Raw genomic sequence first — 72089 nt, forward strand, 5'->3', positions numbered from 1 at the left:
AAGAACACAATTTTTGCTGCCGAACATATGTAGATCTACCATAGAAGGGATGAATCTTAGTCGATGTATATAGAATTAGACCAGTGGCATCAACACGGTTTGACCATATGTTATTCTATGGTGAAATGTTTTTTTTCGAATAGTAACCAATATATATAAACGTAAATATATAGACTCTGAACAGCCTGATGATAGTCCGATTAGAAAATAATGTTTTAGACTTACACGCTGTTACACTACAGGAACACACTTTCATTTAAAAAGCGTAAATATAGATACAATCATGTCTATCTAAAAACAATTGTCACAACTGTTCATATAGTTTGTAAGCAAGGTATCATTTTATGAACAAACAATAGGAAATTTGAAATCTATAATTTTCATGGAAGCAATACCACTTAGAACATTGACTTTGTAAACATTATTCATGATTAATGATCAGATGTAAATATTAAGGCAAATATGAATATTCTCACTGCCTGTCTTAAGTCTACTCTATGGCTGCTGCAAAAGACAGGAACTTTAATATTATTTGAAAATGTGAATTGGTGGTTCTTAAATTTCATTGTCGAAACTATATAGTAACCGTATTTCATTTTCAAACTTGATTTATATTTATAAAAAAAAAAGCATAGCAAAAAAGATTGACATACAAGTACATTTTTGTTTTTACATGACATACAAAAAGCATAATCATGGTGCGACATATGCTTGAAGGGTAAGAATTGAACCAAACACCAGATGGTTAAATATGATTAGAAACCCTAGGGATTGCCATAGGAAAATGAGATTTTTCAAATTAAAAAAAAGCAATATGCCAAGAGAATTATATAATACCATGAATTAGATTGACACCTATGGGTGTTCGGACTAAGTTACATGCGAAGATCAGTTTCGACATACACATGCAACAAACAATTAAAAAAAAACATCACACTCAAACGGAAATTATGAATTCTATAAAAATATAAAAAAGTTGAGAAAGAACAAGGCCACGCAGAAACATTTCTAAACAACTGTTGCAGTTAAACATTTATCAAAATCTTTGTTTTTAGTTATAAAAATAGTTTTTATTACAATTGTAATAAGCGGATGAGATGGTAGTCCTATAAAATATGACTTCGCATTCTTATTCAATTTTTAACGTTTTTATACTGATATTTTCAATTTTTTTTTTTTTTTAATGCGAAATCGACTTTTGTGACTCAGCACGAGGTGTTTTGGAATTTACAGGTTGCTTAGAACTTTGTGTAAAAAATAAACACTAGCACATCATAGAAAATCAAGTGAGTAATTCATGTTTCAAGTTTTATAACAAAAATATCTGTATAAAAGGCTGTGGATTTTCTATAAAAATCTTGATTTATTTGTCATAAAGTCCTCTTTTTCTATCAAATGCAATGAAACAGTAAAAAATAATGCTTTGCATCAAGTTTCCCCTTGGAATATGTACTAAATGGCCTATCTTTATTATTCATTATATCTGTAGTTTTGATACAATTGAGGTTTGAAAAATTCGTACAAAATGGCTACAGAAGGGTACATAAACCTTAACCAATTATAGCTACATTGATTATATCCTTGAATCCTATTTTGTGACTCTGTCCCAAGTTGACACTTGCTTATTTCAAGAACGTCATATCTTTTTTTACATTAAAACATGATTTGTCCATGCATGTTTCCTTTGCATATGCATTTTTTTGTAAAGTTCCAAAATATTTTAAAACACTTATCCTCCCGCATTATATTAACTTCCGATAACTTCAATTTCAATCAGCATACTGGGCTGAAATACTGACATGCTAAATACATGAAATTATCAGATTGAATAACGGGATTTTTTTTTAAATAGTTGAAATATTAATTCAAATAACTAGTGAACTTTTTATATTAATTTGAATAATAACTTATGTTGAGGTTCAATTATATACATTTGTATCTAATAACTTAACCAACTTCTTAATATAATCCAGACCGTATGCGTATTTAAAAAAAAAAGTGCGCATACCTTCCAGTCCAAATACTCGTACGGTCTGGAACATCTCCATGCTTATTCACAATCAAATATTGATGGGTTTCTATCTCTTCATCATCAGAGAGAAATATAATATGTTTTAAACATTTGAACTTGAATCTCGTAACACATAAGTATCTGCTACTATCATATGTGAATAAGAAAATAAGAAAAGAGTTTAGAACCGCTCATGATGAACCTGATTTTCTTAGTAGAACGTAGTACATATTTTCATCTTTCGTCGGTTTCTTTTGGTTATGATGTTGTGAATTTATCGTCAACATATGTATTCCCTCCTACTTTATGTTGATAGTATTAACCCTATTCAAAAAAGAAATATAACTATTGATGTTTGACGTATAAAGTTATTTTCATACAGTTTATTTTATTGGTTGTGGAAGCCAGAGTACCTAAAGATGACAGCTGTTGACAACAACAAAACTAGAGGCTCCTAAGACCCTGTGTCGCTCACCTTGGTCTATGTGAATATTAAACAAAGGACGCAGATGGATTCATCACAAAATTGTGTTTTGATGATGGTGATGTGATTGTACATCTTACTTTACTGAACATTCTTGCTGCTTACAATTATCTCTATCTATAACCAACTTGATCCAGTAGTTTCTGTGGAAAATTGTTAAGAATTGACTGTAAAGGACAATAACTCCTTAGGGGGTCAATTGACCATTTCGGTTATGTTGACTTTTTTGTAAATCTTACTTAGCTGAACAAAATTGATGTTTACAGTTTATCTCTATCTATAATAATATTCAAGATAATAACCAAAAACAGCAAAAATTACCAATTGAGTTGCAACAACCTAACATCGGGTTGTCCGATTTATCTGAAAATTTCAGGGCAGATAGATTTTTACTTCATGTCAGATTTTCTTTAAATGCTTTGGTTTTTGAGTTATAAGCCAAAAACTGCATTTTACCCCTATGTTCTATTTTTAGCTGTGCAGCCATCTTGGTTGGATGGCCGGGTCACCGGACACATTTTTAAAACTGCATAACCAAAAGATAATTGTGGTCAAGTTTGGATTAATTTGGCCCAGTTATTTCAGAGGAGAAGATTTTTGTAAAAGATAACTTAGATTTACGAAAAATGGTTAAAAATTGACTATAAAGAGCAATTACTTATAAAGAGGTCAACTGACCATTTCGGTCATGTTGACTTATTTGTAAATCTTACTTTGCTAAACATTATTGCTGTTCACAGTTTATCTCTATCTATAATAATATTCTAGATAATAACCAAAAACAGCAAAATTTCCTTAAAATTACCATGTCAAAGACAGCAACCCACCAACGGGTTGTCTGAATCATCTGAAAATTTCAGGGCAGATAGAAATTGACCTGATTACCAATTTTACCACTGTCAGATCTGCTCTAAATGCCTGGGTTTTTGAGTTATAAGCCAAAAACTGCATTTTTAACCCTATGTTCTATTTTTAGCCATGGCGGTCATCTTGGTTGAATGCCAGCTTACCGGACACATTTTTAAACGTAATACCCCAAAGATGGTTGTGGCCAAGTTTGGATTAATTTGGCCCACTAGTTTCAAAGGAGAAGATTTTTGTAAAAGATTACTATGAATTACGAAAAATAGTTAAAAATTGAGTATAAAGGGCAATAACTCCTAAAGGGGTCAACTTACCATTTTGTTCATGTTGACGTATTTGTAAATCCTACTTTGCTGAACATTATTGCTGTTTACAGTTTATCTCTATCTATAATAACATTCAAGATAATAACCCAAAACAGTAAAATATCCTTAAAATTACCAATTCAAGGGCAGCAACCCAACAACGGGCTGTCCGATTCATCTGAAAATTTCAGAACAGATAGATCTTGACCAGATTACCAATTTTACCCCTGTAAGATTTTGATCTCAATGCTTTAGTTTTTTTTAGCTATAAGCCAAACACCTGCATTTTACCCCTATGTTTTATTTTTAATCATGGCGGCCATCTTGGTTTGTTGGCCGGGTCACCGGACACATTTTTTAAACGTGATACCCTAATGATGGTTGTGGCCAAGTTTGGTTTAACTTGGCCCAGTAGTTTCAGAGGAGAAGATTTTTGTAAAAGTTAACGACGACGGACGACGACGACGACGGACGCCCGACGCCAAGTTATGGGAAAAGCTAACTTGGCCATTCGGGCCAGTTGAACTAAAAACAGTAAAACATATTGTCATCTGTTACTATTATAAAGAGCCTTATTAAGATTTTAGGTCTTTTCTTGCTGATACTTTTCATTATTTTTTTTATATTTGAAACGTTTGTCAATCCACTATAGTTTTGAAGATTACAGCCCAAATCGTAAAATATTGAAAAAAATCTACATTTAAAAGAAAGAACTCGTATAAAGATTTGACTGATGATTTCTTAACTTATTAGCAGATCTACTCTTTTTTTTTAATTTTTTTTTTTAATTTAAAATTGCTATCTATCATCAGGAAGAACACTTAATCTGGGCGATAATTGTTACTAGAGAGCAATAGCCCCATTGAAGAGTGAACGGATGATTTCAGCCAGAAAACATGTTTGAAGATCTAGTCTCGAGTATGAATTTCACATGATTGAATTTCTATCTTTTTACAATAATAGTTTAAACATATTAATAAGCAAAATTGCAAAACATTGATAACAATTGTCTTCAAAGGGCAATAACTAAGGCATCGTCAGACATTTTTCAACGATGAACAATTGTTTGGAGATCTTGCCTTGATTATTCTTTTGCTCACTTAAGTTTCTATCTTCTTGCATTTAACCATACATTCTGATTTTAGCTCCTTTGTATGCTGCTTGACGGACGGTGTCATCTGACACGTTTTCAAACTAGATATGACAGACGGAAAAGACAGACGAGAGACGCCACGTTATGAGAAAAGCTCACTTGGCCACATGTCTCCCACCAGAGGTATTATAACACCTTCTTTGCCAATGACTTGTATGTGTCTATTTTTTAAGAGTCGTTATAAAAAAACTCAGATTATCTTCATACATTGTTTAAAATCTGTTTCGTGCTTAGAAAGCTTACTATAGCAAACGTATTACTGATGTTATCTCTGTTAATACAAATTGTGTCCGTTACCGAGGGGGGTCGTTACTAAGTAGTACTAGTTACCCACTGGTATTAAAGACATAATAGTAACTGCAATTACGATTATCCCAATATGGCGACGGCAGATATAGGTAAAATCTTTACAGTCATTTTACTCAAATGTAGCATGTTTTTGTCACTAGTTACTCAGCTGCAAGGTTTTTCTATACCATTATATCATATTTGAATCGTAACGGTGCACTTGAATTGTCTAAGCGCTTTGAAAAACTGCAGTTACTATTATCTTTTTAATACCAGTGTTACCACAGGTCACATTTCTCAAACAACCTTTAAAAGGTTTCTTTTGTATGTACGGCTTAAAACATAGTATATATTTGGAAACGAAAATGATTCCTCAATTGCTGTCTTGAAAAATTACTGTTACCTTGACCTTTGCCTGGTAACCTGAAAATCTACAAGGGTATTTTTAAGCACACTGGGCATGAGCAAACCCAAACTACATTTAAAATTATCTACGGTTTAACTTAGCCTGAGGGGTTGAAACTGAAGTTATTAATTGATTTACTGTATTTGATATTGAAAAAATATGATGTGACTATTAATAATAAAATCCTAAGGTACAGACGTAAAACCATGTCAAAAATAATTCCAACCCAGAAATAAATAACTGGTAAAAACAACGAATCATTAATTATAACTTGTATATATCTAATTATTTACAAAACGATCCTGTTGTTATAAATTTGTGAATATATCTATCAAAAACACTTAAAAAAGAGAAACATATCTTGGAAGATATAGTGACAGAAATTATAAAATGCTTTGTCATTTTTTCATGTTAACGAGATTTTTAGAAAAATGTTATTTGAGATTTTGTCATCATCATGTATTATTTAAAACTAACTGACTCTGTTAATTTAACTGACTGTTTTAGCTTTCAAAATTACGTACTGTACAATTTGTTATTTAGTAACAATATAATAATAAGATATTAAATAAATTAATTGCGTCTTGCCAACAAAAAGCATGACTAAAATTACACGATGTATTAAAACAATACATTAATGACTAAAACCGTCAAATGTCCGTTCTTACCTGACAATGTTTGACACATTACATAGTAAAACTTTAATACTATAGTAATTATATTTAAATTTTAATGTTATCAAATCATGACTTAACTGTAAGAGTTACATTTTTTTTCTTCAGAAAAATCATAAATGCAAAAAAAAAAAAAAATCTTTTAACAGGTTTTAGTTCAATAATTATGAAGTTTATTCATTGCTGAAAATCTCTTCTAATACGTTATATTATTTTTGATTATTTATTAAAACAGGGTAATTAAGGATAAAACTATGATAGGGCTAAAGTTTAGCAGCCTAAAAGTTGAATGGCGTTCTTTATGTACTGCACCAATTAAGATATCGATCGGGGTGATTTGCCGGAAGTATGGTTTGCTACTGGAACACGTTGGTTTGTTTGAAATGGAAAAGAATTCAGGGTTGCAACAGGTTACAAGCACATTCATCAAAGAGCTGTTGAAAAGGACCCAAACGTGCTGAGAGAGTGGCTCTGCATGGTATTTCAAAATCTGCGTTCTGGCAGGACATGGCCCGAATTAATATATTTCGCAGAGACAATCGGAAACGCAACTTTGACAACCGTTATACTGCCGGTCAGATGATTATGTAACTACATCTCATTTTACCCTTTGAGTTTTAGTTGGATCAATTAATTGATTTGCAATACATGCAGACGAAAGTACACAAAGAAATGCAAGCGTTCAGACTGGTAAAATATTTTCTTGAACATTATTATCACGCGTTTCATACTAGGTTTTATATGACTTTAAGCTTTTTGCATGTTTTGAGAAATTTTCTTTTCTTGTTAATTATAATAATAAATGTCTGTTAAACTGGCCTCTGTCACTATCGTGTTAAAAGAATAAAACAATCTATACACTGAGCTCATTTCTTTCCAGTAATTCTAGTCAAAATCCAAATTGAATGTATAGTTTCAAGTTTGTGTCAACTCATCTAAAACATTAAAGTTAGAACGTGTATGGAATACACATACTAAATCTTAAAATTAATAAATGTACTGAATATGCGTGAAATACTTGCCACTCAACAGTCAATCAATCAGAAAAAATAATACGTTGCTATTGTTAATTTATTTATTAATGAAATGCACATTTATACCCCTGAGGGTTGAAGGCATATACAAACAATACAATACAATATACACAATAGAAAAACTGATCTTTATTATCTGGGAAGTGTTTATTTATCGACTGCATACCTCTTGTGTAACTACTTATAAATTAAAATAACTGCTATTTTGACCTAGAAACTAATGCACAGACGCCTCATATCCTGAACACGCAAGTTAAATCGAAGGTTAAAATGCACTTAAAAACATGATAGGTAAAAAAGATTCAAATTAGTGTAAGTAAAGAAAAACTTACTTGTAAAGGTTTTAAAATCCATGATGATTAGATTGTCTGTCCAATACTTCTGGTTATCAGTATATATACAATAAGTCTAAGATCAGTTTATCATAACAATGAATGATGACGGGACTCTGGATTTGTCACAACACATTAGATGATTGAATGGAAATATTACGGCCAGCTGTACGCGTCAGCTCTTCAAATATGTACAAGTATATATCCTTTATACATGCAATAATTTCAAGTTGACACAAACTTCAAAATATTACAAACAAAATAAAAATGTTTAGAGATTTTCCGTTTTAACATCACGTGATTATTTAGAAACTTGTTCAAAGCTAAAGCATTGATTACTGAATTACTCACATTTATAAATGTGTTAGCGTATGTTCTGCATAATTACGTTATACGATCCATCTTAACTTGTTGATCCTTTGAATAATTCCATTCTAATAGGTTATCAGAATATATTGAACGCTATTAGAAGCTCTGTGTATATTCTCGACATTGGTACTTACATATACAGGCGCGGATCCAAAAGGGGGGGGGGGGGGAATTTAAACATGTATTTGAGTTTATCATAAGCCGACATGAACAGAAGCAATTGTATATCACATAACTAACCTTTTAAAAAAAGTGTGTGTACGCGAGACAAATGTGACGTATAGTCTGATAAATCATAACTAGTACCTTAAATTTTATGATTACAAAACATCAATGACGTACTTTTTTCTAGTACTTTTTATAGCGTCTTATAATTAATAATGATTCCATTGGACATGGGCTGTACTGATCGATATTATAGTCTGAGAAAACAGTTTATTTAAGTACTCGAAGAAAGGAACATTTTGAATTTTGATCGACATAAAAAAGTACATCTTCGATCGGGGTAGGTATGTATGTTTCTCCTAGTTAACAATACAAACTTCCAAACCTCGCCTTCGGAAACAACTATGGTTGTGTTCTAGATTTATTCTCAATAGTATCTATGGTTGAGAAGAAAATCACAGTGTTTACAATAGGGAACGGATGTCATGTGTCTCATGGATGGTAGTACAGGCAAATATCACTTGACCAAGTGATACAAAAAGTACACCAATATATATTCTATAAGTCAAGCGTCGTGTGAACTAGCTATATATATATATATACAACATGTAGGTGATATTAAAGGACACCAATATATACATTCTATTAGTTAAGTGACCTATGAACTAGGTTCGTTGTACGGCCTTGAAAGATTGTCATTACGTGTACCATTCTCCTGGATGTGTCTCATATTAAACAATTACAATAAACTGTAGGACATTAAAAAAAAATAATATTTGTATGCAATTCAAGTTCAGATCAAAAACCGTTGTGACGTTTTCAAGGTTCAGAAACTGACATGACAAGTGTAAATTCATTATGTGTATAAGGAGAATAATTCATTAATTCTACATTCATTTGATTAACGACAAGTACATATTATGTCATGATTTAAGGTTTACAATGCATTCATAATAATTTATGTTTTACTTGTTGTTTGTTACTGTATCATCACCTAAGAGTCGTTACTATATCATGATATATTATCCTATATAGCTTCAGTAATGATTCAAATTGTTTCTAGGTGAGTGCTTTAAAGGTGAATTAGGGTTCAAGGTTTTATAAGCGTTTGGTGCATTTAAGGATAAAAACAACAAATGGGATAGGGGAGGGGGATATCAAAATTTAATAAGTCTTTTGGTCGGAACTGAAAATTAATGATTTTGCGCAAGAAAGGATTAAAATATTAATCTTTAACATACATTGCAGGAGAAAGAGGTGTACAAAATAAAAATACAATTTTCATGGAAAAATCAAGCGTGTTTAGGAACAGATAAAAATAAATATTTAGTCCGAAAATAAAATTCTCCTGCATCCCCACCCCTTTTTAAAAAAATGTAAATAAATCAAATGGTCGTCCTCTAAAGCAATTGAACATGGACAGGCCCATCGTAAATGTAATAAATAAATCTAAGTATTGAAAACAGCACATATATATATATATATATTTATATGTATTTATTAAGAAACTAACCCTTTACAACGGGGGCACTTGCAGGCAGGATACCCACACATGTGTCTAAGAGCATATATAATGAATACTGTACAATGAAATAAAATACACATTGGACAATATCAAATTTAAAACTTAATTCTTCTTTTAAAACAAGTCAACATTCATGTAAAACATAACAGCATTGTATATTAATATAAAATCTCAACATTAATAGTTCACATCAATTAATTTGCACACGAAAATCACAGTTACATTAATTTGATTTTAAAATTTAATAAATTTTCTAAAACCGAGATCGGTTAGTGTGCATTTCACTCAACATATTTTTAATTAACATGTCAACATGTTTACAAACATTTGGATCAAGCTTAAAAAAATATTCACCTAGCAGTATGTTTATTTTTTCGTAGGACGGTATCTCTGGGAAGCAAAAGTCGGGGAAGTTAGTAGGCAGGTTCTCATTTATATCGGCAAAATACTTATTTCGTAAAGGAGATTATTCAGAACATTCAAGAACGAAGTGTTCCACGGACTCCTCAGATTTTCATGAACACACTTGGCAAATGGGAGTCTCGCTCATATGCATTCTATACAAAACTTGATTCACGGATAAACAATTTGTTCGTGCTAACAATTCTAACCTTGTAGACCTAGAATCGAGCACTTTTGAAAAATAAGGCTGTCTACCAGACGCAAGGTAGAATTTGGAGAACGCATTTAGACTGCTTTTATTTCTTATAACTTGAAATTCTCTTTCACGAAAAAAACTTTCCAAAAAACTGTTAGAAAATATTTAGGTTAACATGTATGCATGTTATTTGGATGGAGAGTTGTCTCATTGGCACTCACACCACATCTTCCTATATCTATGTACCAATCAACACTTTACTCATAATCGGCATATAATTACATGTATGTGAAAATAACCACATGCATTTTTTGACACTTTACTACGTTTTATAATTTGTATTTTTTAAAGGTTTATATATTTGTATATGAAGTGTCTCATAAGCATATCTACACAAAATATAGGCTTGGTATTTGTCTTGTCTTAATACTGTGCAATGTATTATCAGGCTGAACATATTACAATTAATCCTGTTTTAATATATTATAGTTCTGAATTTGGGTTACTTACATTTTTAAATATTCAAAAATATATTGCCTTTTAATATTTCAAGTGCAAAAGTAAAGTATACTTTAATATTGTGTTATTAAAAAGTTGTACAAGATGAATCAATGTTATGTGACAATTGTGTGTACACTTCATATTGGCGGTTGAACTAAAAATATGTTTTGCAAGTTAAACAAGTTTCATACTTGTAACTTTTTTTCGTACGACATAAAAAAAGGCAAAAAGAAAGATATACTGTAGTATTCGAAATCAAATGATTCTATATCATTCAGAAATCGAAATTTGGTTCATAAAAACAAAAACTACGCCGTAATAAATTATCATTCATAAGAGTGTGGTTTTTAATTATGTACAATTTCAGTTTTTTATGAATTATTTGAAACAAAACAACAATTACATAACATCTATAACGACAGACAACTCCAGACTGAAGGACACTTAATATTGATTACACAGAGTTGTAAGATTTGTCTATCTTTGTATAGGATTAGTATTTTTCGTCGAATGACAAATATTTAAATACACCAGGGACTGTATGAATCCTTGAATGCTCAAACTTCTTACGATTGACTGATTATTGATTGCGTTAGACCGTATCAGAGCAGTACAGCTTTATCACAACGATAATTGTTTTATGAAGCTATGCAATACCCTCTGCTATTTAGGTATACTGTGTGCCTAAAGTTAACACTGGACACTTTTACTTTGCAAAACACTCATTTGCAAATCCGCTGCCGTCTCAAATTAGAGCTATAGTGTCATGTATGCAACCAAAATGTAGGGAATTACATGGGATTCAATAATTTCATTGCTTTTCTGCTTTAATTATTATATTACATTTTGTAATTTGATTTATAAAAAAAACCATGATAACATGAGAACAATTATATAAAAGTCTCCAGTGTTATAATGTAGTTGTTATGACTTTGATGACTTCGGTAAAGACATTTTTTATAATTCGTTACAAATTTTTCAATTAGGCTGAAAAAATAGAATTATTGTTATTAACCTTGGTATTAAACGGATGACAAACAACGTTAAATAAAGGCAACAATAATATACCGCTGTTCCAAATTTATAAATCGATAGAGAAAAAACAAATCCGGGTTACAAACAAAACTGAGGGAAACGTATCAAATATAAGATGGCTACGACACAACAGCGAAATGTAACACACACAGAAACGAACTATAATGAAACAATGGCAATTTTTCTGACTTGGTACAGGGCATTTTATGAAAAAAATGGTGGGTTGAACCTGTTTTCGTGGCATGCCAAATCTCCCGCTTTAATGGCAGTGTTAATTATAACATTAGAATGACAATATTACACATCAGGGGTACAATAAATAAACAGATAAATGGGAAAAATATAGGACAGAGACGAATAATCGACATCACAAAGTAACAGGTTAAAAAATATTTTTATACGCCAGACGCGCACTAGTACACACAAAAATATATTCCACGTAGCTTCTCTCATACCGCAAATTGTATTCAAATTCAATTTGAATTCATTCTATACGTTCCAGTAAATCAGTCATGTTGATTCGTCTGTTTATTTTAGAGCGAGCTGGATATATATATATATATATATATATACGAGTCTAAATTGAAAACTACGTTCAAACCTATGACTGCGTTGGATAAAAACCGCAATTTTTATACGTGTGCATGTCAAACAAATTTCGTTGTAGAAGGGTCTAAAAACAGCACAAACAACATTTTCCAAAAGACCAAAAGAGTGAAAAAGTATATTTAAACAAAACGCATTTGACTAACAGGTCGAACAACTGATGTTCTTTAACCCTGCTGACTGCCATTGGCGATTGCCAAATAAAATTGATCACAGGTTGTAACAAAATGGATCTTATTATAAATTTAATACGTCACAGAAAGAAAAAAAAATTGTTGACTTGTGGACAGGATGTTGTGCCACAAACATTCGGTGTCAATATTTCTTTAGTACACCATATCCGGATTTCGACAATAAATGTCTCTTCAGTGATGTTAGGGATCGAAACGGTATTTGGAAGGCCATATAAAAAGCACCCTCATTTTTAGAGAAAGTATCCTCATTTTTAGATTAACTCTTGAATTTTAAGAGTCAATATATAGGATGAACGGATCATATAAACCGGAGGGAAAATATGATACATGCCCAAACAAAAAATATAAACGAGTCTAAATTGAAAACTACGTTCAAACCTATGACTGCGTTGGATAAAAACCGCAATTTTTATACGTGTGCATGTCAAACAAATATATATATATATATTGATAAATTATTGGTTGCTTAACGTCCAGTAACAAATATTTCATGTATGTTTAGGACGACCGCCTGGATATATAAGATGATTGTCAAACAATGTTATCAAGCTGCATATTTAATTTCTTTCTCCAGCTTTACGAGAGCTATGGAAACGTTAAGCTAATAAGTTACTAGTTCTACTATGTGTTCATGTGCAAACAAGGAGCTTGTTTTCAGTTGCATCTTGCTTAAAGACCATTTATAGGTATAGTGCAGTGAACTAAGTTGAGCTTCACAAGTTAAAATCTTTTAATCAAAACTGAACGCTTCAAATACAATTTCCTGCAAACTACATTAAGGAAAAGAGAAAACTGATTTCGATGCAAAAGAATCATTGCAACGTTCTTAAAAAATTGTAATTATTAAATGATTGATTCAAAAAGTTAATTCGCTGAATATGGAAACGAGGGAAGTATTGTAATTATGCCTCACCCTAGAGGCACAATGTTTATCGGTCTGTGCATTCTTCTATTCTTTCGTTTGTTCGTCCGTCCGTCTGTCTGTCTGTCCCGCTTCAGGTTGAAGTTTTTGTTAAAGTCATTTTTGAATAATCCAATCACTTTGATCATTAGTCCATATGTTCTTTATGATATGATCACAAGTAAAATCACAAAAATACTGAACTCTGAGGAAAATTCTAAGACGGAAAGTCCCTCATTAAATGGCAAAATCAAACGACAAAACACATCAAACAAATGGACAACAACTGTCTAATTCCTGACTTGGTACAGGCATTTTCAAATGTAGAGAATGGTGGATTGAACCTGGTTTTATAGTGCTAAACCTCACACTAGAACGACAGTCGCATCAAGTTCCGTTATATTCAACAGATATTTAAAAGAAGAACGTAGAAATCCCTGGTTACAAGAAAAAAGGGATATGAATGGAAGGTTGACCCCTTTTGGAGTTATTGCCCTTTATATTTAGTTTTTAACCAATTTTCGTAAATCTTAGTCATCTTTTACAAAAATGTTCTTCTCTGAAACTACTAGGCCAGATTAATCCAAACTTGACCACAATCATCTTTGGGTATCTAGTTTAAAAAATGTATCCAGAGACCCGGCTATCCAACGAAGATGGCCGCCACAGCTAACAAAAGAACATAGAAATGAAAAAAAAGTTTATGGCTTATAACTAAATAATCAAAGCATTTAGAGAAAATCTGACACGGTTGAATTGTTTATCAGGTAAAGATCTATCTGCCTTGAAATTTTCAGATGGATCGGACAACTGGTTATTGGGATGCTGCCCCTAAATTGGTAATTTTAATGACATTTTGCAGTTTTTGGTTATTATCTTGAATATAATTATGGATAGAGATAAATTGTATACAGCAGTACTGTACAGCAAAGTTACATTTAAAAGTAAGTCAACATGACCAAAATGGTCAATTGATCCCCTAAGGAGTTATTGTCCTTTATAGTCAATTTTTAACAATTTTCATAAAAAAATTGTAAATTTTAACTAACATTTCCATTGAAACTACTGGGCCAAGTTCAATATAGATAAGGATTATTGTAAGCAGCAAGAATGTTCAGGAAAGTAAGAATAACAAACACATCACCATCACCAAAACACAAGTTTGTCATGAATCCATCTGCTTCTTTTGTTTAATATTCACATAGACCAGGGTGAGCGACACATGGTCTTTAGAGCCTCTAGTTTATTTTTTAGGTAATCATTTTTAAAGCAATATTAAATTACAAATTCAACAAATGACACTGATATTCGAGGTTAAGCATTGGTATGGTATTGTTGTCTTATTTCTCATGAAGTAAACAACACGATGTTTCTCCGGTTCTTTAATAATGACAAACACAACACATACTGTTTGTTTTGTAATGGATATCTGATAGGATATGAATAATACCGTCTTTTTTCTATACCAATATAGTTAGCAAAAGAGAGCAAATGTCAGAAGTCAATATAGAAATAGATTATTTCATGAAATTTGATATTTAAACTATGTAGGTGATATATAGTTATACGGAAGTACCGTTATATTAAGACACCCTATTCTTAAATATTTCAAAATATATCCCGTTCTTTGTTGTTGAAAGCTAATGCAGCGTGCAGCAAGTTAAAGCAGATCTTTATTACACTACTTCTTTTCTTATCTTTAGTGAATTATGTATTGTTATTCAAACGACATCCTGTTATCAAAACCTTTCAATTCAACTTATACAAAGATATTCGTATGATGAAGCTATAGCAACACATTAATAAAAGATTTCTCATGCAGGTTTCGTTTATCAAATATCAAACTTTGAAGTCGGTTTGCCCTCAGTTTTAGTTTGTATTCCGTTTTTTTTCTCAATCGATTTTCGAATTTCGAACAGCGGTATACTACTGTTGCCTTTATTAATCAATTAAAAAAACCTTTCTTTACTTCCAATATGTGCCTATACCCAATATACGGATGTCGTCGTTATAGTTTTAAACTGTGTATTGTTTATGAAAATTGATACTAATATCTGACCATTGAAAGGTTAGATATGTTCATTTACAAGACAGAACTAATTAAAAAAAATCTTACTGTAAAGACACCTGTTGTTTTTAGAGTTTGCTGATCTGTTTTTGTCTCCGCTATATCTTTAACTTAGTCTATGTTTTTTGATGTTTTTTTTGTCCTTGCCAATGATTTCAAACTTTAAAAATCCAACAGAGAAGCTTAATTTAAAGATAATGGCGTGGTTTCTTTTATTATTGCTGACACCTATTGCACTGTTTCCCAAACCATAGAGGTGTTAAAGTAACATAGTTAATATTCTAATAGCTCCACAACTCCAATGCAGTTATAAAATTAACTTTCAAATTGTTTTAACAAGCATTACCCCATCTTTGATTCAAACTTTAAAAAGTAGGGATCGCCTTGTACTATAAATATATAAAAAAAAAGAAAGAAAATTCATATCACTCACCTACGTATGTTTACATGTCATCAAAGATAATGCAAATCTTTTAAGAAATAAATAAAACAATATTGATTTCAGTTGGTATGTTTTGTGTTTGTGTGTGGATTCTTAAAAACTCCAAAGAACTTCTGGATAATTTTAAATCTCGATCTTTTTCTGAAATTAGTTCTATTAAAACTTTTGATTTTTCAACCTTGTATACAACCATTCCCCATGTGAAATTGAAAAACCGTCTTAAAGAAATAATCCACAATGCTTTTCATCATAAAAATGGTAGCATATGCTATAAATTTATCACGTTGGGATACCATAAGGCATATTTTGTTAATAAGGAGCAAAAGGGTAAAACATACTACACAGAGGAACATGTGATCAGTATGCTAGAGTTTCTTATTGACAATATATTTGTTGAATTTGGAGGTAGACTTTTTCAACAAATTGTCGGCATTCCTATGGGAACGAACTGTGCGCCTCTCCTTGCCGATTTCTTCTTATTTTCATATGAATCGGAGTTTCTTCAGACACTTGTTAAAAACAAGAAGATCAAAGAAGCCAGGTTATTTAATTTCACTTTCAGATATATTGATGATGTTCTTTCCATTAATAATCCGAACTTTTCTGATTGGGTTCCATTAATATACCCACCAGAACTAGAAATTAAAGAGACCACAGACACGGCTTCCTCCGCTTTATTTTTAGACTTATACCTCGAATTTGACATACATAGTCATCTCAGTACCAGAATCTATGACAAACGAGACGACTTTAATTTTGAAATTATCAATTTCCCCCTCCTTAGTAGTAATATACCAACTTCACCTGCATATGGAATATACATTTCCCTACTGATTAGGTATTCAAAAGCTTGCAGCTCCTATTCAGACTTTGTAAAACGTCACCAGTGTCTGAGCAGAAAGTTGATGAACCAGGGGTATGTCAAAGAACGTCTCGTCCTTTTTCTAAAAAAGTTCATCGGAAGATACCCAGAACTCGTTTATAAATATTCCGTATCAATTCACAAATAATACAAGATGGTCTAGTATAGATTTTGCGTACTGACGTTGGTTATCATCTTAATAACGTGTTATAGTATTATTTTATTAGTCTTTATTAATATTTCTTGTACTGTAAAGTCAATTTTGGAGATATTCTTTTGAATTGACTCTGTGGTTATATAAAAACATCATACTTTGTACGACAAAATTATTTCATTTACTCTTTCTTATGGATCTTGACATACTATGAATGACAAAATTATTTTATTCAATATTAATACTTTTCTGTTAAGTCTGTTTTTTATGTTATACATTTTACGTGATACTGTACGTATGTATCCCGTCATACTTTGAACCACACATTATTTATTTAATATTATTACATTTACTGTTGAGTCTGTTGTTTGTTATATCAACTTTACGTGACTATGAATGTATGTATGTCTTCATACTTTGAACGACAAAATTATTTTTATGTCTACCTGTGCGAATTTCAAACGCGCAATTTTACACCAGCAATGAAAACCTTCTATCCTTTACAGTTAGACTTTATATAGATAAATTAAGTGGTAGAAGAAAAGAAAAATGAGTATATTAAATTTGATGTATGCCTTTTTGTGCTTCTTCGTTACATTTGTTGTTTTTATAGTGATGCTTCTTCTTCTTCTGTATGTATTATCCTTCCATTTAATAACACCAAGAATTTCTTGTAGCACTTAAAACATATATACATTATATACACAAGCTCTCCATAGGTCCTCTCAGGGAAATATGTACATGTATACACGACCTATACTACTAAAGCTGGTCTCAACACTATAGTAAGTATGTATGCCTTCATACTTTGAGCGACAAAATTATTTTTATGTCTACCTGTACGAATTTCAAACGCGCATTTTTACACCAGCAATGAAAACCTTCTTTTCTTTACGGGTAGACTTTATAAACATAAATTAAGTGGTACAAGAAAAGCAAAATGAGTATGTTAAATTTGATGTATCCCTTTTTGGGATTCCTCGTTAAATTTGTTGTTTTTATAGTGAAATTAAGATAATAACACAATATTGACTGCTGTACCCCTATTTATGACATTTTTACTCTTTGAGTATGTTTGTTTTGTTCATACATCGTTGAATGACAATGTAATGGAATTTGATGCGACTGTCATACAAGTGAGAGGTATAGCTAGCTATAAAACCAGGTTCAATCCACCATTTTCTACATTTGAAAATGCCTGTACCAAGTCAGGAATATGACAGTTGTTATCCATTCGTTTGATGTGTTTGGACTTTCGATTTTGCCTTATGATTTTTGATTTTCCTTTTTGAATTTTCCTCGGAGTTCAGTATTTTTGTGTTTTTACTTTTTTTGGAGTAAGTTAAAACACCTGCTTTAAAGACATAACTTCCTATCTTATTGGAATTTAAAATCTATATAAAACTTCTGGTGTATGCTAGATCAGGGACTTTCTATAGTATAGAAAGTCCCTGATATGATGTTTCTAAAATGAACATGAAGAACAAAACAAAACCCTCATAATTACGAGTTTAGTTTTTATACTATTATTAACTTTTAAAGAATCGAATTTCTTGTTATATTTTCCTCATTCGTTTGTTTATTTCGAATTCTGTTTTATTAACTCTATTTCCCCTTTTTGATATTTCAGTAACTTAAACATCACCAAAATTTTATGGCGTTCAGGTCCACAACATCTTTAAAATCCAATCCCTGTACTAACTATAAAAAGTTGATTAAAGTCCTCAAATATAACGTCTAACGATTTGTGAAGTTTTTTAAAAGTTTTTTGTTTGAATGCATGTGGAAAATTGCATGCATCATTTCAGTTCCTATATTGTTGGCTCTGTGCCTTTGTTTGTATGCCTAGTTGATGGTTACATGTACAGGATTTAACACGTGAGCCAATCAAATTTCCGAATTATATTCAGATATATATATATAAACGTGAAATGGTATCAATCCTAGTAGTGTATGTAAATATACAGCAACAGTCGCGAATATAATATACATCGACTTTTTTTAAACGAAAAGAAAGAATTATTCTATACTTTAAGGTAAGCTTTACATTAACTCTTTACTCTTAATTAGAACATGTATAAATAACAATAATTTGTTGTTTCTTTCTCCTTGGTGTCGTGTTGTATCTCCTGTAACTTAAGTCTTGTTGAAAATGGTCAGGACAAAGTAAATTAAATAAACCCAACTGTATACTATTTAATGATTCATCAATTGAAAGCAATAGTCGCCAATTTGAGATTAATACAACGACAATACCAATCCGTGGATTTCTGGTATTGACAAACAGGGACTCTTCATTGGAATGCTGTACCAGTGAAGAACATTGTTAACAGTAGAAGTGAAACAATTTGTTGTTGAATAAAATAAAAACAATCGGTTGCAAACCCAAAACACATTCAAATATAGCTACATGTATAAGTGAATCTGTGTTTAATTTGTTCTAAAGTAGTGCAGCACATAACTCTTTTTAGAGTGGCTCTTGTATGTTTTATGATGTTATTTTATTAACTATTTGTATGTTTTATATAACGAAGAGGTGAGACTTAAATAAAGTCATGTCTTGTCTTGTATTTTATTAAAAAAAAATTTCCGGTATACTATTATTGTCTTTTATAATGGTTCACAAGCTAAATATTGTATTGTTTATTGTCAAAGAAAACTATGCACGACATGTAACAACCAGTATTATTATATTGGAAATAACATATCACCCAGATTATTTATTAGTTAAGATAAATACCGTGTCATTTTGATAAATATTTTTAACTTGTGTAATATAATAGAAATAGAACAGATCAGTTGATAATGCAAAAACTTAATACATACATAATAATAAGAGATAAGAATTTCCTCTTTTTTATTTATGTCAAATTTGATATATTATACATCACCTTGTTTTATTGTACAAATAAAAAAGGATAACAGGTTTAACAAAAATCCATTATGTTTCTGTAATAAATAAATATTTGACACGTATGCGCTTTTCTAAACAAGGATATTACACTTATTGCATGTTTAACACATATTTATTGCATTCTATTAATTAATTCGCTTTAAAAGGACAATCAGGTTTAAAAGAAATCCGGTTTCTTGTTATTTTACTTATCAAATTTCCTTGCTTGGGCAATCTTGTAGCACGAAAAAAACTGCAAGATATATACATTTAAAAAGTATTCAGAAAAAATTTAAATAAATTCACCTTCCCTCCTTGCACTTTCGTTACGATTTTTGAAGAAATCTTCTCTTACATACAGCCATCGAAATGTTGATGTACTTCTATTACTGTTTAATTGCAAGCAGTACTAAAATAATGATTTCCGTTACTGCAAAAAAATTTTGAAACCGCTTTCTGGTGTCTATAATGAATTAAATTGAATTTATTTCAAAGATAAAAATTGTTAGATTTTTGTACAAATATGTCTTTGATGACTTGTTTGTTAAGAACTGTTTAAAATAAATTTCTTTGCGAAATGATATGGATTTCTTTGAGAAATGATATGGCTGTGATCTTATTTATAATTTTGGATAAAACATACCAGCTTAGAACATCGCTGGTGCTAATCTATAATAGTAAAATAAAAAGACAAATCAAGGAATTCAACTTTATATATAGCTAATATAGGACTATTGTGTTGATTAAAATTCACACTATTCCAGACCCTTTTGTTTTAAACATAATTAATATTGCCAATAGCTAACAAGTTCCGGGTCGAATCCGATACCGATACCAAAAGTATATTCACCTGTTACATATTACCTTATCTGTACGTTCCGCATCTGACAGGCACACCACCAAACGGTGTATTTAGGATTTGCGATATACACAGGTCATAATGACAGGGTTGACACTATTAAATTCAATCATTGTCACATTGTTTCCTATTGTATTAATTTTATAATCATGACTTAAGACAATACTAATACTTAAATTCTAGACTAAAAATACTGCGTATAGGAACAGCTTCCAATTTCTAAGCCGGCATGACCGTAAAAATGCGAATAAAGAATTTCACTTTAAATAAAGATATAGAATAATGCTGTTGATTAAAAAATACTCCATTCCATGCCCTTTTGTTTTCCCAATAATTCTAATATTCCAGGTCGACGGGTTTAAACAGAAAGATTTTTGAAAACAGAGAAAATTTGGCATATTATTCTTATTATCAAGATGACTTTATCAGGTGACTATACTAAAACTAAAAATCCAGGCCAAAAAATGGCTTTCACATAGTTACAATGTACATACTTTAATTCAGTCACGTACCCGCAATATCGCGAGTGTGTTCTTTTTCGATATTATGTGCAGATAAAGTGTTAATATCATATAGTCGTAAATAATAAACAAATATCTACACAATATATACACATCTCAATCTAACTCAGATTCAAAAAGAGAATTTCGTAATCTATTTATTTATTAACGCTCAAGCACATGTCAAATAAAAGAGATACCACAGGGACAAACTCATAAATTAAAAAACACCATGGCTGAAAAAAGAAAGATAGACAGTTAATAGTACACAAAACACAACATAGAAAAATTAAGACTATGAAACAAGAACACCAAATAACAATTTCGTCTTCATCAGTTCACAAACAATTATTAACATTGTCTAATTATCTGAAATAAGTGCATTTCTGTACTCTCGTTTGGTTTAAGATGAGCGTCTGTTTCGTATTCTGCCATGCACACATTTAATAAAAAAAAAAGAAGAAGTGGTATGATTGCCAATAAGACAACTCTACACAATAGATCAAAATGACACAGCTTTTAACTATAGGTCGCCGTATGGCCTTCAACAATGAGCAAATACCATACCGCATAGTCAGCTTTTTAATTAAAGGTTTGAAGTACTTTGTTGTATCAAACTGTTAGGTAAGACATGAGGAGATATGTGCATGGTCAAAAGTTGGATAACTTTGTTATTCATCTCCTTAGTACATCAAATTCTTTCTTTATCACTCATATTTGTTAAAAAAAATCTTAAAGATATTACCGGTGCATTAGTGGATCGATAGAAAAAAGTTAAATTTACATTTTTGAATTATTAAATGCCGCCATTATATTTGTACTGTTTGAGTTGACAATTTAAGATTTGACATTCTAAGTTTATGATTATGTATCTGTCAGGTAAACAAAATTGCAATAGATCCGGTTACTGGGATCAACTTACATTGTTATTGACGTTGATGAATCTTGACTCGCTTTGGAATTGAAAGCTTTAAGATTTGTCATTTTAGAGTTATAGGACTTTTAACAGTAAAGGCATTAGTAGTATGCCGTTGTTTGAAACCAACAAAATCGACTGAGAAAAAAACCCAAACAAATCCGGGTTTCAAACTAAAGCTGAGGAATTGTTTAAACACAAATATATATAACTACGACACACTAGAAACACAGCATTGAAATTTAACACACACATAAACGAACTGTTATATAACAATGGCCATTTCCCTGACTTGCTACAGAACATTTTAATAAAAACAATATTGGTGTCAAGAACCTGGTGTTGTGGAATGTCAAACCTCTCATTGTTATGGCAATATTAAATATAACATTAAAATGAAAACATTACATGCTAGGACTACAATACAAATAAAAGGGAGAACATATGGGGCCGTATTTTTTTTTTACCTAAACTTATTTCCATATATGGATATCTTTATTTATTTTATCTAACTTATAATAATATGCCTCCATAATATTAATCCTTCTGTAACGAAACATTAGTGTTATATGTTTTCTATGTACGACTAGTTTCTTATATATTATTTGGTTTTATAATACATGCAGTTTGAAAAGGTTTGTGAAAATCAATGACTACAATATGTATCATAAGTGTTGGTATGTATGGATATATAGGCAGACGAGCAATCAATGAATTGCTCCCTTTTTTCCCTTTCTCGATTTATCAATCTAAATTTGACAAACATGTTATAACAATTAAATCAATAAAGTCTAACTTATCAATTGATTGTACATCAAAGCGGATCTTAAAACCAATACTGTAACCTCTTCTTCGAGTTTTATTTCTGCTCTTGTAAAGGCCATGTTTCGATTGATATCTCATTCGAGCCAAAATAGACCTTCCAACATCTTGAGACATCCAATGAGAATCGATATGTGTAGTTTCAAGATGGTGCGTATATCTTACGAAACGTGATGCGACAGGGTGAATCTTACGATGGATTTTTAGTAGTTCGAGATATTTTGTTTAATTCGTTTAACCTAAAACGTTTGACAAAATTATTAACAAGGTCTTAGTGAGAAAGTTAATGCGTATCATTCACTGGGTTCCCTGTCCACTCACTAATGTCCAAAAGTCTAGAGAGCTTAGCATAGCAAGACTTCCAGGTAATATACTTGTAATATTAAAAGGTATTTTGTAAGACACTAAGTTTACACATGTGTTGGGTTCATTGGACTAAATGAGGTTCCTTGGTCCTCTTTATACACGTTCCTCTTGTTGGATCTGATGTTGTTGTTAATTTTTCTTCTCCTGATCCCAGCTGGTAAACACGATTATACCTAGACGCTTGGTTCTTAATCTACTTAGTTGGATATACGTGGTCAGTGAACCAAAATCTTAGGCGTATCCAGCTCTTTATATCTGTGAACCATGTTCACTAGATCTCTGTCATTGTCCTTGAAATTATTGTAACGAACCAGACAGTAGCGTCACCTCCTCGCTGTACCCGGTTTCGACCGGTAAGTTTATGTTATGTCCATAGGTTAACTAAAGACCTTGAAGGAGATTTGATCCTCTCTCAATTCTGCCAGAACCAGTACCTATTTCATCAGGAAAACGGGCTTGCCGAAAACCACAGTTTAATTCTCCTCACAAATGAAGGTATAAGCCCCTTTTGTAAGACGGGGAGGGTGACCGATATGACATCCCCTCCTTTGGTTTCTAATCAGTGTATTTGATATTCGTTGAGAGATAGACTCCCCAGCATAACCACTTGCGTCATTAGGTGAAGTATATCATGGTCCAAGGGTTTACCTGGATTAAGCTCTTAATTCACTGAATCTTTGTTTTTGTATCCACTCTCCTCTTTTATATCATCGAGAGATCAAACGTAGTTAAAAGTGATAAGACGAACCCTGCTAATCCTTGCATTCATTCATATAAATAGTTGAGCAACACGGTAATAATAATTTCGTGGAGAAACTATTAGATGAACCGACTGTTGCAACCTGGCCGCAACTATTGCTGCTAAAGATTAAGAATGAAAACCCAACACTATTGTCCGCTAAAATATCGATGATTTCTACTACAGAACAAATGAAAGTATCAAAACGCTGTAAATTGGTGACCGTTTATGGTTTACCAATGTCAACTTGTCGATTCCTTTAATGGAACCTTTTTTGTCTGATTTGTTAAAAAAATTAACTTCCTTTTCACAGATGTTAATGTGAAAATTTAGTGTTTGGTTACAGAAAATTTGTGTACCGATTCTATCGGATCATCATACAAATTGAGCGTCTGCTTCCAATTGTGCGTTCAAGAGAAAATGTGCACAGAATAATTACAGGTTCTACAACATTATTATAGGTTTGTCAACTTTTTGTTTCTTTTGTTTTTCAGTTTGATCAACGGGACATCTTATAGTCATGGGGAGTGGCATCAGCAAAGGTAAAGAACATTTAATTTTGGAATTTTGTCCTTAATGCTCTTCAACTTTGTATTTGTTTGGCTTTTTTGAACTGAGCGTCACTGATGAGTCTTATGTAGACGAAACGCGCGTCTGGCGTATTAAATTATAATCCGGGTACTTTTGATAACTGTTTACAATCTTTCTTTAAATAATGCATCTCAATCCGCATCACTGGAATGTACATCAAAGTTTTAGCAGTTGTCGAATGAACAATACATTAGGTCGGTGTCATATACTTTACTTTATTATCTTTCATAATATGCGGTCGCATGGCGGGAGATAAAGCCATTGTAGTAGATACTCTGACTATGCTCTTCTTTTGGATTATCCGTCATAACCATACAGGAATATAAATCTGGGGGCTTACTTAAGTGAGATAATCTGTGACACAGATTAACGTAATCAAATTTACTATATACTTATTGAAACTTTTATTTAAAGTTTAAAATATGTTACCCATGAATAATCATATGTACATGTATAATAATGTCTATAAACATTTTACTGCACTTGCATGCATGGCTGCGTCATTGCATTAATGTGGAAATTAAAACCATTTAAAAAGTCCTTCATTTAAAAAATCCTAACGGGAGATATTTGGAAATTTAAAAAAAAATTAGGAAGAGGACTATACATTAATTTGTCATTACAACGTATGCTTAGTTTGAAACTAGTTTTTATAAACATGTACTACAAAAAAATATATATATTAAGGGCAACACATAAATGCTGAGAATATATTCTTATATACATCGTGTTTTCATGGCAATCACTTTAATGTTGGAATGCTTTATCTTTGATATGATCATCATTACAAATAAATTGTTTGCCAAACTTTGAATTTATAAAATTCAAAAGATGTTTTACACTAGGAATAGATCGTTTTTTTTTAATGTATCTTGAAAAAAATACTTTTGAATATTGTGTCCTCATTTATGAGTCATTTGTAGACGAGACGCGCGTCTGTCTTGCACAATTTCAAATCTGGAATAAATGATGAATGTATATACATCTATGGTTTACTGTATAAAGATAATATACGAAACGAAAGTAGGAAAACATCTGTTGCTTTCTTAATTTATATCAGTGGGATAGATAACATATCTGAAATGATAAAATATGTTGCTTTTGTTGACGAAAATTGAGAAGTTAGTAGAACAAATAACGATAAAATGCATTAAAAGTACACATATTGAACTATTTTGGATAACTTAAAGGGTCTCGTGCTAATGAAATGTGATTACTTTTTTAATTTATGCACAGCGTCATATACCATTACGGTTAAGACTGGAGACCAAAAGGGATCGGGGACAGATGTTAATGTCTATATCATTCTGCATGGAAAAGGTGTCCAGACAAACGAGTGCAAACTTGATAACTTTTTTAAAAACGATTTTGAAAGAGGTGAGGTTGATAGATTTTCTATTGATTCCGAGGTCAACATGTCTGAAGTCCAGAGGATTGAATTACGCCGAGACAATTGTGGTTTGTACAGTAACTGGTATTTAGATTGGATTGAAGTTACCAATAAGAAAAAAAGCATTACATACATATTCCCTGCAATGAAATGGATCAAAGCCAATGGTCGTTACTTTTTCAATCACCACACATGTTTACCACAGGATGATCTATTCTTAGAAACAAGAAAATTAGAGCTACAGGCCATGCAGGCTGAATATCAGCTGCAAGTGAAGACAACACCTAATATGGCTTGATTACCTGCTCAGGTAAGAATGATATATTCTTAGAAACAAGAAAATTAGAGCTACAGGCCATGCAGGCTGAATATCAGCTGCAAGTGAAGACAACACCTAATATGGCTGGATTACCTGCTCAGGTAAGGTTTTAGCTAAACAGTAAAAAGAAATTTTGAATAACATTAATATACAGGTAAATCGCATTATGAATTTGACTTTTTGTATTTAGGTATGATTGAAGTATATTATATGAACGAAAACCACATTCATCCCCTAACAATGAAACAAATCTGAGGAAAAACTTCACATACAGTAACAGTCTTAATGATGTTTGATATGCCTATTTTCTTACCTATGCGCAAAGATCAAAATCCTTTATTGCAGTTTCAAAAGAGGAAGGTTGACTATCCCCGGGATAAATTATAACCTGGGACATTTAAAGGATTTCTTTTTTGATATCAATAGAATGACACTTCGGGAATTTAATTCGTGGATTGCTTTGCAATTACACAAAACTGATTTTTAAAGCATCTGACGTTTTTGGGATGCTTGCACTATGCCAAGGTTGAACACATACTGTGATCTTACAGATCTAGAAGACATTTTATTGTTGTCCTTGTAATACCTTATTGATTGCCCCAAGCTAGGTATAGTTTTGGAAATTCAGTAATTTTTTTGTATGAAAAGTGTATATGCGGGCACGTGTGTTTGTAGAATTATGTTTGCATACAATCTGTTTCGCAAAATAAATCATTGCCTTTCGGCATTCTACACAACAAATAATCATTATATGTAATGCTAACTTTTTTTTCAGGTAAAAACATTACCAGAAGATGAGAAATTTTCATTCCATTACGAAGTAAGTTCTGATTTATTATCAGTTAACACACATTGCCATTTATAATAATGACAAATCCTTATTTTTATTTATAGTTCGAGTTATAAAAAAAGTATTACACTATCTTTACAATACATCCGTTGGAAACTGTCATATTCCTGACTTGCTACATTACTTATTTAGAAAATGATTGTTGAAACCTGGTTTTATACCTTTCAGTTACCTGACAGTTGAAGTAAATTCCAATATAACTGACGCTATATCATATAGTTGCAAATCTATTTTATTAAAATTTTGGTATACAATTGTCTAGGAAAGGACATTATCACAAAACTAATGATACGCATACTTCTAAAATGTTGATGATCGTGATATGCACAGACGTAACTGTCCAGATCAAACGAAGCTTTAAAATGAAAGTGTGGCCGAAAAAATGACATTGCTCATTTGTCCAAAACAGAATTTAGTTAACTAGAAAGTAATTAAGTAGATTGTTTTCGGAAGAATAACGAATGACACATATTTAATTGATACAGAATATTGATTTGCTAAACATAATAGTATATTAGTCAACAAAAGTAACGATACACAAGTTTAAACTCCAATTTATCATCATATATAAAACAAATAGGAATAATTGTTAAAATATCTAATGAGAACATTCATTTGCAAAGCAAATGCATACGAATAAATGAGTCTGACCGAATATAAAAGTGTGAAAATACTGTGTTATTTAATACAAGGGTCAAAATGGATTTTGACACTTAATTTCGAAATTAGAATTAAGTATTCAAATGTCTGCAAAAGCATACAACATTTTCAGCAGACTTTTATTGTTTTAGTTCTAATATCGATTTTATGAATTTTGTGTGAAAACATTATGTTTCAATTATGAAAAAAATGCTCCAAACATGTTGGGTTTTAACCTCTAATCAAGAAGGCAATTATTTACCCCTGGTAATACAATGTATTCAATTCCGTTATATATGGAAAATATATTGCCTTGTATCGGATTTGTTTTGGTTGACTTGTATATATTGATTTTCTCCTTTAACACAGGCCAACTTTGCTTTAGAAGGCATATCATTAAAAGCAGAAAGCTTCAAGCTAATGCTGATGAACAAATGTGAATGGGAAGATTTTGAAGACGTGAAGACTGTGTATACTAAAGCTTTTGGAGTTCCAGAGGTAATTGATTACAGTGTCAATCGTTATTCATTTAGTTGTCATCCATAGGGATTTAAATATTTAAACATTGCAAACAGATTTCAAAGGTTAATAATAAGTCTGATATAGCAGATAATGAATTGTTAAACACTCTAAAGTGTGAGTTATGAAAGATTTTCTAGGGACTGAGATGAAACAACATATAACATTAAGGGTGAATCATAAAATATAGGACTCTTCAGATTCTCAGATGAGGATTTCATCCGTGATGTTCTACTGCTATAATTTTTTGACTTATGACTTTCTGTGTAACATTCATGTATAATAGGACAGCATTGAGCAATTATCTAAAGGAGATATATGGCTTAACATTCATGAATATTGGAGTATTTGCATGATGAAACGGATCTTATTGTATAGATATATGTCATTCGCAAATTATCAATTTATGGAAAAACAATAACCTGCTTTATTTATTTAAATTTAAAACATTTTTTTTTAATCTTATTTGTTGTCAGTTATCTTCAAAGATATTCCATATTATTTTTGCAGTGTGCAAAATAAAATGTTATCATTTATCATTACAAGGCATTTTTTAAAGCACAATTATAATTACATCACAATTACATTAAGCGGTTCGCATGTTGAAAAAAAAAAATCGACGAACATTCGTACATTCACGAAATAACAAAGAAACACATACGTTTTAAAGCATACCATTTCAATTCAACTATAAAAAAAGTCAAGATTCTAAAACTTCACCGAATTTTATGTAAAAAGGATGAAAAGAAATATCAATGAATCAATAAATATCGCAATAATTAGTATCTAAACTAAATTTTATAAATGTAATAACAGTTTGAATAGTCATAAACTAATCAATTTTTTTTTTAAATTGCTGAATGCTACTATTACTTTCTATTCATAAAATATGTAACTGAAAGACAACAAAGCTATAAACGTATATATCAAAACATACATAAACACAATTCAAAATGTAAAACAATAGTATAACGGCACATCAACATCCGTCAAACGCAACCAATTACAGTTCCAGGTCTATACAATAAGCAATCAAACAAATGCAGCTTTAAACAAATGCATCTTAAGTCCTTTTGTAAATAGCTCTTTGACAAATGATTGTTCATTACAAACATTTACTGGAACGTTATTCCTCAGAGACTCTGCCGCCACACAGAACTTCAATTCACCCTACATTTTGATATGTGCATTTTTTGGCATCTTGATTTAAACAGCCTAACTAAATGTATGAGTTCACAAAAATACGGAAGAGCAAGGTTACTAATGCGTAAAGCAACAGTTTATACTGTCATTTTGTTTTAGTGCATACCATCAATTAACATCAATGTTATCTAAACACCATAACGATTATGGATTGTATTCAGATATTATACATATACATGAACATACAAATAAGGCGTATTGGATATATATTAAGGTTTATGTACCCTTCTGTAAAATTTTCTATAAACATCTTGATTTATTTGCCACAAAGTCCTCTTTTTCTATTAAATGCAATGGAACAGTAACAAATAATGCTTTGCATTAAGTTTCCCCTTGGAATATGTACCAAATGACCTATCTCTATTATTCATTATATCTGTAGTTTTGATAAATTGAACTTTGAAAAGTTCGTACAAAAATGGCTACAGAAGGGTACATATAAGCCTTAAAAATAATAGTGACATAAAAGAAACAGGAAAAATTAGAAGTTTATTATTTATGTGTTTTTTTATATATATATCTGTAACCTTTACAAACAGAGTTCAAAATACTTCAACGACGATGCTCACTTTGGACGACAGAGAATCAGCAGTTTAAACTCGTTATTAATAGAACTTTGCACAACGATTCCACAAAAGTAAGTGTTATCTGTCAATGTTAAGAGTTAAGTGTTACAAGTAAATAACAACGGATTTATATATTGATATTTAAATTGTTTACTTTTTAATCCTGGTTTATTAATTGAGTAAATAACAGTATAAAAATGGATTTCAATATGATACATTTAGACAGCAATACCATCATTGACTGACGTATTCGTGAAGAAAGCTGAATTAAAGGTAGATCAAAAGTATATGTTTCCTGAGATATAATTTTCTTATACTTTGTCAAAATGAAGATAATGCTCTTTTCAGAAATATAATATAGTGGATGAGTCACTGTGCTATTTTAAAGCTATGATCAGTCGTTGAAAACTGCCTAAATTTGCTTTGGTATTTGTTCTAATACTTTAAATAATGCAACAAATCAGCAAGTTTTCTCCAAATGCATAAACTTGTCTTATCACAGGAATTTCCACATTTGTCTATAGATTTGCAGATATCGCAAAAGAACTAGACTGATTGTGTAATGCAATAGTACAATCCAAGATGGGGGTATACCATGAAAATACATTAGCTACGTTAAAGGCAACAGTGTTAACTCGATTACAATATTTTTTATGGCTGCAACATATTGTGTAAAAACATAACCTAAAATTCAGAAACATTTATTGTTGGTCATATCATATGTGCCTTTATTTGATTCCACTAGATGGTTACACGCGCCTGATGAAGCTAGTTTATGTATTACATATTGCATGAATCTAAAACATATAATCCGTTTGTATAACACCCATTAGTGTTTTTAATTTACATTTGTAGGCATGTATGCACATATTGTTCTTATTCTTTTAAAATTTGAACACTATTTGACAATTGTTATCCGTCAATATCAAATCATTTTATAATCATCTAAGTTTGGTTAAAAAAAAAACCAGAATTTCATCGTTTTGCTTTCTAACAAAGACCTGCTTTGTACAGTGTTGAAAAGGTGCAAAAGTGTGACGTACATGTTGTTTCAAAAACGTAAACTAGTTTTAATTCATATCTTCTATATCGTAGATTTGGAGTTACTGAAGATATGATCAAGCCATTCCTAGAAGGCAAGACAATATCACAAGCAATGGACGGAAATAAATTGTTCATTGTAGACCTAGCAATATTAGAAGACTGTCCAACTCAGCGAAAAGACCTTGTAGTAAGTACGGAATAATTTAAGGTAGCATGCTTTTTATATTTAATGTTTCGTAAACGAAATATATTGAGGCGCTTGAATAAAATTGAGAATGGAAATGTGAAATGAGTAAAAGAAACAACAACACGACAGAAATCAGCCAAAGGCAACCGATGGGTATTCAACAGAGCGAGAAAATCCCACAGCCGTGCTTCAGCTGGCCTCTTGATAAAAAAATATACTATTTCAGTGATAATGGACGTAATACTAAACTAAGAAATATATAAATGAACTAAAATTAAAAATAATACAAGAAAAAGACCAGATGCTTCTCCAATCGCACAACTGAAGCATTTCGTTTACATTAAAACGTGTATTTAAAAAAACCAACAACGTATAAAATGTTTTCTGTGGACGAAACGCGCGCTGATCGGGCGAAAATACATAATTTCAATCCTTGTATCTATGATGAGTGTATTTGTCTATGAGCAACGCTTCTTTATTTTCTATTTGAAACACAGTTTATCACATTACAAAAACAAAATGGAAATTATGTTTTGTGCATTTTATTATTGCAGATGACTTGTCCCTTGGCTCTGTTTTATTTTAACGATGACAAAAAACTAATGCCAATAGCCATACAGCTGTTCCAACAGAAAGGACCGACTAATCCGGTGAGTTATTATTCTCTGATTAAATAAAGCAGATAACAAAACAATTAAAAGCAATACAATGGTAATGTTCTGAAAGAATTAATTCTGTAATAAACTGATCATCTGCTGACATTGTTAGACATTAACAAGCCAAATGTTCATTTTAGATAACAAAGGCAGATAGAGGACCAACAGGTTGAAAAGTAGACATTATTACATTGACTTTCACATCAGTCGAAATAAATTTTTACATAATTGTTACGATACATATAAGAAATTGAAATTAGATATTAAAAATGTTTGTCAAAATTATTTTACTTATCTAAATTATAACGGAACAACAAAACACTCAAATTGGTCAATATCTATAATTAATTTCGGTAATGGTAACGTATTGTCCGGTATTGTCCTGTAGCTCATTTCATATCGTGCACTTGAATAAGTATGATAGTTTTTTCTTAAAGCTCAGACATTTTCACATATGTGGTATAATTTTCGGCGTACGAAGTGATATACTTTTCCCCGTAAATTAGCAAACCCCAAGAATCCTTTCGTGATGTGGCTCCTTGTTGTAAAAAAATCCATCTTTCAAGACCATAAGTTCTTTGACAATTTAGAACTTTGAACACATTTAATAGCTCACATTATTTATATGTTCCTCTACTTTGAGTTACTCATTTTGAGGCGCATTTGGGATATTGACCCAGTGTCGAAGACGATGATTTAAAAATTCCAGGAAACGGGAAAAGCTGAATGTTCCAAAAAATAGACAATTGCATCTTAATTTAACTTTACCTGATAGAGTTCTAACCTTAAATTTTAAATTATGCAATAATATACACTTGTTTTGATTCAAATATAATAAAATTTCAAAAGGTTAGATAAATTATGTTTCAGAAGAATCTGTTATTTTGATTGGTTAACAAAAATTGTGCGTCATATCCCAATAAAGTTTAACATTCATGATGACAAAAAACTATAACAAAAAAGTCCACAGGTTATGTAAATAAATAAATATTTTTTGCATAAATTTCTCATTATTATTATGACAGGTATTCCTACCGTCAGACCCAGAGTACACCTGGATGTCGGCAAAGATGTGGTACAGCCTAGCTGACTCTACATACCACCAAGCTCTTACTCATCTAAGTATAAATAATAAACAATAGAAATATATGTTACAACTACATCTTCTTCTTGTAAATTTCATTTCAAGGATTTTTTGGCTCAGGTATCCACATAAAAACAATAATTTGCCTTTTTTGCTTGCTTAAGTTTCAAACTTGAAAATAAAATATGTTATTTGTTGCAATGGAATGTGATGTTGTAAAATGTAATTTTTACAGTTATACTGTGATGTTTTGTTTACAACTAAGTACTTAAAAGGTTGGATAAAGTTCGTTTAGTGGAATATATTTGTGAAATTCAAAAGTCGAATGAATTTAATTCAATAGATATGAATCCTGCGTACGTGAAGTATTTCTCTTTATTCAAATCTTTTTATATTTTCAAATAAGTTTTATTCTTTAAATAATGGTTTTGATTATATTGTTGTAGATTACACTCACTTGATGATGGAAGGAATAAGTGTTGCAACGAAAAGACATCTTGCTCTACCGCATCCAATTTTGAAATTACTAGATCCACATTTTTTGTATCTTATGGCTATAGATAGGTATGTTTTCCAATGTTGACATTTTGTATCGACCAGTTTTTTCACATTCAGTCTATGGAAGAAGCGTATCGATAAAAACTTGTCTTATATCACATAGCGATATTGTCTAATATCAATTGTAAATATGCATTCATTCCATGCAGAAAATGTTGTTTACGGCAACGAAAAATAAGAAAATACTAATTTTAAAACTTATTGTTCAAAAATAAACAACAATTGAGTCTAGATATACATTCAGAATTCGATCGAAGTTAGTTAAAAGCTAACGTTTATGTCTGTGTAAAATTTGAAGTGCTGTGTTTTTCTTGTATACATAATTAAACAAATGCTATTATTTCTTATATCAATGCAATACTTTTAAAATATCATAGCGGTGTTTTTGTTATATCAATATTAGTCTGCTGTACCACAATTTCACCTATTATGTCTGTTTTGTTCACGCATCGTTGTAAATATGACAGAATTTGATGAGACTGTCATACACGTGAGAGGTAAAGCGCTATAAAACCAGGTTCAATCCACCATTTTCAAAATTTGAAAATGCCAGTTCCGAGTCAGAAATATGACAGTTGTTATCTATTCGCTTGGTATGTTTTATCATTAGATTTTACCATTTGAAAAGGGACTTTTTGTTTGAATTCACTTCGGAGTTCAGTATTTTTGTGATTTTACTTCTAAGTAGTATTGTATGTCAATAAGCAGTTTTAAGACCATTGCTTAAATCCAAATTGTTTTTGTTAACATCTTAGAAATTTTTCAATTGGTTTTGGAAGCAAAGCTTATCAAATAAGGGTTTAATAAACACTATCGTAATCAAATAGCTAAATATCAGAATTATTGTTACAGAGATGAATCATACTGTCCTCGTTCAGATTGCTTCGACAAAATCTGACCTGTACTTTTGAATCTCCTTTTTTATTCAAATTAGACCGTTGGTTTTCCAGTTTGAATGGTTTAACACTAGTAATGTTTTTTTTCCTATATAGCGTGGTGTTCGTTATGAGCCACGGCTCCGTGCTAAAGGCCCTACTTTGATCTATAATGGTTTAATATAAACAAATTATTCCTTTGATGGAAAGTTGTCTCATTCGAACTGATTCACCATCTCCTTATATCTATAAATCTTTAAAATTTCCCCTTAAAAATACCTGCTTTCCAGTCATCCAACTGAACAATCTAAATTTATAAATATAGAAAAGATATATACATATTTCTAACGTCAATCAGACATTAACATCTTATTTATTTGTGTTCTTAACAAATTGTTTTAGTTCTCATTGAAGAAATGAATTTATAACAAGCGATACGGAAATGTTTGCGTATTTATACGATCGATTACTAGTCAAAAACGAAAGTTAAATCTCTGTGGTAACAATACATCGGAATGCCCTCACGGTCATCGCGATGTAAAAGAGCGTCCACGCGGCGAGCCGATTACGTTCGTAGAGATATCGATTTACCAGCAGGAAAAGTCTTTGGTTTCCACAAAGAACTGTTTTCCTTCTCAATATTTGATTTCTATGTTAATAATAAATGCATTTTCTGTTTGACAAGATTTGTTATTTTCGTTGTATCTGAAGTTGTTCAAATTATAGTCTGATGCTACCTCAGTTTGTATCTTCAAAGTTCGGGACATCAGCATTTGTACATTTTAATTTGTTTGGATTATTTATTTTAGCATTTGAATATTCATTATAATTTGGAGCTGTATTGGATTGGATTGTTTGAATGAATGTTTCGTTTAAGTAATTATATTTTTAAGTCTAAAAGAGATGCAAAAGGTACCAAACGTAGGACGTTCATTAGTCGAAATAAGAATACACAACACGAACCAGGTGTAATTTCAGGTGCTTTTGAATGGATCATGTGTGGCACCGGTCATGTGCAATTGTGTACAGAATTGTTACAACGTTGCCAATGAATAAATATTTTGTTTTATGTGTTTGAAGTACGTATATATCTAGATTTTTATACCTTATCAATTACAAATAAATGGTTACTGAATGTCATCAACAATGATTTAAAGTTATAAACATTGCTATAAACACGAGGATGTTTAGCCACCATGGGTTTTAAAATGTCCTGTACAAATCAGGAATACGGCAGTTATTATAAAATAGTTGTGTCTATGTGTGTTGGCGTTTGTTTTTAATGCACCGACTGTTACGGTTGTTCCGTTGATTGTCACTTTTAGTTGATGTGTTGCCCGCGGGAAAAAATAATAATAAACTTGAAAAATTAAAAAACCGCTCAAGTACAAATTTATCTGAAACAAAGAGGATACACTGTTATCTATAAAATGAAAGTGACATACGTTATTTCACAGTATTTCATTAACGTTTTAATAAGAAGTATTTACCAGTCAGGGGTTTTCGATATCGCGATTTACATTATTTCTGTTCATTCTAAGATACATGGTAATTTTGAAAGTATTATATATCCCAGTTTTTGGAATAAGCTGTTTTATTCTTTTGTGCGTCATTTTCCAATCTTACATGAATAGTTGTCATTAATACCACTCAACTACACACCATAAATAAGATACAGCTTTTACGAAACTCATAAATTGAGTTTTTAATATATTACAAATAAGTCAAACAGAGTTGCCCAGTAAGAATTGATGTTACCCAGGTATAGATAGCCATAGTACAAAAAGGTATAATATTTTTTAAACTGTTTTATTTAAATACTTTTGAATTGTTTTGATCGATCTAGCAATCGAATTGTTTGCGTATAATAAAAATAGTACCCTTCATGATTTTTAGACAGAAATGGATTTTCATCTATTCGTTCGATGGGCTTGAACTTTGTATTTTGCCATTTGATAAGGGACATTCTAGATCGAATTTTCCTTACAGTTCGCTATTTTTGTTATTCTACTCATATATTTTTATTCTTCAGTCTTGCACTTGTCGCGTTGATAAACCGTGATGGAATCATAGACACAAATTCAAATGCAGGAATAGACGGCCATTTTGATATAATGAGAAAGAGGTGAGAGTAAATATTAAATATGTATGATACGATATGTGAGTGTCAATGAGAAAACTCTGCATCAAAGTCACGATTAGTAAAAGTCGACCATTATAAGTAAAAGACTTATTTTAATGTTAAAAATAGTTCTATGACTATTGTGGATGAGTATATCAAAAGTTCTAAAATGAATTCTTCAATTGATTTGAATACACACTCGTGATAAAGCACGAATAAAAAGTATGTCAATAATGACTCCTACGTTGTATGATTTTGTGAAAGATATACCGGGGGTCAATTTGTGTTAAATTCGTCAATTAACTGTGACGTAAGAAAATAAACATTGACGGTACAATGCCCGAATGTGAAAGTCGTCAAAACACATAAAATTAAACAAATGATGAAACGAATTTGCGTAAATAAAGTAAGAATTATTAAATGTGTTCGATAATCTAGTATGTATAGTAATGCAATCGGGTTATGTTTGAAATATTTATTCGAAATCTGAATACTTGGTTGAAGCGATACACAACCATCTTGCGCCAATGGATAATGCCATTTTATGTCACAAAGATCTAGATCATTTTTTTTCCATCAGAAACACACACAATACTTATATTTTCTTAAGTATCTAACTTTATCCTGCTTTAGACTGTCATATAGTAAACTGTACATCAATGAAGCATGTCACTAATTCAGTTTGCATGGTCTTTTACATCAATTTCAATATTGGGTTGAAGTACTGGGACACCATGTGTTTGCCTTCACAAATCGCGCTTCGATTTATAAAAATGTCGGTCTTTCTTCCGTTAGAATAGAAGTGAACTATTCCGAGTTGTTGAGTTTACCAAGCGAAGGAATCGATCGTGGTCAAATTTGACAAAAAAAGTCTAAACCGTGTAGAAACCAATTTAAAGGAGTAGGTCCGTTAAGGACCGATTTTGGCCTCAAATTTCAGTTTCATCTGACGAAAGATTTTGACCACTTTTTAAACACTTAAGTGTCTATTTCAATTGATTCAATTATTTTTTGTGAAAGATTTTAACTCATTTAGTCATTAAAAACGATCCGATTCAAGCTCAAAAATAAAAAATCTAACAAATATGCGAAAAAATACCACTTTTCAGATGGTTTTTGTCAAAAATGAAAGTGGCCGCATCCGTGTTTATCCTCAATCTTTACATATGTTATGTTTTATCATCAAATACAACATCCATTTCAATATTTTGAATGAACACGAATGCGGCCACTTTCGTTTTACACGGAAACCGTCTAAAATTTTACTAAAATGCTGGAATTGTGAAAATTTCAGTAATTTAGCATGACTTAATGGAGCTAGTACTCAATATATGTGCATTGTATTGTCAAAAACAGCCAATATTTATGTAGCTGATCCATTCTACTATCCAATAAATAACTAAAAGTTTACATTTTAACAATTTTGTAAAACTGCTATATTTTGGGGCCAACCTTATAACAAAAGCCAAGGCAAATGCATATACAGATTCTATCTTTCGACGTATCTTTCCAGAACACTCTGTTGATGATCACAACTCCTTTATTTAAAGTAATGTGTTGTTGGAGCAAGAATGTATGATTGATCTTTCAACAAAACATTAAAATAATTGTAAAAAATACATAAGTATTCCAATGTATTATAAACAAAATAGTAAGGATTTGGATTAAAAACAATATGAGTAAAACAATTTGCAACTTAGTTTCAGGGTTTGTTGTGATGCCCGTCACTGTCCGAAGTTAGCAGAAACGTCATTGTAATCCGCTACATTCGATATGGGCTTGTCCAAAGTCAGGACTCAGTAGAATTTTTCATAGGTTGCTGTATTTCAAATTTGGTTTTCGTTTATTGTTTTGCCGTTAAGCAGGTTGTTTAAGGAATGACTGTAATATTTTTTCTGTCTATGAAGAAATAACGTAAAAAATTTGGTGCAAACTGATTTACGCGCGTAGCGGGTTATTTAACAGTGTGCACCACATTTTTTTATGTTATTCCTTTTTAAACCTTAGAAAAACATAACAAAAACCATAAAAAACGTTGATGACTTAATTATGTCTATGGGCTCATATCAAAATAACGTCAGCCAATCAGAAGACTCGTTACATCCAAAATTAAATTATTGACTTTTATATTGTTATATTGTTTCATGCTAGATCCTTTTATAACTGAATTATATACTGAATAACATTAATTGTACCAAGTATTCTACAGAATTTATTTTGCTTATCGTTGAAGATATATTATATTCGTTTCATCTTGATCCAGTAGGCTAGTCTTGTCGTTGAAAATCATACCACAACTCTATGTATTATATAAAAAAAATTCACAGTACAGAAAAGCAAAAAACTGTCAATTTGTGTATATAAATTCACTACTTCATGTTGTTGATTTTGATTTTAACGATTTTTGAATATTTTAGTATGTTTTTTTGGAAATTGGACTTACATGGAACACTTCCAGAGGATTTAAAAAGTCGAGGGGTATGCTTACTTTTTCTTACAAATAAATGTAAAATTATGTCTATAACATTGTTGAATTGGAAACCTGGCGTTTTCTACATTTAGTCTTAGTCTGCCTGTGTCGTTTCTGTCACTGTTCTCTATTTTTTTCTAATCTTAACGCTATGCAACTTCTGACGTTTTTTAATCAAACGAACTTAGGCGTCCCTCATCTTCTTTATACATGTAATCACATAAACCTCAACCAGTACTCGCCACATCTTCCTACCAATATCTGTCTCAGTGCAACACTGATGGGTTTTGTGATACAGATCATTGTTGGTTATAGTATTGGGGCTAAATATCTTACAGATTTTATTTCTGATAGTATTCTGTCTCATATAAAGTACTGACTTCAAATGGATGGTGTATTTTCCGATCTTCGTTTTCATACGGATTGTTCTTCTCTTCCATATGGTCTTTTTTTTTAAATGGCAGAATGAGTATCTAGCATTGCTAGTTCTGGCTCTTATATTTTTTATGCCCCACCTACGATAGTAGAGGGGCATTATGTTTTCTAGTATGTGGCTCCGTTTGTTCGTCCTGCTGTTGGTTCGTCCGTCCGTCTGTTCGTCCTTCCGTTCGTCCTGCTTCAGGTTAAAGTTTTTGGTTAAGGTAGTTTTTGATGAAGCTTAATTCCAATCCACTTCAAAATAAGTTCACATGTTTTCTATGATATGCTCTTTTTAATTTTAATGCCAAATTAGAGTTTTTACCCCAATTTCATTACGGTCAACTGAACATAGAACATGCTAGTGAGAGCAGGGCATCCGTGTACTTGGACACATTCTTGTTTGCTGTTCTATTTGTGTTACTTAGCATGCTTCCATGATAGGCAAATTCTTCGAGTGCATTGGTTGTATTGTGTTACTGTTGATGTTGATGTACTTGTTATTCTTCTCATTTATAGTCAGGCCTACACTTTGAGATGTTTCATTCAGTTTAGTGGTTTTGTTCTGCAAGTTGCTCCTGTTGCTTGAAAGTAGACAGATGTCATCAGCAAAATCTTAATTCTCTATTAAAGAGTTGATGGTCCATCTGATGCCTGTGGTTTCAATTTCCTATGTTGTTCTCTTACACTTATCTATTGCTGTAATGAATAAATAAGATATGAGATAGTATTCACCCTTGTCGTACTCCAGAACCCCTCCGACTGTGGACCGTAATATAGTATTTTTGCAAATTAACTGTAACAAATTAAACTGTTAAATGATTCAAAACATATAATCCTTCTACTCAAGCCTGATTTCCGTAGGCATCTATTGCTTAACAGTTAAACATTTAAGTGTCCAAATTGCTCGTCGACTTATTGTTTCTTGGTCTTCAATCTGTTTTGATTTGAGCTTCACTATTGAGTTTTATGAACACGAAACCCGCGTCTAGTGTACAAAAGTACAAGCCTGTAATCTTGTTTGATTATTTTATCTAGAGTTAATAACATTTATTAAACATATTGATTTGTGTTTACACCCCATGAAATAATTGTACTGCTTGTAAAGATTGATATGAATAACTGCTTTTCATATTAGACGAAGATGATGATGTATAACCCGTCTATGTTTCCATTGATATATTTTTTCTGACCCAATAATGATGTACCATATGAAATAAATTGAGCAAATGCATAATATACTAGTAGTAGGTTCTTGAATAATCAATTGCTTTATACGTAGCAAAACAAGACCACGTCTTTGAAAATCCCAAGAAATTTACGAAATTCTAATGTTCGTGTTAGGGCCTTAATAAAATTTGGTAAAAGTAGAAAAATGTAAAGATCCTGTCTGATGCCTGGTATGCTCTCTTATCACATATTTCTGGGCGGTTTTTCTTATCAAAAGTACTGATAATTTATATGAGCTTTTCTTTAAAAGGCAGGTTAGTTAACAATATACTTGTAGATTATGTGGTTTTAGTAAACATACTATTAATGATGCACGTTCCATATAATAATTTATAGTTGGATGTTTCGTATAACATGCGTAAGATCTAATAGTAGTGGATAGCATTATATGAGAAATTAGCACTGATCATACTAACGACTAATTATTTTACAGGTACTTGATCCATCCATACTTACTGGGGCCTATCATATGAGAGATGATGCTCTGTTGTTATATGACGCCATCAAAACATACGTGGAGAAATATGTATTGCTTTACTATTGTGAGTTGAATTATATAACTTGATTTTGTAAACCACGAGATCAATCATTTATATTCTGATAAGTAAGGAGCCTTAACAATAGTTGGGTCTCTCAATACATTCATCTATTTTGTATGATACATGTAGCTATATAATCTTCATGATGAACACAGTTTTAAGCTTGACACACTAAACTAATACGTATATTGATAAACAAGAATAAGTATATGAACTCTAAGCTTGTTTCGAGTGTGATGCGATATCTAAGCAAACTTTACTTTTCAATGATCTGCAAAAAGGTCAACTGTTTTCAAACTTCACCAACAGGTATCATATTCCTTAAATAAAGAAAAAAAGGGGAAAAAAAAGGAACGCATGACTTCATAACTGCGTATTGACCGAATACGAAACCTGTAATCAATCATTTTCGAAAGTTCAAATCGATTGTAGAAAAACAAATGTTTAGTTTGGTTATTCACACATCATTGTTACCTATCTTAAAAATCATGGGAGTTTATATACCACTTGTATTCTCACAAACTTATATTTTGATATATTGATGAGTTTCAGACAAACTCAACTAACATACTTAATAAACATGTCATTTTCATTTGCTTAGAATTTCTTCATTATTATAAATATATTTCCAGTGCTTCAGGTTTTTCATTCAACGCTCTACAAATTTAAGAGACCTTCATGTTTACTTTTATCTGAATTTAATGTTGTTTCTTAGTTTCCGGTTGTTCTCTGGAGTAACACCATCAGCGTTTCATGCTCTACATTTATCACCCTATATGAATTATTCCTCAGTCTAAATTTTACAACTAAATGTAGGACACAATCGGACATATTATATGTCAGACGGTCAGTCTTGTATATACATTTCTGAGTACACAAAACAAGTCGCTTATGAGTTTTGCCACAAACACAGTTGACTGGTAAACCAGCCCGTGATGATTACAGATGCGTCGATCTTTTTTGTCTTTCCTTAATATTCCTTTCGATTTGTTTTTGTGTCTGAAGCACATTGATATCAAAGGTACCAGAATTATAATTTAATACGCCAGACGCGCGTTTCGTCAACATAAAACTCATAAGTGACGCTCAGGACAGAAAAGTTATAAGGCCGAACAAGTAAACAGTTGAGGAGCAATTAGGACTCAAAATACCAAAAAGTTGTGCCAAATAAGATACGGCTAAGGTAATCCTTTCCTGAGATAAGAAAATCCTTCGCTTTTCTAAAAATAATTGTAACAGGAAATTTATAAAAATGACCATACAATTGACACCCCTGTTAATGAATAACTAATAGTTTGAACATGCACGACCGGTGTAACGTTTTAAAAGAGAAATGTAAAAAATATACGATGGGACAGATAATATGTCACTACTGAGAAAGATAATTGATAATTGACGAGATTATCATAGATTCTATTTTGAAGTTGACCACCTGTCTCAGTATCAAGGAAAAATAAAGATATTAAGCAGAGCTTTTTGTTCTGGAGTATATTTCATATAAAGTAGACTGGGATATATGAGTTCCAACAACTTAAATAAGAGTTATTAATGAAAACAACATTATAAATTTATATGACAATAAAATGATAGAACACGGTAATAGTTGGACTTATTGACTTTTCAAAAGGTTCTGTGCTTTGTTTGATTGATTGGACTAGAAGTACATGACAAAACAAAGGGATTGCTTATGGTGGTTAATAAAGCTTTATATATTTTAAAGCATAAATTATTCTTTTAATTTGAATATTTATATGATTTCTAACGATTTAACTTACTGATTACTAGTATCCTTCCGTTAATCTTAACATTTTTATTATTTTTATTATAGCTTCACAAAATTCATTGACTGCAGATTATGAGTTACAGAATTGGGGAGCAGAACTTGTAAAATCAAGGGATGATGGCGGAGTCGGAATTCTGGTTTGTAGAAAAAAGATAATACAATTTTGAACACAATTTTCCAATAATTTGTTAATCGTGTTTCAAGTTCTTAGAGTGTCTTTATTTTCAATGCAAGAATATTTATTTATTTTCATTATTTGAAATTAAATTGTTATTTTTTTTTACTAAGATAGAGGTGTTATGAATAGAAGCGTAATTATTTATTATTATTTTTGAAAATATGAACTGAAAAAAAGTCGGTTTGCAACAATGAAACACAATCAGGTTTTTGCATGTGCAAACAAAATAAATCAGTTCGTGGAAACGTTTTGTCTTCACGTGGTTTTTGTCAGCTCTCAATCAATTAACAAGAATTTGTACACAGAGGCCCCGTCCTTACTATCATTTTCGATGTTCAATGGACCGTGAAAATGGGATAAAAACGTAATTTGGCATTAAAATAAGAAAGATCATATCATAAGGAAAATGTGTACACAAGTTTCAAGTTGATTGGATCTCAACTTCATCAAAAACTACCTCGACCAAAAACTTAAACCTGAAGCATGACAGACGGACGAACAAACAGACGGACGAAAGAACGAACGGACGCATAGACCAGAAAACATAATGACAATAAATGGGGCATAGAACAGTATATCACATTTCAAGTTATTGTTATATTGCAGGGAGTTCCAGGAAATGGTATATTCAATACAACAGATCAACTTGTTATAACACTGACAGCCATTATCTACACGTGCAGTGCTGGTCATGCCGCAGCCAACTTCCCACAGTATGACGAATATGGTGCTCCATTTAACTACCCATACTATCTGTCTGGAGTTCCTCCTAAAGACAAGGTTTGTACATACAAATGTTGACTGAGGTATCCTGGTACCTTTGATAAGTTTTTACCCATTTTAAATTACTTTTGCATAATGTTTTGTAATAATATGTGGTACAAACAGGATAGATTTTAAAGATAAAGTAGCGTAATGTAAAAGAAAAGTTAAAGTTCACAAGGTGACATTCAAACTAATAAGTTAAATATTACCCGACAGGCTATGACAAAGAACGAACAAAACCAACAGACAAAAAATAATTTACGAGACATACCATTGAAAACTAGATACTGCAATAACCCTATCAGATCTCTCCAGTGATAACTTGTGCTTTGGTATAAAAGTTTTAAAATTGTAAATAATAATTGTATAATAGCATTATTTCTTTTTATGGTTGGCAAAAGTTTTTACACTTTTTAGATGTTGCTCTCTGCTGGAATTACCATGCTATTTTTTTTATTTCTTATTTAAAAAATATGGTTGCTCCTGTCTAAATTTACGGTACAGATTTAATTACTTTTAAATGATGACATATGCATTTTCAAATTATGGCATTCGTTGATGAATTTGGATCGGTTTCTTTATTTTGTACTGACAATCAATTAAAAGACCAAATATTGATTATAGGCTAATAACCATTTTATTACTTTTTTTATTATTCATCAAGAAAAAAAGGAATCTTCAGAAAAAGACACGTTATTTAAATATTTAATCAAATATATTTTAATTTTCATTTATTGGTTCCGATAAATGACTTTTATTATAAAAGACAAACGAAACGATAACATTTAAAAACAAGAATGTGTTCCTAGTACACGGATGCCCCATTTTAACTATAATTTTACGGATGCCATCACGAGTTGGTTGACCGTTATGGAATATCCGTTTCACGAATGATATCGGATATGTTCCTCATGTCGTATCTACCTTCCCGTATCCCTTTTCACGAATGTGACCTACCGAATTAGACTATTCACCCCTACTTGTGACATTTTTACCTATTGTTTTTGTTTGATTTGTACACAAATGGTTGTCAATATAATGAATTATATGCGACTGTCATACAAGTGGGAGGTTTAGCTAGCTTTAAAACCAGGGTCAATCCACCATTTTCTACATTATAAAATGCCTGTACAAAGTCAGGAATATGACAGTTGCTATCCATTCGTTTGATGTGTTTGGACTTCTGATTTTGTCTTTGATTTTGGACTTTCCTTTTTGAATTTTCCTCTGAGTTCAGTATTTTTGTGTTTTTACTTTTTTCTATGTTCTGTGGCCCGTAAAAATGAGATATTTTTTTTTTAATTTAGCATTAAAACTAGAAAGATCATATCATAGGGAAAATGTGTATTAAGTGTCAAGTTGATTGGACTTCAACTTCATTAAAAACTACCTCGACCAAAAACTTTAACCAGAGCAAAAAGTTTTAACCTGAAGCGGGACAGACGATCTCGCGAACGGAGGATGGACGCACAGACAAAAAAACCATAATGCCTATAAATAGGGCATACAAATTATGAAATAATTCTATAGTAGTATCCCCTCTGACTTTCACATCGTTACTCATCAATTGAGTATCTTACTGAAAGTGGTACCCAACACCTGAACTAAAATTAATTTAGCTCTTTTAATTTTCTTTAAATTTTGACAAAGTATTTACTTTGACCATTTGACAAAAATATAAAAATTTCAAAAAGTTTGAACCAACCGTTAAATCAGAAAAAAGTACACTAGTTATAGAGCAGTTTGACAAACAATTATTTTGATCAGTGAGAAGCTTAATATTACCTTAACAACACAATGTCATTTAAACGTGTTTATGATTTAACAGAGTTATCTCCCTGTAGTGTTAGTTACCACCTTAAGGTAGATACAATAAGTTGTGTAGCAAAAACGTCTCCGGAGCTTCGAAGCAAAACAGATTGGATTAGTTATCATGTACTATCCCTTAAAACATCAGTCGTTATCGAGTATCAAATATAAATCATTAATATATTATTTCATGTTTTTTAAGAGTCCAGTCACTAAAGAAACCATCCTAAAGACTATTCCGAACAGAGACACACTTCTACAGATCATGACAGTCACAAAAGTTCTCAGTGAGAAGGCAACGAAAAGTCTTGGTGATTTTGAGAAACAGTTTATTGTTGACCAAAAAGCAGTAAAAGTTGTTGAAGAGTAAGTTCTAACAATATTCATTTACTCTTGTTCCTTTTTTCAAAACCAACCAGATATAAGTATAATCTTAAATGCACGGCATATTATATATATTAAACTTTGGATGCAATAATAGCAATAAATTAGTAATTATCTATCAAATAGCGTCAATCATCTCGAGATGGTGTTTGCAATATTTTAGAAAAGATGGTTTTAACTACACCTATTGACATTATTGGTAAAAAAAATCTTTCTTGTAATAATGGTCAATGAATAAAGGCAGCAGTAGGATACCGCTGTTCAATACTAGATACGAGATACCAGAAGAAACGTCAAACTCATAAGCAGCGACTCTTGGCAAGACAATGCAAGCTCTGGAATATCAATTAAATTTATCTTAATATATTTTAAACAGTTTTTTGTTAATTTCTAGTTAAGGTCAAGATATTAGGTTTAAATGTTTCTGTTATATCCTCCATTTTAAGTTTTTTTACGAAAACATGTTAAAAAAAGACATCAAATTTAAAGTATCTTTTATCAGAACACCAGAGTTTGCATAATAAATGGTAAATATCATAATTGATGGTTTTGACCAGTATGTTACGCAGCTCAAATGAATATTTAGACTGATCGACACACGGAGGAACGGACGAACGATTTAAACATAAAAATATATATTTCTCTACTCATGTGAGACCACTAATTTGATTATTATGAACTAGTATGCAAGTTGAATTTTTCATTTTATTTGTTAATCCCAGTGATGCGTAGGTATCATTCTGAAAAAAATAGTCTGCTATGGATTCCTTTAACTTTTATTAAACGCAAAAAATAAGCACTTCAGAAAAAAAATATCATACTGGTGAGTCTCATATAGTCCCCTGTTCTTGCATCAACTTGCTTAAAGAAGGCTAGGTGAAAATATAACAGATAGAATACAAATATTATCAATTTGATCCAATTATGTAACAAGGGAGTCATGATTTCACGCATATAAAAAGTAATATTATTAAACAAAAATATCATCAACGTCAGATATAATTTTATGAATTTCTTAACAATTGTTAAATAAGAAAAACCAGTAAGACCAAGAGTATACATTGAAACCTGTTATTTTTTTTAAGCTAAATTTTATTGATACTTTTTACCCCCGATGATATGATTAAAAATCCTTTCACACTTTGTGCGTATTCATTTCAGTGTTTATTATTGTCATTGTAGGTTTCGACATTCATTACGAGAAGTTGGAAAAACCATAGAGTCAAGAAACAAAAAGAGGAAATATCCATATGAATGGCTTCTTCCAAAGTCAATACCTAATGCCATAAGCATTTAATCACTCACTTATTAACTGAATTTACACACAATATTATTTCTTCACCCTATAGTTAATAAATCTTGGATAATTCAAATGTATTAAATATATTTGAAACTATGTTTTTAAGGTAGTTTTGGACATGAAATGCTAGGACATCTTGCGTATTTTGATCATCATCAAAGAATTTTAATCTAGCTTTACTATATTGTTATAATTGAGATGTATTGTGCTCAACTGTAAGATATTTTCGTTTTTTGCTACTTTTGATTGAATTGTACAGTTTATGTTTATGTAAGTCTAAATATTTCCGTCCTGAATTACTGTCACTATAAAATTTTAATCTAGCTTTACTATATTGTTATAATTGATATGTATTATGCTCCACATTAAGATATTTTCGTTTTTTAATACTTTTGATTGAATTGTACAGTTTATGTTTATGTAAGTCTAAAATTACACAATAAAATTTTAAAATCATTTGACAGTTGTTTACCTGTGTATTTATTGTTTGCAATATTAAGCTGGCCGAGTTTTTATGGATTTCTGCCGGTCCCGTAACATACTGGTGACCACATCGATGGTTGTATTTTGTTATACAGTTGTGCAAATGAAGGTAGAAACAAACTGCGTGAATCCCATTAACTCCAAAAAGACGTAAATACAGCTGTATTGATAGAGAAGCTTTTCCTGATGTACATGAAACACGCGCTATTCATATCCACACTTAGTCAAAATGTCACACTCGGGGAAGGAGAGACAAGCAGACGACTGCTATATTATGTAAGACCGCAAAACATGTCGATACTGTGTTTGAAACAGACACGTTTATGTGTTCTAGTTCGTGATGAACATAATTGACCATATTTCTTTTAAGTTAAATTAGTGTTGTACTCAGTTTGTTCATCTCTGTAATTTGAAGTGTAATTAACTCTTAAAAAAAGAATTATTTATTTCTGGTAAAGTACAAATTCCGTATGTCATTTTTCTATCAACAATAGTTGATTTATCGCTGTCTTCCATACAGATATGATGGTTACTACAATGATTACTTATAAAAAAAAGGGTAGTGATTAAAGTCATATATAATACACCGAGGCAAAGCTGGCTTAAGCTTGTATTTGAAACAAACATTCGAACTTTGTACACAAACTTTTATTTGCTTAAATATATGAAAAAACCCAAGAAAACTTGGCAATTTCCTTCATTTGTCACTGAGTGTTCCTATGCGACATTACAATTATTGAGAAACAGTTCATTTACCTTAGAAAAAGTTATCAATATCTACTTTCCATCCACCATTGATTAACTTTTGTCTTTTGTGGTTTTCTTTTCATAAATATCGTCTGCTAACTTTAAAATTAAACATTATTGTAGCAGGTTTATGCATCCGGTATATCTCAATTAAAAGTATATCGAATACAACACTGCTACTGGTAGAAAATGCCCCGTACCTGTTTGTTTTTGGTAAATTGAGAAAGAATAGACAGATGTATGACAAACGTAAAGATTTATATTTAACTAATGTGTATTCAACCTCGCTTGTATAATATAATTGATATTTAAAATTGTTATTAAATAAAGATTAAATATTATTCAGTGTATACTGTATGCGAGGACAAACAACATGTAAAATATCTATTATTGTTTTTGTTTTTAAAAGTTTTTATGATTTTATCATATCACTTAAATCAAAAGGGTATGCTTGTCTCTACATCGTTTATTACAAGATAGATTGCAAGTTTTACGAAAATTTTTATATCGTTCAACTGATTTTCTATGTCGTTTTCATGCGGTTTCTAGTTATTTGAAGTTTAATAAATTCAATATGGTGTTGATAAAGAGTTAATATTTCACCATCGTCGTGTAAGGTTTATATCTATCTTATAAAAGTTTGGTCCTGTACATAAAATGTTGCAATAAAAGTTGCACTATGTTCCCGTACCTATTTTCACTCATAAAAAAAGATCTTCTGTTTAACTTTTGGAGTAAAATGTATCCAGGAAGGTTTGCTACTAATACATTACAGTCTCTGTTTTCAAAATGTTATATGCAAACGGGATACATATTTTCATTTGAACTCTAGGAGTGACATAAAATATGGACCTGAAAATCATTGATAAATGTCTAAACTAACAACAGATTAGTTGTTTACACTATTTACCAGCATTTTAATCAGTCTTATCATCATCAACAAAAAATATTAAATCACGTTTAATCCTTAATATTTTAAAATTAAATCACAAAAAAATCCAATCCGAGGAATTTTCAAACGGATGTTCCTTATCAAATGGCAAAATCAAATGCTAAAATGCATCCAACGAATGGATAACAACTGTATACTTTCACATAGATAAGGAGAGGTAAAAGATACAAGATTACATTTACGCTTTTGATTACGTCATTTGATTAGGGACTTTCCTTTTTGAATTTTCCTCGGTGTTCAGTATTCTTGTGATTTTACTTCTTGATTTTGTATGTTAACTGGAGGGATTATGGTAAAACTGTCAAGATACTTGTGGTTAGTATAAAAAAATAATTCTATCAAATACTCATTCTATCAATCAATGATAGAAGCACGTGAATTATTTTATCAAGACATAACAAAAACAGATCTTTTAAGTGTTTTTCCTTGCAAGCACAATTCTTTTTATTTATGAAAGACTTTTTTTATTATCTTTTTGAACGCATTACCCACTGAAAGGGGTAAAACACACACTCATCTTTTCATAAATCTATAATTTGTAAACTATTTAGTATTTGATTTATACATGATCATTCGTTGTTAAACATACTGATATCTGAGTGCGTAACCACAATACCAACTGTAGCTAAAGATTTCTGTTTTGGAACAGACACACAAAACTACGAGGTGTGAGATGTTTTGTGTCTCAAACTTTTCCTCATTCCTTTCTAGCTAGCCAATGTGAAATAAACAAACAACCAGAATAAAAAGCAAAGTAAAACGAAGTTTTTAAAAAAAAATGAGACTGATTGTTGCAAAAGTATCAAATGACATTTTATCAAAAATAACAATAATTAACATAAATCAACAAATGACTACTGTAAACCAACTTATTTTCGCGAGCGATTTATTTTCGCGACTTTCGCGAGTAGAAAAATAAGGCGAATATAAATCGTCGCGAATATGTACAAGTTAGTTCTTTTTCCTTATCAAACTTCATCAAGTAAATCAGAAAATCGCAAAATTTAATAGCCGCGAAGTTGTCAAGAAAGGGTGAAACGCGAAATAAAGTATCCGCGAAAATAAGTTGGTTTACAGAATTAGTATCAACAGACATGCCATCTCCATACCTCATTTAAAATAATCGAAAGAATTGAGTATCATGTCATTTCAACTATACGAACATAAAATAACCATCATTATGACAACATCTGGGTTAGTGTGTTTATTTGGAATACAAAAACCCTGTAAAAGGATCTTTATTAATTAAAAAATGCCATGTTTGATGACTGGACATCAGTATCGTTATTATATCACTTGTGAATGAGTAATTTCAAAGGCTTGGTTTTCTTTTATCGGGAATAACAATATTTTATTGAAAAACAGAATGTGAAATATCTTAACGTTGAAAATGTTTGCACGTTGGTTAATATTTAGGCATACTGTCCTTGTACTGATGATAGAACTTTGTAAAAGTGTTAACCCGTTTGTGATATTGAAAATTGAATGCTTTGTAGAAGCTTTTTATAAAGGAATTGATGTTGAGATCAAATACAAACAACTACTTTTAACTGAAATATTTAAACGAAACCGAGTTTATTCCTGAGGTCATGGCTCATTCAGAAAACAAACTGAACGACTAAAAATTACTTTTTATATTTATATTTTGAGAGCAATTCAGATTAGAATGTCTTTCCAGAAAAAAAATGTATGTTCACAAGTGAATGGAGACGCATAAATAATAAGTTAATTAAAGAAGTCTCAAGCGCTTAATATTCATTGACATGATGTTACAGTCAGCATAACATAAAACTGTAAACATATATTAATGATAATGACTCATCGGCAAGACGTACAAAAAGTATGAAAACTTTATCCTATAATTTTTACCGAGAATCAACTATAATAGTTTCTTGATTTTAGTCCATCAGCTGGTAGGGCAAAATTTCAATTCTGTGTTACACCCCAGGGTACCGCAATTTTTTGGTATAAATTTAAAGAGTAGTATATGGAGAATATTTTAAGAGGTGTTAGACTGAGGAAAAAGTGTCCAAAAGGGGTTAAAAGGGGGCTTATTTAAGGGTATATCAAAACTTTTGTTTTGCACATATTTACAGAAAAATGTAAAAATAACCAATAATTCAGTACTATTCTTTTTATTAAATGGAACAAATCATATCTTATTCAAACGCAGGCTAATTTTCAATTATTTTTTAAATCGTAGAGGACCAAGAAATAAGGGGGAGGGTAATTTTAAAAATTCGTGATTTTGAATGAAAAGAAGCAAAAGTACTAATTTTCTTGATAAAATGGTATATTTTTTATATTGAAACATAGAGCATAATGTAACTACAATGTAAAGGCAGTTGAAAAAAAACATTTAAAGGTAAGAAACAAAAACATAGAATCAACGACAGACACAAACATAGGCAACTAGAAATGCACGATTCTGTCATAAATTTTTACATCATATTCATGAAATAACTTGCATATTAAAACACACAAAACTGTCAGGGTTTCTAGATTTCTATCTTTTTAATTTTTTTTAACAACCGAATCACTACATTTTAAGGTCACGCAAAAGGTCAATCCATAGAATCATCATCAGTTTGGTCACCTGTATCTACCGAATTATCATTATCATCATTTCCATCATATTCGTCGTCATCGTTAGCAATATCAACGTTTTGATAATCCTTATATCTACAAGCTTTCGAGCATTTACATACAGGTATCTGTTCAGGGTAGACCTTGTTGAACACATGAACATCTGTTGTTGGCACAACCAGCTTTACATGAACAGCACTTCAGAATTATTAAAGCAATTAACGATGGTGGTTGGTCTAGCCAATTGATACTGATCAAATCGTTCTAAACAATCCAACTATAGTTGTTTAGCAACAGACCAGTGTTTTGTTTAAGAGCAGATTTCAAAATCTTCGTCTGAAAGTTGGATGGTTTAATGTGCTTAAAACATTGCATCTTTTGTTGGGGGCAGTAGATGACAATAAATCTTTTTTTGGTTACATTTCAAAACGTTCTGATCTTTATTCATCGATATTTTTAATTTCGTAGCCATATATAGAACACGAAAACCTCTCGAGTGTTTTGCCAACTCTTCGTCAACCTCTTCAACGGTTTCATCACGATGGAATAGACCTTCCAAAAACACATAACGTGTCAAAAAGCCGAATGCTTTGCTTTTTTTCCTTTACCAGACAAAACTCTTACTGAATCACAACCTGTACTGTACTGCCGTGAAATCTTGTCGTCCGTTTTCTACAAACATTCTTACCAATCTAACAATGTTAGAATTGATATGCAAGCCAACTGTAAAAAAGGTAAGCCAATACTTCCACATCAATGTTAGAAGGTTTTATAACAATGGAGTCGTAACTTTTGTCAGCTGCATATTTTTGCATTAGGAAATATTTTGTAATCGGCTTCTTCCTGTTTGATTATAAGATAAGACTATTCTACGCTATTTCATTTCCAACATTTATTTTGTGGCATATACTTCCATGTGATACACATAAATCAATACAATCAAATGTAAATCTATAGGATTATTTACTCTTTTCCAAACCAAAGAATTCAATAGGAGCAACTTTGTTTTCCCCAACTAACAAACATTTCTTCCATTCCCAAGAACACGATTGCGATGGTCTAGAACTTACCGTAATGATTTGCCCTCCCAAGGACCTGCTGTTTTGATTTTATTTTATGGATATTGTGGGATACTTATCAGTAACAAAATCTATGCGGTACCTCTTTTCGAAACTAAAAGGATGGTTTTTAAAATAACAATTGCCAAACAAAAAAAAAGTGCTTGGTATCCTAGTAATGGGTTGAATAACTGCCATGTCATCAAATATCCACATGCTTTCCTAAAGAATGACCATTTTCTAAAAAACATCCAGGACAGATTTTAATTTTCATTACATGTGTACCATCAGAGTTTGCAAAATACATTGGGAGAGGACCTAGCAAAATACATTGGAAGAGGACCTAATTCAAACTGGAGAGCCTATCGCATAACCAACTATCTTGTCTGGGCTATGACAAGCAGGCGACATTTTTTTTCATCTGCTCTGAATGTATTGTTGTTCTTATCAGCCATTAACTGCTTGTCTTTTACTTCATTTTTTAAAAATATAAGCAATGATAATCTTTTAATTGTTTTGAAGTTTTGGTTGACTTTTGTATAAGCCGTTCATTAATGAAAATTGTTGAGGCAAACTTTCCCTTTTCATACGCGTTTAGAAGGATGCACATTAATTCCGAAGAAGCAACAGAACCCGAGAACAAGCCATATAACTGCTCAGATATTTCAAATGGATTTGGATAGCTTTGCAGTGTCTGAAACAATTTCATAACATCAGTTTTGTCTCTCTTCATTTGAGTTTTTTAAAGTTTTTTGTGTGGATGTTTTTGGGTCCTATCAGCAATATGGGATGTGTGGTTGCATGGGTGTTTTATTATAACAAAATGTATTCATGGACGGCTGTCCTTCTGCACCTTACCGAGAATCGTTTTCTGCATTGAGAACGATCCGCATTGCTTGTTTGATGGGATACGGTGTGTGTTAATTTATTGTTCCGGTGGACAAAGCTTTTAGCCTTGAGTTGAAAATACTTCATGACATGATTTACTTTGAAAAATTCCACACAACAATGTGACTCATTTATACATCATCAACACAGACAATTTCTCACTGCTATCTTATCCCCGCCTATCAACCCACGTCAAAATGGGCGGATCTTCTTTCAAGGTTTATAACATGTGTAAACCTAAATATTCTTCAGCCACCCAATGTGAGCTCAACAAAGGCACGTAGCTAAGAGAATCACCCAATGTGAACTCAAAAATGGCACGTCGTTTTAATAGAAATGCTAAAAAGCAAAAATTCCGATTCTACAATAAAAAAGAACGGAATAAATACAATATGCAGCAAAGAACTGCACATGCCAAAAAGCATGTAATTAATCTATCGAAACGCAGATTATCAAATCAGGAATATATCCTGTTGGCGAAAGGCTTGAAATTTATACCAACGCCATCAAGCAAAAATGCAAAAATGTCTATACTAAAAGACTACAATGAATTTGCTAGAAAATTACGATGTAGGTATATGTTCAGTCAAGAAAAAACTGACCTTCATCCATTTCGTAACAATACAGGATATAAACCTGCCTCTACGTGCCATACGTTGGAAAATTATATAGAGTTAACCAAGCTTGAATTGTCTTTTCTACCAATAGAAAGAAATGTAAAAAACAATCTTACTAAGGGCGAAAGAATAGCGCTAAGCAATTTGAAAAATGATGAAACAATAGTAATAAAAAAGGCAGATAAAAATTCAAATTGTGTTATTTTAGACAGGCTAGACTATATAACAGAAGTCACAAGACAACTAAATACTCAACATTACTGCCAATTAGATTCATTTAACATGACAGAACTGAAAATCCAAGTCATTGAGTATGTTAAATCATTATACGATCAAGGCATAATCGACAAAATATCATTTAGATTTTTAACAAATGGTCAAAAATTAAGAGATGCACGATTAGGGAGAATTTATATTCTTCCAAAAATTCACCGCCTTGAAATAGAGACGTTTAAACAAATACAACAAGATGGATTAAATGAATTAAATATAATTCCACCTGGCAGACCAATTATATCACAGTGTGGTTCTGTAACTGAACTTATAGGTCATTACGTTGACTATTTTCTTATACCAATAGTTCAAAATCAGTCCACATATATAAAAGATACTACATCGTTCATTAATATCATTGAGAAATTAAAACCTATGGCAAACAGCCTGTTAGTTTCGTATGATATAACACAGATGTTTACAAATCTACCTCAAGAAGCATTATTGCGTGCAGTTGAACGAGCATATGACAGTTTTGACAAATCGAACTTCAAGGTCAATGCTCCGCCAGTCAATGTATTAATATATTTGTTGAGAATCATTTTAGAAAACAATGTATTTGAATTTGATGGGAAAATTTACAAACAAATAATAGGTACGGCAATTGGTGCAGTTCCGTCACCGGAAATCTGTGACATTCTTATGTTTGAAATAATGAATGAAATTATTTCTGCATTTCAATATAAAGACAAAATATTCTATCATGGCAGATATAGAGACGATGGATTCATAATATATGATGGAACATCAGATGAAATTACAGATTTTTTTCGTCTAGCAAATGATTATAACCCCTTATTAAAGTTCACCTATGAAATCAAAAACGATAAAATGTCGTTCTTGGATGTTGATGTAATTAAAGGTCAAAGATTTACAACATATGGCATTCTTGACCTTGAAATACATTTTAAAGAAACAAATTCTTATCTGTTTCTGCACAGAGATAGCTGTCACTCACAGCATGTATTCAGAGGATTTATTAAAGGTGAAGCAATACGGCAAATTAGAAATACAAGTGACCATAACAAATTAATAAACAATCTAACTAATTTCAAAGTGAAATTATTAGATAGGGGTTATGATAACGTGGAAATAGATGATAGTATTACTGATGCTTTAGCAATTGACCGTACTGATTTATTACAACAAAACAAATCTAAAGAGAAGCAAAGTATTCCGTTAGTTTTAATAACTAAATATAATCCATATATACGTAAAATAAAGAAACGTATAATGAAACACTGGCAGTTATTACAGTTCGATGAAGACTGTGCACAAATATTCAATGCAGCACCAATAGTTGCGTATAGCAAACATAAAAGTATTGGAGATATGCTTAGTAGATCAAAGTTAAAGACTTTAACATTAAATTGACAGTTGGACCCCTGATGATGGTAGATCTGTCATAATAACTAGATATAAAGAAGAAGAATAAAAATATAAATATATCAATATAAATATGAATAATTTTCATATTTGATTATATTCGAATAATGCATCTTAAATTGACCATCCCAAGCTTAACTACCGAAACACGAAATTGATATTTGTGTCGGGTCCTATCAGCAATATGGGATGCGTGGTTGCATGGGTGTTTTATTATAACAAAATGTAACTGAACTTATAGGTCATTACGTTGACTATTTTCTTATACCAATAGTTCAAAATCAGTCCACATATATAAAAGATACTACATCGTTCATTAATATCATTGAGAAATTAAAACCTATGGCAAACAGCCTGTTAGTTTCGTATGATATAACACAGATGTTTACAAATCTACCTCAAGAAGCATTATTGCGTGCAGTTGAACGAGCATATGACAGTTTTGACAAATCGAACTTCAAGGTCAATGCTCCGCCAGTCAATGTATTAATATATTTGTTGAGAATCATTTTAGAAAACAATGTATTTGAATTTGATGGGAAAATTTACAAACAAATAATAGGTACGGCAATTGGTGCAGTTCCGTCACCGGAAATCTGTGACATTCTTATGTTTGAAATAATGAATGAAATTATTTCTGCATTTCAATATAAAGACAAAATATTCTATCATGGCAGATATAGAGACGATGGATTCATAATATATGATGGAACATCAGATGAAATTACAGATTTTTTTCGTCTAGCAAATGATTATAACCCCTTATTAAAGTTCACCTATGAAATCAAAAACGATAAAATGTCGTTCTTGGATGTTGATGTAATTAAAGGTCAAAGATTTACAACATATGGCATTCTTGACCTCGAAATACATTTTAAAGAAACAAATTCTTATCTGTTTCTGCACAGAGATAGCTGTCACTCACAGCATGTATTCAGAGGATTTATTAAAGGTGAAGCAATACGGCAAATTAGAAATACAAGTGACCATAACAAATTAATAAACAATCTAACTAATTTCAAAGTGAAATTATTAGATAGGGGTTATGATAACGTGGAAATAGATGATAGTATTACTGATGCTTTAGCAATTGACCGTACTGATTTATTACAACAAAACAAATCTAAAGAGAAGCAAAGTATTCCGTTAGTTTTAATAACTAAATATAATCCATATATACGTAAAATAAAGAAACGTATAATGAAACACTGGCAGTTATTACAGTTCGATGAAGACTGTGCACAAATATTCAATGCAGCACCAATAGTTGCGTATAGCAAACATAAAAGTATTGGAGATATGCTTAGTAGATCAAAGTTAAAGACTTTAACATTAAATTGACAGTTGGACCCCTGATGATGGTAGATCTGTCATAATAACTAGATATAAAGAAGAAGAATAAAAATATAAATATATCAATATAAATATGAATAATTTTCATATTTGATTATATTCGAATAATGCATCTTAAATTGACCATCCCAAGCTTAACTACCGAAACACGAAATTGATATTTGTGTCGGGTCCTATCAGCAATATGGGATGCGTGGTTGCATGGGTGTTTTATTATAACAAAATGTATTCATGGACGGCTGTCCTTCTGCACCTTACCGAGAATCGTTTTCTGCATTGAGAACGATCCGCATTGCTTGTTTGATGGGATACGGTGTGTGTTAATTTATTGTTCCGGTGGACAAAGCTTTTAGCCTTGAGTTGAAAATACTTCATGACATGATTTACTTTGAAAAATTCCACACAACAATGTGACTCATTTATACATCATCAACACAGACAATTTCTCACTGCTATCTTATCCCCGCCTATCAACCCACGTCAAAATGGGCGGATCTTCTTTCAAGGTTTATAACATGTGTAAACCTAAATATTCTTCAGCCACCCAATGTGAGCTCAACAAAGGCACGTAGCTAAGAGAATCACCCAATGTGAACTCAAAAATGGCACGTCGTTTTAATAGAAATGCTAAAAAGCAAAAATTCCGATTCTACAATAAAAAAGAACGGAATAAATACAATATGCAGCAAAGAACTGCACATGCCAAAAAGCATGTAATTAATCTATCGAAACGCAGATTATCAAATCAGGAATATATCCTGTTGGCGAAAGGCTTGAAATTTATACCAACGCCATCAAGCAAAAATGCAAAAATGTCTATACTAAAAGACTACAATGAATTTGCTAGAAAATTACGATGTAGGTATATGTTCAGTCAAGAAAAAACTGACCTTCATCCATTTCGTAACAATACAGGATATAAACCTGCCTCTACGTGCCATACGTTGGAAAATTATATAGAGTTAACCAAGCTTGAATTGTCTTTTCTACCAATAGAAAGAAATGTAAAAAACAATCTTACTAAGGGCGAAAGAATAGCGCTAAGCAATTTGAAAAATGATGAAACAATAGTAATAAAAAAGGCAGATAAAAATTCAAATTGTGTTATTTTAGACAGGCTAGACTATATAACAGAAGTCACAAGACAACTAAATACTCAACATTACTGCCAATTAGATTCATTTAACATGACAGAACTGAAAATCCAAGTCATTGAGTATGTTAAATCATTATACGATCAAGGCATAATCGACAAAATATCATTTAGATTTTTAACAAATGGTCAAAAATTAAGAGATGCACGATTAGGGAGAATTTATATTCTTCCAAAAATTCACCGCCTTGAAATAGAGACGTTTAAACAAATACAACAAGATGGATTAAATGAATTAAATATAATTCCACCTGGCAGACCAATTATATCACAGTGTGGTTCTGTAACTGAACTTATAGGTCATTACGTTGACTATTTTCTTATACCAATAGTTCAAAATCAGTCCACATATATAAAAGATACTACATCGTTCATTAATATCATTGAGAAATTAAAACCTATGGCAAACAGCCTGTTAGTTTCGTATGATATAACACAGATGTTTACAAATCTACCTCAAGAAGCATTATTGCGTGCAGTTGAACGAGCATATGACAGTTTTGACAAATCGAACTTCAAGGTCAATGCTCCGCCAGTCAATGTATTAATATATTTGTTGAGAATCATTTTAGAAAACAATGTATTTGAATTTGATGGGAAAATTTACAAACAAATAATAGGTACGGCAATTGGTGCAGTTCCGTCACCGGAAATCTGTGACATTCTTATGTTTGAAATAATGAATGAAATTATTTCTGCATTTCAATATAAAGACAAAATATTCTATCATGGCAGATATAGAGACGATGGATTCATAATATATGATGGAACATCAGATGAAATTACAGATTTTTTTCGTCTAGCAAATGATTATAACCCCTTATTAAAGTTCACCTATGAAATCAAAAACGATAAAATGTCGTTCTTGGATATTGATGTAATTAAAGGTCAAAGATTTACAACATATGGCATTCTTGACCTCGAAATACATTTTAAAGAAACAAATTCTTATCTGTTTCTGCACAGAGATAGCTGTCACTCACAGCATGTATTCAGAGGATTTAATAAAGGTGAAGCAATACGGCAAATTAGAAATACAAGTGACCATAACAAATTAATAAACAATCTAACTAATTTCAAAGTGAAATTATTAGATAGGGGTTATGATAACGTGGAAATAGATGATAGTATTACTGATGCTTTAGCAATTGACCGTACTGATTTATTACAACAAAACAAATCTAAAGAGAAGCAAAGTATTCCGTTAGTTTTAATAACTAAATATAATCCATATATACGTAAAATAAAGAAACGTATAATGAAACACTGGCAGTTATTACAGTTCGATGAAGACTGTGCACAAATATTCAATGCAGCACCAATAGTTGCGTATAGCAAACATAAAAGTATTGGAGATATGCTTAGTAGATCAAAGTTAAAGACTTTAACATTAAATTGACAGTTGGACCCCTGATGATGGTAGATCTGTCATAATAACTAGATATAAAGAAGAAGAATAAAAATATAAATATATCAATATAAATATGAATAATTTTCATATTTGATTATATTCGAATAATGCATCTTAAATTGACCATCCCAAGCTTAACTACCGAAACACGAAATTGATATTTGTGTCGGGTCCTATCAGCAATATGGGATGCGTGGTTGCATGGGTGTTTTATTATAACAAAATGCTCAGATATTTCAAATGGATTTGGATAGCTTTGCAGTGTCTGAAACAATTTCATAACATCAGTTTTGTCTCTCTTCATTTGAGTTTTTTAAAGTTTTTTGTGTGGATGTTTCAGGGTTACCCATTCCTACCCAATCTCGAATTTTAAGGATATTGAAGCTCTTTCCACTACTGGTGGACGTTTCATCCCCGAGGGTATCACCAGCCCAGTAGTCAACAATCTGTGTTGACATGAATATCAATAATGTGGTCATTTATATAAATTTCCTGTTTATAAAACTTTGATCTGTTCGAAAAACTAAGGATGTTCTTATCCCAAACATAGACTACATTAGGCGTATTTGGCACAACTTTTTGGAATTTTTGATTCTCAATGCTCTTCAACTTTGTACTTGTTTGGTTTACAAATATTTTGATATGAGCGTCACTGATGAGTCTGATGTAGACGAAACGCGCGTCTGGCATACTAAATTATAATTTTGGTACCTTTGAGAACAGTTTCATGTACATTTAACATTTAGCAGAATCTTTATTTAAACTGAAAACAACAAAGCCAATTTTTTTTTGTATCTCTTAGAAACCTAAGAACGTAAAAAGTATGGCCAATTCTCATGTATGACTATTTGACGTTCATTCAAAGCGATGTTTGTCGATTGAATGACTTAATAATCTTAATTCAATCACTACATAGCTTAACCACAAAATGTAATCAAGCACACTTTTATTGAGTTCGATAGAGTGCACCTTTTCTAAACGCGAAAAAAAACACCTGAATTTGTACTTTTTCAGTAATATTTTGTTACACATTCACCTTATAAAATAATTTGTCTCACCAAAACATCATAAATCGACATGTAAATGTGTGTTTTCAGTTGCAAATTGATAATGCTTATGTGTGAATGCATTGTACATGTTGTATACTGAATCAAAGACGGCAATTTGATGATTTCCGTAATTTAACGAGTATTTGCACGTACATATATTTTATCAAATATTTCATATTTTAGACGATATATAAATACTGCAAATGATTGAAACATTTTATAATGATTAATTCTAAAGTTTAATTAACTAAAACGGGTAAATGTATAACGAATTTCTTTATGAAAGGAAAAAATATGCTTTAATTTTAACCCAAAAAATCGGATTGTTTGTATGGTAAAAAAACCTTCTTTTAAAACAAAAAATCTTCAGAGTAACATCAAATATGATAGTTTTGTATCTGTTTTAGTTGTTTACACCTATACTTTAATTTGTTTTAGTCGCTTTATATCAAAAAATTTAATTAAAAATTACTTAGTCGTGATTGCTAAATGAAGGGACCATTGAAAGGGACGTTTTTTAAACCTCTTTTGGACACTTTTTTTTTAGTCTAACACCTTGTATTTTATCAATAAGATAATGAAGTTGAATTCTATCAAAAAAAATCGCGGTACCCTGGGGTGTAACACAAACTCCTTAACTAGAGCGCTTTTGAGAACTAGCTGATGGACTATTTGTATTGTCTTAACAAATCGTTAAAAATATGTTTGAATTATAAAAGAGGGACAAAAGATACATAAGGGACAGTCTAACTCATAAATCTAAAACAAACTGACAACGCCAAGGCTAAAAATGAAAAAGAAAAACAGAAAAACAATGGTACACACGACACAACATAGAAAACTAAAGAATAAACAACACGAACCCCACCAAAAACTAGGGGTGATCTCAGGTGCTCCATAAGGGTAAGCAAATCCTGCTCCACCCGTCGTGTTGCTTATGGGATTTCAAATCCGGTAAATAGTCTAATTCGGTAGGTCACATTCATGAAAGGGAAGGGGATTGTAGTTACGACGTAAGGAACATATCCGATATCATTTGTGAAACGGTTATTCCATAACGGTCAACCAACTCGTGATGGCGTCCGTAAAATTTACGAAGGGATGATTTCAACTGCACCATTTGGAACTCTTGATTTAATAGCTTCCTTGTGAGCAGTAACCCTCTATCAAGAAAATCATGATAGGAAATGCAAGCACGGGAATATCGTATCAATTGGGAGATATATACCCCGTAGGCAGGTGCTGCTGGAATGTTGCTACTTAGAAATTGAAAGTTCACAATTGGAAAGCTGAAATCATATCTTCTGTCGTAAAGTTTTGTTTTCAACCGACCCTCATTGTCAATTTCTAGATGTAAGTCAAGATATGAAGCCGACTTAACTGTATCTGTAGTATCCTTTATCTCCAATTCGATGGGATAGACGCGTCCCACATAGTATAATGGATACAGGATAGTCTCTCATATGTGTAGGTAAAATGATGAGTGTTTCTAATGTTTGCTTTAACTTGAACCTATATATACATGGGGAAAATACATAGGTGTGGTAATAAAACGATAAGGGTACTTCGGATTTATGACTTAAAAAAATGTCGTCATATTCGTTTAAATGAAATTTCCAAGTAAAATGAATTAAAAAAAATCAAATCATTTTTGTGCAAATATTCAGCTGTGGTATTTAAACATGACTGAACATGCTGCTATCCCGCTAACCGAATGGTTGTTTCTCTAAGATTATTTAACCTAGTCATGTGGCTAACTCTTTGTATAAAATGTAAAACTATAAAAAATCTTTCATTACAGGAAAGGACCCTACAGGTACTACAGGTAAGTTGTTTTTATCATTGTATGTATGTTTGATACTTTTTTGTAAATATATCTAAGCGTTAGTTCTATCATATAATGATTGTGTTGAGTGTGTTTTAAATGTACTCCTAATAACGCATAGATTTACAATGTATATCTCAACTGCGTTATTCGAGCAGTTGACTTACATTGACTGAATATTTCTGTAATATACTTTCATTTCGGTATGTCTAATTATTTGGTAATGCGTTTTCTGTATAACGTTTATTCTAACATGACGTCCTTCAAAAGCTTTGAGTACACACCCGTGGTAAAATATGAATATATTGCATTGGCTGTTCCGATCGTACTCCCACGTCATATGTATTTTTATGAATGAAGTACCCGACGTCATAGAATGATGACGTTATAATTTAAGCATTTTACGGGAAAATAAACGCTTCTGATACCGAAAATCATCACAACGAGGAAACGTAAACAAACGATGCTAAAATTGTGGTATAAGCCTATTGTTTTACACATAGAAGACATATAAACAAATTATCAATAAAATGTATCCAAATCTATCTAAATACGTTATTGTAAATAGTTTGAGCATGTCACTTATTCTGATTGCTCTGTTCTCTTACGCCAATCTAAAAGTGCGTAAATATATGGGAACGGCAAATAATGGCCTCCACCTAGAGCGCTTCGATCCAAAAAAATTGCCGTATTTGTCCTATTAGAATCGAAATAATTCATGGTGGCTTGAATATATCTAGATTTTACCACGGGTTGTCCCTTTATGCCGATATTTTACCCCTCGCTATCGCTCAGGGTAAAATATTTGTCATAAAGGGCCAACCCGTGGTAAAATAACGATATATTCAAGCCCCCATGAATTATTTCTTAATTAATATTATATTTTTACGTCATTCGCATTGCATCACATTAAGCTATTTTAACAGAATAGTCGTATCTGGAAAAGTTTAAAACTTGCAATAGAATGCAAAGCTAAGCATTTCCTCGCATTCTACCTGCTTCTAAGCATGTAACAAATAAATTCAAGAATTAGAGACAATACAAAGGTATAAATAACAATTCTATCGAACTATATCTAACCAAAGTAAAAGATGAATATATTAAACGTGCTTATCAAATTTTTATGAAGGTACCGGTTTTTTTTTCCTGACTTCATTAGTTCATTAGTTCATTTCTTTTGGTACTCACTTGCTCAAAGTGTTGAAAAAGTAATATAATATTTGATAGTTTTTAACAGTTTAAATGCATTGCCACATCCAGAATCCCCTCTTAAATGTGTTGCTTGTTTAAATAAACTATATAATTGCCTGTTTTGGACATCGTCTGTAAAAAAAATAATCTAATAGAATTCATACAGTAAATAAAGGCAACAGTAGTATACCGCTGTTCAAAACTCATAAATCCATGGGCAAGAAACAAAAACGGGGTAACAAACTAAAACCGAGGGAAATGCATTAAATATAAGAGGAGAACAACGAAACAACACCGAAACGCAACATTCACAGAAACGGACCAAGCATTAGACAAAATCCCACGAGAATAACACATATAACATCTTAACCAAATACATGAATTAGGGATAAACAAGTACCGTGCAACGTCTTATCTTAATATCTCAAAAATAAGAGAAAACAAACAACACAATATTAAAATGCAACACACAGAAACGAACAATAATTTTAAAAATGGCCATCTTCCTGACTTGGTACAGGACATTTTTAAAGGGGATTAAAAATGGTGGGTTGAACCTGGTTTTGTGGCATGCCAAACCTCGCACTTTAATGGCAAAGTTAAATATAATACTACAATACAAATAAATAGGAAAACATATTAGACAAAGAAACACATGATTACTAGATAAAAAACAGAATCAGGTTTAAAATTCAATACGTCAAAAACGCGCCTCATCAACACAAGACTCACCAGTGACGCCCAGACAAAGGACAAAGTTGTACAGCACTGAAGATCAAAAGTTGAAAAAGGTTGTGCCAAATACGGCGTAGTATTTATGCTTAGGTGATTATTTATATTATTAATATTGGATATTCCACCTTTATTACATGAACATACGTGTATAAGAGTTATTGTATTCAAAGAATGTTTTTTAAGGAACATTGGTTCTTATTCAGAAATTTCAGTATTTGAGTAAGGATCGAATTGTTTCGTAAAATTATGCTAAAAAAATATAAACTTATACAACTGTAAATAATTTAAAAATATTTACACATTACATTAAAGTGGTACCAAATCATTGACTTAATTAATTTAGCTCGTATAATTATCTATACATTTTGACATAATATTTACCTTGACACTATAACAAAAATATAACACTTTAAAACAAAACACAGATTTTATCAGAAACAATTGTTTGTATATATTTTAGTTTGACAAACACTAATTTGACAACAGATTCCTTTTAACACGACCGCAGAGTACATAATCAGCCAAAGGCAACCGATGGGTATTCAATACAGCGACAAAATCTCACAGCTGAAGACATGCTTCAGCTTGCCTCTTGATAAAAAATATACTATTTCAGTGATAATGGACGTCATACTAAACTCAGAAATATATAAATGAAATAAAATTAAAAATAATACAAGACAAAGGCTAGCTTGGGCCAATCGCCAATCGCACAACTGAAGCATTTCGTTAACATTAAAACGTGTATTTGAAAAAACAACAACGTATAAAATGTTTTTTGTAGACGGAACGCCGCCGGGGGAAAATACAAAATTTCAATCCTAGTTTCGGAACCAATAAAGATGTATTATATGAAATAGATTGAGCAAACGCCTAATTTTCTAGTAGTAGGTTCTTGAATAATCAATTGCTTTATACGTAGCAACACAAGACCACGTCTTTGACAATTCTAAGAAATTAAAAAAATTAGATATGTTAGGGCCTTAATAAAATTGGGTAAAAGTAGAAAAATGTAAAGGTCCACATAAATTGTTTTTCTTAAGTTATTCTGTCTGATGTCTGGTATACTCTCTTATCACATATTTCTGGGCGGTTCTTCCTATCAAAAGCACTGATAATTTATATGAGCTTGTTTGTTTCAATATGCTCAACTTAGTTAACAATATACTTGTAGATCATGTGGTTTTAGTAAACATAATACTTTAATTTTAGTTTTTTGTGTACAATTTGGAAATTAGAATGGCGTTCATCATCACTGAACTAGCATATTTTTGTTTAGGGGCTAGCTGAAGAACGCCTCCAGGTGAGAGAATTTCTCGCTACATTGCAGAACTGTTGGTGACCTTCTGCTGTTGTGTTTTTCTACGGTCGGGTGTTTGTCTCTTTGACACATTCCCCATTTCCATTCTCAATTTTATAATAGTAAAGATGCACGTTTCATATAGTTATCATAACAATGTAAAGTTGGGTGTTTCGTATAACTGATAGTGCTAAATAGTATCATATGAGAAATTAGCACTGATCATACTAACGACTAATTATTTCAAAGGTACTTTATCCTTCCATACTTACCGGAGCCTATCACATGAGAGATGATGCTATGTTGTTGTATGACGCCATTAAAACATATGTGAAAAAATATGTATTGCTCTACTATTGTAAGTTAAATTCTATAAGTTGACTTTGTAAATAATCATTCATATTTTTTAAGTTAGGAGCTTTATTAATAGTTCGGTCTCTTACTACATTCGGCCATTCGGCTTGACACAATGATCTTATAGGCATATTGATAAACAAACATAAGTTTTTATATGTACTGTTTGCTTGTATCGAGTGTGATACGACATCTAGGCAGACTTTCCTTTTCAATGATCTGCAAAAAGGTCAATTATTTTTTAAACTTCATCAGGTATAATATTCTTTCAAATGATGGAACAATAACAAAACGAGAAAAAAAGAGAACGCATGACTTCATCATTTTGTAAAGACCAATCGAGAACCCCGTCATCAATTATTTTGGAAAAGTATAAATCTCTTGTAAAAAAAAGGTTTCGTTTTCTTAGGTTAAAGTATGTCTTAATTCTTGGTAATTTGCAAAATATGGTTCATTAAAATGTGCTAATTTCTGATGGAACAAGTGATATCTTTGGATGTAAACATTTTTTAATACCAGTAAAAAAATTGTGAATGTTGTAATTAAGAAATTATATATTCAGTCAATTATTTTCCGACAATCTGCATTGTAGCCTATAAGGAGGTTTATTCAACTGGTAACCTTGATGTTTTCCACACATTTTCTATTAATAATTTATCATTTTTATCTTCTCTTAATAACTATGGGTGTTTATATACCGCTTGCATTTTCTCAAACGTACATTCTTTAAGATCTTTTCTAAATCTTTCCTTTGCCAACAAAGGTCTCGATGGCGTTAACCTAGGCAATATCCTTCATCATAGATTAGTTCAATCAAAAATACCTCCTTATTTCAAAGACCAATCTGTACCAATAATTTCTTATACCTATACCAAACCTATTGCAACTAAAATTTTCAATTATAAACGCGTTTTGTAGGATCTCGATATTGACGACTTCAAGTCTAAAACTCCTGATTGCACCTGTGCTAGTTCCCAATTCACATATAATCCTGCTGGCCATGTTATTACCGGTGACCTTAACATTGTTAATAACACTTCTCTACGAAACGTGTTATCGAAAGGTCCGAAATATCGTGAGCCTAAATCCATCAATTGGAAATACAATTTTAAAATTTTGATGGATTCAGTCGAGGATTATGCCAGGCAATGGGCTAAGCGCGAGAAGGAAGACGTAGACACTCTATCCGAATGGATTAAGGCAGTGAGGTCGTTAATACAAATCCGAATTAGGAAACTGAATGGGTCCATCAATGCCCATGCTACGTCAATCTTCAAAGATCCAAATGTTGCTAAACACCTATCTGACCTCCATGATAAATATGTTGTTGTCCCCGCAGACAAAGCCCCAAATAACATCGTTTTTGTCTGTAAAAGTCATTACATTAATTGCCAGATAAACGAGTAAGGTATATACAATTCACTTGGAAACCCTACATATACCCTCACGACACTTACCAAAGAGGAAATCCTGGATAATCATAGGTCTGTTCTTTGTTCCTTTGGTATTTCAACCAAAGATGAAGAACTGGATCTTCCATCACACTGTATTGGATACCTAAACTACATAACTGTCCTTACAAACAACAGTATATTGCTGGGTCTTCCAAGTGCTCCACGAAACCCCTTTCTAAATTATTAACATCAATTTTTATCAGCAATCAAAGACGGGCTTCAAAGTTATTGTGAAACTGCCTATTCTAGAGGTGGCGTGAATCAGATGTGGATACTTAAAAATTCCAAAGATCTTTTAGAGTACATACAATCTAACTCTCTTTCATCTTGTAACAGTATTAAAACATTTGACTTTTCTACTCTTTACACAAGTATTCCACATTCCATACTAAAAGACAAATTAAAAGAGTTGGTATTACTTTGCTTCATAAAAAAAGAATGGCCAACGTAGAAACAAGTATCTTGTCTTAGGGAGGGATACATCCTACTTTGTAAAGAATCATTGTGATTCAAACAAAATTCTCTGAAACCGATATTATCAAAATGCTTGATTTCTTGATTTCTTGATTGGCAACATATTTGTTACGTTTGGAGGGCGTGTTTTTCAACAGACTGTTGGCATCCCAATTGGAACAAACTGTGCCCCTCTACTTGCTGACTTGTTTCTTTATTATCATGAGGCTGACTCCATGCAGGAACTTCTAAGGAAGAAAGATAAGAAGTTAGCAATATCCTTTAACTCTACTTTCCGCTATATAGATGACGTTCTTTCATTACACAATTCAAAATTTGGTGACTATGTGGATCGCATCTATCCCATCGAATTGGAGATAAAGGATATAACAGATACAGTTAAGTCGGCTTCATATCTTGACTTACATCTAGAAATTGACAATGAGGGTCGGTTGAAGACAAAACTTTACGACAAAAGAGATGATTTCAGCTTTCCAATTGTGAACTGTCCATTTCTAAGTAGCAACATTCCAGCAGCACCTGCATACGTGGTATATATCTCCCAATTGATACGATATTCCCGTGCTTGCATTTCCTATCATGATTTTCTTGATAGAGGGTTACTGCTCACACAGAAGCTATTAAACCAAGAGTTCCAAATGGTGAAGTTGAAATCATCACTTCGTAAATTTTACGGACGCCATCACGAGTTGGTTGATCGTAATGGATTAACCGTTTCACAAATGATATCGGATATGTTCCTTACGTCGTAACTACAATCCCCTTCCCTTTCATGAATTTGACCTACCGAATTAGACTATTTACCGGATTTGTAATCACATAAGCAACACGACGGGTGCCGCATGTGGAGCAGGTTCTGCTTACCCTTCCGGAGCACCTGAGATCACCCCTAGTTTTTGGTGGGGTTCGTGTTGTTTATTCTTTAGTTTTCTATGTTGTGTCATGTGTACTATTGTTTTTCTGTTTGTCTTTTTCATTTTTAGCCATGGCGTTGTCAGTGTGTTTTAGATTTACGAGTTTGACTGTCCCTTTTGTATCTTTCGTCCCTCTTTTCGGATACATTGACGATTTCAGGGAAAATCAACCAACATGACATTTATAATTGTTTGCAATTTTGTCATTGACATAAATATATTTCCAGTCATTCATCGCTTTACAAATGTACAGGTCCATTCTTCATTACTTTAAATTGAATCTAATGTTGTTATTAAGTTTCCGATTGTTCTCTGAATAGACATCATAAGCACAAACGTTCGATGATTGATAAATTTCATAAACAAAGGAAAACCGATTTCAAAATCTCACAAACAAATTGAAAACATATGAACCAAGGTTACAAACAAAAATTGCGGGATTCGTGTCAAGTTTAAAAAAGACGAACTGGTTGTTCCGACGTAAAAAGAGGGTGGTAAAGGGGGGTTCTGAACACAGAAACGCGTGAAATAAAAATCAAGAAAAACGTTAACGAAGCACGAGAAAATAAAATCGTAATTTTTTATTACTCAGCCGTTCTTGGAGATCATGCATTCATTATTAATGGACATGAAGACCCTGTGATCACCTTTAAATTAGCGTCCGCTAGTTGCATCTGATTTGAAAAAAAATAAATCATAATTTGATAGATATTTTAAATATCCTGTGAACACATGATTTAAAACAATCTCCGGATTGACGTCGAATTTAGTCCCGGATTACTTTTTAATCTAATGCGGGACAAGCACGAGAAATGTAGAGTACCGACATGACACACGAAAAATAAATGAGGGGAAACACGAAGCACGCACGTCGAACCAAACACGAGAAAACGAGAAATAAAACGTCAAAACACGAAAACACGTGAAATAAAAAGGCCGAAAACGTTGCACGAAAATAACCCTTTACCACCCTCTAAAAAGAGTCTCCTGCTGTCCATGCATCACCCATATGAATTCATGCTCAGTCTGAAATGTACAATCAAGAATCGGAAACAATCGGAAAAAATCACACGAAAGACGATCAAGTACCTAAAACCATGTCGCTTATGAGTTGTGACAGAAACACAACCAACCGGTCCACTAACCCGTGATGATGATTTCCTTATTATTCAGTTGGATCAGCTTTTGTGTCTGAAGCAAACCCATGTAAATGAAGACCATGTAGTTTGAATATGTACGACCTGAGTAACGTTCTATTGAGTTATGTAAACACTATACGACGGGAAAGACAGTTTGTTACTGCTTAGAAAGAAAGTTGATAATTGAAAAGTAAATCATAGATTCTAGTTTGAAGTTGACCATCTGTCTCAATATCAAGAAAATAATCCAGATATGAAGCCGAGTTTTTTGTTCGGGGTCATCTTTTATATAAAGTAAACTGGGATATATGAGTTCCGACCACTAACTGAAATCTGGGTCATTGATGGAAAACAAATTATCTGAAAATAAAATTAAAGAACACGTTAAAAAGTGTATACTTATTGACTGGGTATGAGTGGAATACTAAGTTTAGTGTCCCCGAGATGAGCCACCATTGTCTTGTGGCGTAGCTGAGGACAACAGTTGTATCCGAGGGACTATAAACTTCCATGAATATCCAGTCAGTAAGTGTTTTTATATCGAAAAGACAACAGACAATAACTGGCGGTGATAAATCAACTACTTAAAACCGTACTTTTAAAAAGAAGAAACCAAACTATAACGTTTACTTCCGCGTTATTTTCAAAATCCCCTAATCGCGTAGCTGCATTTACAATTTTACGAAATATAATGACGGTTGCGATCAAATAGTTTCTCCCAGGTCCAATAGTTGGAAATTTTTGACCGGTCCAGTAGTTCAAAGCTTGTAATGTGCAAAAGTGTGAAAAAAATAGTACTTGTTGCATATGAAAAAGGATAACTGAGGTATAATAGTTTGAGCTATTGACTTTTCAGAAGGTTCTGTATTTTGTTTGATTCATGTGACTACAAGAACATTGCACAACAAAGGGATTGCTTTTGCTTGCTAATATAGTTCCATATATTATAATTCACTTCCCTTTCATTAATGTGACCTACCAAATTAGACTTTTTACCGGATTTGTTATCACATAAGCAACACGACGGGTGTCACATGTGGAGCAGGATCTGCTTACCCTTTCGGAGCATCTGCGATCACCCTAGTTTTTGGTGGGGTTCGTGTTGTTTATTCTTTAGTTTTCTATGTTGTGTCATGTGTACTATTGTTTTTCTGTTTGTCTTTTTCATTTTCAGCCATGGCGTTGTCAGTTTATTTTGGATTT

The 72089-nt window shown here is 31.7% G+C and overlaps 2 protein-coding genes across 2 annotated transcripts in view; one reads left to right on the forward strand and one right to left on the reverse strand.

Annotated features, from left to right (window-relative positions):
- Window positions 1–7836, reverse strand: part of LOC134695806 (uncharacterized) — a 14167-nt gene extending 6331 nt beyond the window's left edge. The window contains exon 1 of the mRNA XM_063557222.1: window positions 7552–7836. Coding sequence (XP_063413292.1) covers window positions 7552–7573 — 22 coding nt within the window. The 5' untranslated portion in view covers window positions 7574–7836. The remainder of the gene's footprint in view (window positions 1–7551) is intronic.
- An 11000-nt stretch (window positions 7837–18836) lies between these two features.
- Window positions 18837–47668, forward strand: LOC134697463 (allene oxide synthase-lipoxygenase protein-like). The gene is made up of 18 exons (XM_063559744.1): window positions 18837–19007; window positions 24561–24608; window positions 25894–26336; window positions 26369–26467; window positions 27142–27186; window positions 28225–28353; window positions 30117–30214; window positions 31239–31374; window positions 31929–32024; window positions 33056–33152; window positions 33561–33678; window positions 36580–36672; window positions 39087–39147; window positions 41220–41328; window positions 43154–43245; window positions 43893–44066; window positions 46063–46226; window positions 47427–47668. The coding sequence occupies exons 2-18, from the start codon at window positions 24587–24589 to the stop codon at window positions 47539–47541; spliced, it is 2091 nt and encodes a 696-aa protein (XP_063415814.1). The 5' UTR covers window positions 18837–19007; window positions 24561–24586; the 3' UTR covers window positions 47542–47668.
- Window positions 47669–72089: the final 24421 nt, after the last annotated feature.

This window comes from Mytilus trossulus, chromosome 14, assembly GCF_036588685.1.
Source record: "Mytilus trossulus isolate FHL-02 chromosome 14, PNRI_Mtr1.1.1.hap1, whole genome shotgun sequence".
Lineage (NCBI taxonomy): Eukaryota > Metazoa > Mollusca > Bivalvia > Mytilida > Mytilidae > Mytilus > Mytilus trossulus.

Excerpts from the sequence above, each read along its gene's own strand:
- LOC134697463 (XM_063559744.1), top strand. The coding sequence starts at position 24,587 with ATGGGGAGTGGCATCAGCAAAG. Across the intron at positions 31,375-31,928 it reads CTCAGCGAAAAGACCTTGTA|ATGACTTGTCCCTTGGCTCT; the intron begins GTAAGTACGGAA and ends TTATTATTGCAG. Across the intron at positions 33,153-33,560 it reads CCAAGCTCTTACTCATCTAA|ATTACACTCACTTGATGATG; the intron begins GTATAAATAATA and ends ATATTGTTGTAG.